We start from the raw sequence: 72,089 nt of genomic DNA on the forward strand, positions 1-72,089 counted from the left end.
CCGGGAAACCTATTCATTTCTATGTTGATTCCCGATTGTGTCCCCTTTATTTGTCTTTGTGTGTGATCAATGATGAGTCTTTCATTTGCTGCCATTTAATATCAATTACGATGCTTCTTCGGCACTAAGTGTTTGTTTCTTGGATTTGTGATTGTGATTCTTTGGGACATTTTGAGATCCTTTTGTGTATATGTCCACAACATTTGACTTAATGAAATTGCCATGTTTGGTACCTAAAAAATTTATGTTTGTTTGATATTACTACCTTTATTGGTTTTATGTGTGATCTATGATGAGACTTCTTTTGCTAAGGCTGAAACCCTGTTATTTTTCAATAATACTCGTGCACCATTAGCATCAATGATGCTTTTTAGGAGCTAAGTATTATGGGAAAGGGGTTCGGTCAATGATGCTTGGGGACAATCTGAGATCTTATGTTGTTTGATCTATGATGATTCTTTCATTTGTTATCATTCATGTCTTCTGGTTGATCTGTGAATGTGCATGTTAATGTGTTTTTTAATGCAATGATATTACTTGAACCAAACGAATTTAGCAAACTATTCATTCATTTCATTTCAAAAGGTTACGTTGCTTACAAAATGTTTTGCATACATGTATTCCTTACATTCAAGCTTCCAAAAATGACTACTTGTCCCCCAAAAATACATGTTCCCAAAACACAAAAGTGTTGTATCCTTTGATCAACCCATGATCCTTAGTCCCCTTGATTCTCTGTTTGTTTCTGGCATGTCTTCCCAAACTCCCCATTCTTGACTTGATCTGTTTGCTTGTGCATTTGAGCTCTCTGGAATGTCTTCCCATGCTTGATTGCCTCTTCCTTGTTGTGCATTTGAGCTATCTGGAATGTCTGTCATTGCTGCCTCACTTGTAATTCTTTGTGCATTGTTGTCCTCTTGCATATCTTGTTCATTTTCAGGTTGCCCATTTTGTGTTCCATGCAAGAAATCCCACCCATCATGTACTGTCCACATTGGTGCAATTACTTGAATGGGTAACCTTCCTTGAGCAAAAAGTCTTGCCTTGTTCACATGTGGTAGATCATAATCATTTGAACCCTTGGCTTTTAGTATTTCATTCATCACATATTGGTATGATAACCAAACATTTCCAAGTGTTCTTGCCTCTAACTCATAATAAGCTTGGTTAACTGCATCCATCATGTCATCAACATCCTTTGGCATTTTCTTATGCATTAAACTTTGGATACTTCTGAAAAAAACCAAGTCTAATATGTTCAAGTCCGGACTGCTTGGTGGTTGTTGAACTAGAATGAAAGTGAAGTCACCTTGTTGATGTGCTTGTTGCCATATTGCATCAGATTGAGTGATGTGTGTTCTTGCGTTGTCTTGTTGTATGAATATTGTTTTTGGCCCTTCACTTGGAGGCCATTTTTGCATGATTGCTGGAACGATTTGATTGATGAGCATGTCCCTTGTCTCTTCTTTTCTGACTGATTCAACTACTTTAGTCACCATTGTCCCCTTCTCTCTGTTTTTTGAATTCCTCTTTGCTGCTTCTTGATATGTGAATGGAAAGATCCCCAACTTGCCATCAAATATACATTCATTTTGAGCATTAAATCTAGGCCTTGCAACTGCTGCTGTGAACATTACCTTTGGTATGAATTTTCTTGACTTTCCCGATCTGTACTTTCCCCTTTCATGCTTCCCCAAATACACCATTTGTGTTTTTTTGCTCAAGTAGAACCACTTTTCATCAATATGCACGAAATCAAACATTGGTTGGTATTGCCTCTTTGTTTGTGGACTGTCCCTTTCTAGTAAATCTAGGACCCACTTGACCCTTTGTAGCATGTTGGGGTCTTGCAAACCCGGATGTAGTGGATTTGTGTGTGCCCTAACATCACCCCTTTTTATCATTCTCCAAAGTGTTGTTGGTCCAATTCCTAGCATCATTGCCAAGTCCCTAATGCATGTTCTGTCCCCCATGGTTAGACTTGTGATTGTGTCTTGTTCAACTAGAATGCGTTTTCTGCCAGCATTTTTTGCATTTGTTGACACGTTGTATCTCTGGAATGCCTCTTTTTGTGCCCTTGCTTGCTTCCAAATTCTTCTGACTGTTCTTGGATGCACATTGTACATTTGAGCAATATGTTTATATGCTCCATAATATGGTTTGTTTTTGTCCCTTTTGCGATGGTTGTTCAACAACCACATCAGAATTTGCACACTTGTGTCACAGCTGAGCCTTGGCTTCTTCTTGCGTTGATGACCTCGTGTTCCTACATGTTGTTGCTGAAAATTTTGTTGATGCTGCTCTGGTGTCTCATTTAGATCAAATGGAAACACTATGTGTTCCATGTCCCCTGTTTCTTCTGCTGCTTCATTCAAGTCGAAAAAAGTCCCCTCCTCATCAATGTGGTCACCATCATCATCTGATTCTGGTATCCACGCATCATTAATGTTCCATTCAGCATCTTCCTCCATTTTGTCTGAGCAGAAGAAGCCAAGTGCAATGAAGCTACCAGCCCCTGTTTTGAAGAAATGCTCTGTGTTTTTGTATTTTTTGGTGTCTTTTTGGACAAAAAGTTCTCTCTCCTGATGTATATAAAATTTTTGGAGGGAAAAGTCCCTTTTCTGCCAAAAATTTCCCCCCAAAAGTGAGAAGTCCCCACTTTTGTTGGCTGATCCATGTAATCTTATTGCTGTTTTCCTATTGGCTGTTGGATTTTTGGAATCAGAATTCTATTGGTTGGTTTTTGAGTTAGTGGATTGCTAACTTGGCACCTTTTTACTTTTCTGATTTTCTCTCCTCTTTTTTATGATTCCTTTTTGTACTTTATACAATAAACAATTATCTACTTTTTCCTTTCCCCAAAAAAAACATTCCCAATCATTACCTCTTACACACCATTCAATTTTATTAATTACCGTGTAAATGTCCAAAGTGGACACGTATTTAGGAACGGAGGGAGTACTTGTTTCTTAAAGAAATGGTACATTAAAAATAAAAATGGTACTGATTGAGTGGTTTCTAAGAAAATGAATGACACTTTAAAAAAAAATATGGTACCTTATGTCACTTTCTCTCTCCTCTTTTCTGACATTTTTGTCTCTTTCATTTATTATTTTTCTCTTTTTCCGTTTGTCCTACTTTATTTGTCTTATTCTTAGTTTGTTTGTTTGTTTGTTATTGCGAATTTACTAAAATGACTTCGTGTGAGCAAACACCTTACAACATAATGCCTCTATGCGCTCCTTTGACTAATCGTTTTGAAACTTCTTCTCGACTGGTCAAAGATTGTGATTTTTAACCAATACTAGTGGCTGGCCGCACTCAACGCGTGCGTTGTGGCTAGGAATTTTAAGCTTGGCACGAATGATATTCTAATGATTCTAGGTACTTTGGGATAACAGATTAATAGTATAAAAGCAAATTAATGTATTAGCTATGGAGTACAATATATAGTGTACTATTTAGAGTTGTGTTTTGGAAAAACATATTTATTACTATACGTCCAAAAGACGGGCAACAACTAATCAATACCTAGTATTTAAAAAAGAAAACCAACTCCAATTTAAGGACACGTAAGCAACGTTATTTTTAAGACACATGGCGGACACATAATCATCATGCATTTTACTTTGTCATGTGTCATTACCTTATTCCAATCATTTTTACTAAGCCACGTGCATGTACAATCACCACATTGTTCAATGCTTCCACCTTTTCATCTTCCTTCAATATTGAATGCATAACTTCAATGTTACAGAAATATGAAAAGAAAAAAACTTCAATGTTACAACTTTAATGATTCCACTTTTCATCTTTCTTCAATATGAATTGAAACGGCAACATATTTTAAAAAACAACCAATGAGCCATTTAATACATAATTGAAACGACGCCACGTTTTAATGGATTTTGCAGTTAAGTGCTCGGTATTTATCAGACCAAATCCAATCTTTCATTTTCTTTTCAATTATGTTCTCTATTCTATGATTCATTTTGGTTTGCTTATAATTATCCCATCTACATCACATGTAAGCATAACTTCGATCTCTAAATTTTTGGTTGTTTTGGCCTCAGGTATCATCCAATAATTCGTGTATACTCAAGATGGTTAAGAATTACTCTGTAATTTTTTCGGTTCTTGAACTCATTATAACCAAGGTATTTCCATAATTGTTCACTGTAACTTTTTTTCATTTGGTCATTTAAATGGTTCGATCTTCAATCATTTGATTACTGCATCCATTTTGCTAAAAATCGGGTAAAATTTCCAAACATTCTTCAAAAAATTTCTTCTTACTGCGTTACATCCTTTAAATTTTGGTAATTTGTGTTCTATTTGTTGTGTAATTTTTACAGGGTAATAAGTTCAGCTTTAACAGAGTAATCATTTTTTTCCCATTCAAGGATGGTATATATTTTTACTATTTTCCCTGATTATGTTATACTTTGTATTGTTTTATGTTTTTACCAAGTTAGAAATTTCTTATGAGCACATTTTTGTGTAAATTTATGGGAATTAATAATAAATTTCAATATTGTGGAAATTATATATGTAGTACGACTTATTTAAAAAGTTTTACTTTTCTTATGAGAATTTAGGTTCACGGTAATTTAGCTTGCTGAAAATATTATACAGTATTCGCTCTTTAAAGTTTCTTGTGATAAAAACAAGTCTGTGGCATACATTGAATTCAAAGACCATAATTTAATAGTTAGAATAAATATATCTTTTTACTAAAGTTCTAAACATCTTTCATAATTCAGTCTATATTCGGAATGACACCTTTTTCAAAAAAAAATTAACTACAACAGGGGAAAGGAAGTATTTACAAAAGGAAAAATAATCAACAAAGAAAAATACAATTTTAAGCAAAAATTCCTATGGCATTACCTTTTACCAGGTTAAAAATCAATTGCCCTTACAAGTATCTCCGACCTCATCTTACAAGTATCTCCGACCTCACCTTCATCTAGGCATGAGTACTCATACAAAGAACAAAGGTAATAATTCTGTAGTCTGCAAGATTATATGGCTATATGCAATATGATCAAAAGCTCAAATCCCGTAACCAAATGTACCAAAAGCAGCAAGGACTATGAGATCGAATGAGTTTTTGATTACTGAGTCTAAAAAATATTGTTATGGAATGACACACACTATTAATACCTACTTCTATAGATCTATTGAATAAACAATACAAGTTGGTGGATAACTCACCTTGTGACTTGAAGGTCACAGGACCCTTAATTTTTTTTGAGGGAACTTTTGTTATACTTCATCCACAGGATTTGCCTATTATTAGACGTTTGTTCGACGGATTTAGTGGGTAGCTAATAAAAAAACTATGTTTTTTTTTAACATTCTTGCACAAAGTATTGTCTAATAAAATTACATCCATTTTTTTTTTGGAAAATTACATCCACTCATACAAAAGAAAATTTATAAAAATAATAGTTATGTTTATGTTGTAAACTGCTTACCCCAAGTGAAGCTTGTGCTTTGCACGGGCCAAAAGACTAGTTTAATATAGCAAAACGTGTCTTAGAGGAATATATAACTTGTTTTCCTATATAACTTTAAGAGATCATATGTTCATATAAGAAGCTCAAGCGAGTTCCAAAAAAAGCCATCAAGAAAAGAGGTTCTACTCAAAATAAATGGATTTAATCATCCATCTCAAAATCTTGTCCTTGATAATGTTGTTGTTGAGCCTATATAGATGAATGTGGTTTTTTCATTTTCAACTCCTTTGTTACTTCTGCAATATTTTCTCATTCATCCTAGAGTTGAAATTGTGGTATCCTTAAGGTATTTAAAATATACATACAGGGACGTGAGAAGGTCCATCGACAAGTGTCATAATAAATTTTACATATTTTCTATCTCACAAGAACAACATGGTCTTGAAATTAATGACTCAATAAAGATGTTGCTATTTTTCTTTGGGGATTAATAGCCAATTCAATATAAAGAATTCAGTTCATATTATCTGGTAACACAAACTCAGATAAAATTGACTTCAAAATTCTAAGCATGCGTAGGAAAATGGTATCTAGAAATTTTGTTCTCGACGCAAAGAGGGTTTGTAATACAGTTTAGTCAGTTTTCATGTTGTAAATAGTGAACATTGAAACTTAGTAAGTTATTCATATTATACATATCATAATACATAATACAGAAAGTAAGTGCCATGAAAGTATTTGCTTGCTTTTCGAAATCTTTTTGACCAATAAGAGATACTTACTATCAAATATAAAATATAACCATTGAGGTATTTAGATCTACTAATTTTCAACTCTCGTGCTTTGTTTTGAATTAATATTTGGATCATGTTAAATTCTATCAGAAAAATTTAATAATGAGACATCACCACAATTTCAAGTTCTCTTACCTCTAGTAAACATGGAAAGAGGTCTTACATTGATCTTCTTTTCAAGAATTTTTGTTCTTGAAAGCTTGAGAAGCTTCTCACGGCTTTCAATAAAGGCGGTCAATTGTAGTGTTCCAGTTTCGTCAGTTGCGTCGAATGTAAAGTTGACCCTAGAGGCGGACGAATATTAGATAGAGGGAGTTGAGTATGCAGTCACTAAGTTGTAAGATTAGATATATGGCATTCTGAAGGAAATATGCCCTTGGTCCAAGTTTGCATTTAATGTAAAATATAATAAATGCGGTTCAGTATTAATTAAGCAAGTTATTATTCAGTAACATCAAGTGATCTAAATGCCTAGTAGACGCCGCTTAAGTTCAAGTGAGTTAATATTATTAATGCCACAACTTGCTCTTGACTGAACCCGTAGGGTCACACAAATAATACGTGAACGGATCAAGTACTTAGCTGAATATTATATTCAGTAAATACTCTAATAATGGATATTCGGAAATGATGGATGTTGGTTTCAGTGGGAGCTACAAAAATCATCAAAAGGCAAAACGATAATATTTGTCCGAAAGGAAGATATTACCGGAAACGGAAAAATGGTGCGTATCGGAAATACTATCGGAAATATAAATATTACCGGAATCGAAGCTATTGCCGGAAACACAAATATGGTTCGTATCGGATAATATTATTGGAAATAGAAATATTGACGGAGACAGAAATATTGTCGGAAACGGAAATATTGCCGGATCAAAAATATTGTGCAAATCGGAAATATTATCGGAAACAGAAATATCGTTCGAATCTGAAATGTTACCGGAATCGGAAAACGAATCGAAAACGCGAAGCTCGATCCATGAGCCGGAAGCACGGGCTAATAGCCGTGTGCATCGCAGCCTATGGACGGCGCAATCCCACGAGCTCGACGCAAGTCAAGCCCATGGACGTGCCAATGTATCGAGCGGTATGGGCCAGCAGCGTCGCCAGCCCAGCGCCAGCACAAGGCCAGCGTGCATGGGCCAGTGAGCGCGCCAACCTAGAGCCAACGATGGGCAACGAAGCAACGAACGACACAACGCCAGCCCGCGCAACGCCATCCCACGCTAAGCAGCAGCAACAACTTGGGCCACAAGCAAACATACTGGCCGACCGGTTTCATCAGGTTTTTGGGAGTTTTCCCAAAAACTTCCTAATCCTAACTAGGGTTTTGGCATGCTAGGATTTTCCTATTTCCTATATATACACGTTCTAGAATTGATGATAAGCTGAAGCTATGCATAGCTTAGTTGGGTTTGTTGCTCCTTAGTGTTAGAGGCTAGTTTGCAAACTTAGGAGAGTTTGGTGTTTGGTTGTACCTTTATACTTCGTGAATAATAACAACTTTTATTTGCTAAAAAAATTAAAATTAAAAAAAAGAAGAGTTTTTTCTATATCGGAAATCAAATGGATTGTTAAATTCCTGTTTTTATTTTCTTGCAAGGATTCGGGAGAAGAATATACTTACGTGTATCGACGACTTCAAGAAGAACAATAATGGAGTTTTTGGAACAAACTCGTGTAGACTGGATTTTTTTTCTTAGAATGGTTTAGACTTATTTTTTATGTTAATTTGGAAATTGTAATAATTTGTATTGTAATATTATTCGAGGTATTTTTTTTTTGACTTTTATTGACTGACTTATTTGTGATTTCTGGAGAAAATGAGAGATTTCTGAGCTTATTTCCTTAAAATTTGAATTATTTCCTTGTTTTTGTTTTTGTTGGAGATTATTTTGTGCGTGATATATGTGGGTTTATAAATTTGAGAGATTTTGTTGGACTTTTACAGAATATTTATCTGTGATATTACGAGATTTCCTAATTTTTTTTATAAACTGTGACTTCCTTCTTTGCTTGGAAACGCGGGAGTAATTAGTCTTTTCTTAATTTTTTTAATTACCAAGGGTATAATGGACTATTCCATAGTGGGGACATCGTGCAATTACTAAGTTGACCTCAGGTGTTCCCTTATAGAATAAAGATTAAAATAGAGACCATTAACGTTTGCTACTTATATTTCTTGAAAGAAGAACATGAAGGGCTAAGAAATTGAAACAGAAGAGGAGAGAGAAAAATATATTTTTCTAGGATGTTGCCAATTTGTATTTTGAATATTTGTAACTTATTATTCCGTATCAAATTCCACATTCAAGAGAAGAAATTTGTAGGGTTTCGTTAATTAGAGGAGAGAGAAAACTTCAATGAAAAGAAAGGTGGGAGAAGGATAAAGAAGGAGAAGCACGTGTATACTTGAATAAAAAAATAATAAAAATTTGTGAAATTTTTATGTGGACGTTACTGTTCATAAGCTACAGTAAATTTTCCTTCCCCTTTTTAAAGGCTAGAGATGACAGGCAGATAGGTTACAGGCATAAACCCCTTCGTATTTATAAGAGGACGTAGGAGTGGGGGTAATCGTAATAGAAAAAACTCTCTATTATATGTGATGGTTCCCTTAGCGGAGAAGAAAGTGGAAGAAATATGGACAAAAAAATATCGTTAAAGATAAAATGATATTATTGCTTCATTTTTTGATAGAATTGCCTTTTCTTGGTATCATTTTTTCATTCTTAATACCATTTAAAATAGTGTATCATTATTCGACGCTCGCGTACACTAAAATTGCCCGTGTTTTAAACATGAAAGGACACATTTACCCTTATAAAAACGTTAGCCCTCCCTTGAAATTTTTTCACCCATCTCTCACCCCTCCCCTTCCCCTCCCCCTCCGGCAGGGTGATCCATCTTTCCGCCGGCAGTCAAAATTTCCGGCGAACATTTTTATTTACAATTTCGTTGGCAAATCCTTTCACTCCTTTGGCAACTACCACTTTTCGCAGGAAAACGTAAGTAAAGAGAGACGGAGGTGGAGCCACCACCTCTCTCGTCGCATGAATTTCCGTCGATGGTAAAAAAATGAATTTTTATTTTTTATTTTTTTTACTACCCGACTGCACATGAAAATAGTATGGAAGCCATGGCAACCAAGCACGGATTTTACATGAAAGCCATGGCAACCAAGCACGGATTTTGCAGGGAAAGCATTGCTATCGCGCAGATCTAGTGCTTGGAAGCGATGGCGACAAAGCATGGCTTTTGCATGGAAGCCATGGCTACCGCACAAAACTAGTGCTCGGAAGCCATGGCAACAAGCACGGATTTTGCATGGAAACCATGGCTTTCATGTACAGATATTGCGCAGAAAACCATGGCTTCCACGCACAAATATTGCTTAGATTCCATGGCTTCCAAGCAATATTCGTGCTTGGTTGCCATGGTTTCCATGCAAAATCCGTGAGCGGGAAAGCATGTCATATTTTGAATTTTTTATAATTATTTGGGCATATTATTGTTTAAAATTGGCGTTAATTAAGAATTAATGTTTAAAATTATCGTTAATTAAGAATATATGTGTTAAATTATTTCAAAAATGAATGTTGGGAATTTTAGAAATTATTTTAGATATAATTTGTTCATTTAATTTCCGACGGAGGTAAAAACAAAAATTTTATTATTTATTTATTTGACTACACGGCCGCGCACAAAAGTTGCTTGGAAGTCATATCTACTGCGCGGATCTAGTGCTTGGAAGCCATGACAACCAAACACGGATTTTGCATGAAACCATGGCTTCCACGCTCAGATATTGCGCGGATTTCATGGCTTCCAAGCAATATCTATGCTTGGTTGCCATGGTTTCCGTGCAAAATCCGTGCGCGGGAAAGCATGTCATATTTTTGATTTATTTTCTTCAGAATTAATGTTTAAAGATTGGGGCATATTATTGTTTAAAATTGGCGCTAGTTAAGAGTTAATGTTTAAAGTTATCGTTAATTAAGAATGTAAGTTTAAATTATTTCCTAAATGAATGTTGGGAATATGTAGAAATTATTTTTAAAATTATTTTAGATATAATTTTTTATTAATTTTTTTATTAAGTAATTATTAATTATAATTCCGGAGATTTTTTGGGTGGCCAGAGTTCTTGGGATCTTTTACCAAACTGACTACTTCTACAATTTTATTTACCAAAATGACTATATTTTAATTCTATTTCCCAAACTAGCTACTATTTTGACTTTGAAGTAAAAACCAATGAACCAATTTGAGTTTTTTTTTTTTTAGTGAACCGGTTTGAGTTTTTTAATAGTCATCCGGTTTGGTTTGAATTATTTTTTTTAAAATAGTGAACCGATGTGGTTTATTTAGGGACTCCGGCCAGATTTTATATATAAATTTTGGGTTCTTTTTATCTTTCTAATATTTAAGTTGACGTCACTTGAGCCTGGCGTTTTCCAATTTCCCCAACTGACTTATTTTTCATGCATATTTGAGACTCAATTATATTTCATTATATTCAATGTTTTGTAATTTTGGTTTCAATCTAATAAAAAATCGAAACTCTAAGTACTCCGTACAATATAAGGAACTTTTGATTGAACGTATTTTGTTTCAGATGTTATATTCTACTTCAAGTGCATGTTAATTTTGTTTCCTTATGTTTGTACTATAGTTTTTTCTAATGTATAATATGGAGTATAAGTTATTATTTCTTTAAAGATAAAGCGGAGTAATTGTTCTTTGGTTTGTGATTTATGTTTTGGATTGATTATATTTGAGTATACTTTGCGGCTATTAGCAAAGCAAATGTTCATTTTTGTTTTTTGCTTTTTTTGGTAAAAAGGGGAAGGGTTCATCTAAAAAGTAAACTCAAGAAAATACTAATTACTTACACTTTAGTAAAAAAAAAAAAAATACAAAAAAAAAAAAAAATAACCCAAAAAAATTGGTTCACTATATATAAAAAAAAACCAAACCAAACTAGTTTAATGATTTTTTTACTCAAAGTCAAATAGACATTTTGGTAAATAAATAGTAGCTAGTTTAGGAAATAGAATTCAAAAGTAGTCATTTTAGTAAATAAAATTGTAAAAGTAGCGTTTGGTAAAAGGTTCGAGTTCTTGTGGGTGGCAGAAGTTCTTGTGGATGGTTTAGGGAGGGGTGAGCAAAGGTGAAGAAGGGTGAAGAAGGGTGAAGATGGAAGGGGGTATATTTGCTTATAAAGGGTATATTTGCTTATAAGGGTATATTCGTACTTTAACGTACTAAATGAAAGCGTTTTCAGCTAATGAGGGTGTTTTTAGCTAATGAGAGCGTCGTTTAAAAAACCCCCTTTAAATATCAAGCTAGTTTGGTAAATTAACTTTCCATTGGAATGAAAACTAGCTAAAAAGTTAATACCTTAAAATCTTAGGTTGCATGACAAACTAATTTGACAAGTAACTTGTCATTGAAGTTGCACTAATAATTCAATGCTGAATTTGGTGCCATTTTATGCCAAAATGACGTTTCGTGTATACGTTTACATCAAAATAAGAATTTCCAACCACCAAAATATTATAATCCATTGATTAATGGATGACAAAAAGTATATTACATGTACAAGATTGTGGTATTGAGGAATCCACTTTAAGAATGAATTAGCATCCCCGACACACACACCTAAACAAACTCCATTAATCAACCAGAATCACAAACAGTTGAAACAACTCTGAGAAGTCTACATTTAAGGAGCGGTTTTCAGGAATCACACCCTAGCCATTAATCGATAAGAATTCCAGAATTACTGACTGGTAATCTCTCCCAAAGAATTTATGGGAAGCTGCAGCGTATAGTACATCGATTTTTTCTGCTAGGCAATCAACATCATTGTGCCTCAAACCAGCTGGAATATAATCTTATTGCAGACTGCCCTATGAAGAAAAGAGATTTCCATGACAAGAAAGGACTGAAGGGCTGCAAATGGCCAACACATGTGTCCAGTTGAATGCAGAGTTGAGCTGCTTTGAGCTTGACGTAGTCTGAGGTATCACTACCCTGCAGTGTACCTATCGTGAATGAAGTGGTCGGTGTTAAAATGTATTCTATGTAACACAAACATATTATAATCCAACTCGCTATTTACTTTAACAAACCCGATAGACCGCTTACCTTAATGTCACGACTGTAGATGATAATCAAGAGTGGAGGCATGTATATCAGAAGGGCTAGTTCCAGGTCTGCCAACATAGTGAAAGAAGATTTCATATAAAACACAATTTTAAAGGCTATAAACATAGAAACTGTAACACAAATGTGAACTACTTTTTAATCTAATAAAGTTGCAGATAATAATAGCTAGGTAATGGAATGAGATCAGCAATGTGGTTCACCACTAAGACTAAAATCTGATGCGGAAAAAACATGATGCAAACATTGGGAACCCTAGAATAAAATCTGGGCCTGCAATTTTAGTTTCACATAGAAAATGGACTAGGAACACTTCCTGGGATATTTTTGATCTTCAGAAAGTTCAGAACATAGCCAAAAAATCTAAAGAGAGATTCGAAAAGCAAAGGACATCACACCTTAATTACTGCAAAATACGACCACGGAGGGATCTGGTTTCGCGTTTCAACACACCCAACCCCAAAAAACACCACACTTAAGTAATACGGGGGCAGTGGAGGTAATGGAAAAAAGGGAAACACAATACAAATATACAATAACAATATTTTTTAACCCCTAGGGAGTTGCTATAGACCACTCCCTACTCTACAAAGTCTTTCACTTTTACTCCACAACATTCATAAGAACAAAAAATGACCCTTTACTTGTTGCTGAATGCAGACAAGTGAGAACTTAACCAAGAAAAGTACAGCAAACTTGAACTCATCCCGTAAATAAACAGGACAAGCCCTAAAGCTGTCATCATTAGTGGATTTGCAGTTGGATATGCATGAACTTGGCTTGATATGCATGAACCATAGTTTTCTAGATAAATCATTTGATATAACAAAACAGGGGACACGTATTTATGAAATTACCTTTTACTGATGGTACCATAATGGAACTTGGGTTTGCCAGCTCTCATATCTTCTATGTACTGAAACCAGAGGAATACGTCAAAATATATACTCCCTACGTTCCTGAATACTTGCAACTGTTTGACCGGCACACTTGCCAAGACACTAGTTTGACCGTAATTATATGCAAATACATATTAGTAAAAACTTTTAAAAAGTGATATTTGAAAAATGTACATTAAGACTAATCCAACAACATATTACACAATAACATTTGATTTTTACATAGGAATTTTTCAAACTTACCACCTTATAAAGTCCACTTTTTCAAACTTACCACCTTGTGAAATTTTGTTTAAAGATTATCAACTCATAAAATCACAAACGTTCAAAGTACCACCACTTAACGGAAACTGTTAAGTTTTCCGCTTGTGGGGACCACTTCTTCATTTTCTTTCGTTTTTCCCTCCTTTTTTTCCACGATTTTCCTTTTTCCTCTTCCTTCCTTTATGACATTACCACCACATTCTTCATTATTGATATTCCTCCTCCCTCTCTCACAATTGTACTTTTCAATTTCATCATTCACTCTTCACCACACACTCACTCACTCACTCACTCACTCTCTCTCACAATTGTACTTTTCAATTTTATCATTCACTCATCACCACCCACACACTCACTTACTCACTCACTTTCTCTCTCACAACTGTACTTTTCAATTTTATCATTCACTCATCACCACACACTCACTCCCTCTCTCTCACAACTGCACTTTAAAGTACAGGGATCAAATTATGCAAATTAATCAAAAACGCATGTCACTAATCGAAATCAAACTAGCAAGCATAGAAAACAAATTCCATAAATGTAACACAAAATGACCCAATTCAATCATCAATTTAACAAAACCCAAAAGCAGGGGATGAAATTAAACAACCAATTTAATCCAAACTCACCTGGAAAATTAATCAAAATCCCATGACACTATGACACATATCAAATTAAAACCAGCAAAACCCCCAAAATCTGAAAGCAAAATCCGTAATTCAAACAAAATATCACCCAATTCAATCAACAGTTCAACAAACCCAGAAAAAACACCAATGCAACTAATCAAAAAAACCAATGAACCCACAAAATAAATAACTAAAAAAAATTAAAATTACTGAATAAAAAAGGATTAAGAACATAAATAGAGTTGTGTAGTATAGTGGTGTCTAACAGAATCACTCACATCCACAAGCTTATCAAAGAAGAAGAACCTCTTCAGACCATACTTCCTCACAAACTTAGACAAACATAAAAACGACAGAGAGTTGTGCGACCGTATAGTAAGGGTGGTCTTGCGTGGCGTCGCAAGAATGGCAAGCTAGGTAAAAATGGGAGAATGCAGGGATTGCAATTGCAAAGATTAGAAACACAGACCATGATAGAAAATCTGTGTAGATGTTTGATTGATTGACGCAAATCCATCGAAGGTAAGACTGGAAGCCGTGCAATTCATCATGGGCGTGCGAGAGTAATCGATTGAATGATCTTTTTGGGTTTTGAGTGTTGGGTAATAAGCTATCTCTTGGTGTTGCATCATCCCCCATTGCTTGTTGATTTTGAAATCTGCAGCTCTTTTTTTACTGTGTAGTTCAATGATGGTGATGATGGAGAAGAGGGAGAGAGATATGTGGTGGATGTTTGAGAAAAGATTGATATGTTTGGGAGCTTATGAAAATTGTGGAAAAAAGGAGGGAAAACGAAAGAAAATGAAGAAGTGGGCCCACAAACGAAAACTTAACAGTTTCCGTTAAGTGGTTGTAATTTTAAAAGTTTGTGATTTTACAAGGTGGTAATTTATAAATAAAATTTTATAAGGTTTGAAAATGTGGACTTTACAAGGTGGCGAGTTTGAAAAATTCCTTCTATATATTTGTACAAAAATTTGGTCAAAATTAATGTATGAATAGTGCAAAAGTCAAATTGTTGCACGTATTCAGGAACGGAGGGAGTATATCTTAATCACTGAAGAATAATTGGAAAAACCATCCACTTGCTTACCAGTTTCAAAGTAACAAGCATTGATGAAAATGCCAGAGAATCAAAAGGTATTTCATCAAGTGCAAAAAGTCGGCACTCAATAGATTCAGGACCAGGTGAGAAATGTGGTTTCTTCAGCTTGGCCAGAAATATCATGTATGTCTGTTACAGGACAAGTTGTTACAAGAATAGGACAATCAATAACAGTGATATACTCAGGGAAGATCAATGTTTCTTCCTTACTTGACCAATAAGTGGAATGTCTAATTGAGCAAATGGTGACAAAACCTCAACGTCAGCACCCGCTTCTTCTTGGGTCTCCCTTATAGCACCTTCTGCAGCAGATTCACCCATTTCCATGAAACCAGCAGGAAGAGTCCTATGTAGATAATACCCAATGGACTAAAAAAGTGATAAACGATGTGGAAAGCAAGCATTACAGAAATAAGAATGAGATTCGTTTGTCCTTCTCAAATCCGCAACAAAAATTCCCTCCAAAAACACTTACCACAGACCATAAGAAGGTTGAATGTTTCGCTTGCAAAGTAGGATCTTTTCCTCATGCTCGATGAGGCACCCGACAACCTGTAACAAGTTGATAACTGGTATTAGGCATATGATAACACATAATATGAATGGAGCACAAATATTTTTCGATGATAAGATTCCAGATGAGAAAACAACACCAGATTTTAAACTTCAGCTAATTTATACACCGCGACATAACCTCCAGTCCCCTACCAGCCTCAGCCTTACATGCACTACAGGCATCACCAGTATCTAACCGTTTGAGGGTTTGGCATCTTTCACCAACAATTTTAACAGGAACGAATCTCCAAAACGCAAGGTAATATTAGAGAAATCAAGAATAATGGGCCATAAACAATTCACGTACTTTGAAACTTCATAGACCAAGGTATTGACAAACATCACTTTCAAACATAATTTGTACTGTATTAAATATTTAAAACAGATAATCCTAAATTTGATTGGTCTCCTCTGAATAATCTCAAGTTCAATTATTCTAGCATAATCCAAAGTTAGGAGATAATTTGACGGATTTGTTAATTTTTCTGTTTGCCGGACCTATATTACCTTGATCATAAAAGAGCATTACATACTCACATATCCACCAAAATGGGATAGCATGTAGGCATGTAGCCAATGATACTGATACAGGCCGATAAAAGGTCAATACAGTCAATTCGGCCTATATAGAAATCAACCCATATCAACTTAGAACATATGATAAAGTCAGCTTCTGCAACAAGTGATAACTGATAAGTACATAATTCAAACTCCGGAATCTTCCAAAAGTAACTGAGTAAGTGGTATTAAGTTTTCCAATAGATGATTAGGCCTATTTCATTTATAAATGTTAACTTCAAAAGAACAAATTATGGAAAAGCCACGCCTTCAGCTTTTGTCTATCTTCCCCCCACCTCTCCCCGGTAAAACCTTACCCTTCTTTCTCAGCAGCCAGCACTCCTTAGTTTCTCTTCCTTAACACACCATTACCTATGGATTCCACTTCCTCTTTTCTCATCTGTCTCTTTGAACTCCTCTTGAACAACTATATTAAGTAAAATTCTTCTTCTTAATCCTTATAGATCATAAGTTGATATCTATTGACTAAGCTAGAGGCAGGTGAATTAAGGAATTTACATTCCTGTTAAGATTTTACACAAGGCCCAAATACTCAGAAATTAATGATTTTGATTTCCCCCGTTAATTATACTATAGAGTTTATAAGAATTGTTTTATTAATCGACTTACCAAGAGTACCAACTTGATCATATCTATAGCAACAAATGTAAAACTTGTGAATTGGCAGAAACGCAACTCTGAAGAACTGAAAACTATATGCTCCCTCCGTCCCTAAATAATCGTAAAACTTGCCTCTTTCTGCTGTTTATGAATAACTACAACTCTTCCTAATTAGGCATGGCACCGCTTCTCCCTCCCACTAACCCCACTTGCAGTAATTTTTTTATTGTTACTCTCCCACCCAAAAAAAAAAAAAACCAATTAACCCCACAAGCACAATAAAACATTACTTTCCATGAACTACCTACTTGTTCTCCTAGAACTACGGGCTAACACAAGTGCTGCAATTGTTAAGAAAGGAAGGAGTAGTTTTTGATCCATAAATTGATAGTCATCTCAATATGTTTATCTTATGTTGTCTATGGATTCAGTGGCATTTAATTTCATTTTACGGAAGTATTGTCGTACTTTTCTTCCTTTTTTTCTTTTAGCTTTTCCGTGTCTCTGGATCTAAGTTCACCAGTATGCAATCTGTTTCGGCAGGCTAAATATGATTTCTTAAAGTTGCACTTCTGCCGGCCTTTATTAATCCAGGAGGTTTATATGAAGAAAGTTTGGTTCCATTTCGGATATTTTGGAATATGAATAAATCTGTAGAATTGCATATATTATTATTACCTACTGAATAGGGAGGTGAAGATAGCGAGAAGAGGGAATAATATGTGCCTGCTACTTTTATGGGAAGGGAAGAGAGAGAAGGGAAGTGGGTACGTCGATTTATAAAATTATCCAAGTTCATTCTGGAACAAACAAAAAAATGGAAAAGTTTACATAAAGCCAGCCACATTGTGAATTGAATATATAAAAATTTACAACAAATTAAACTATATATCCCTTCATAGATTTTACGATCATATGTAGTTCTCTTGTTACATTGATATAAAACTATGAATATTACCATTTTAGGATTCTGATAGGCAACTTTTCCACATTGGGTGCAGATTGCTCTCATCTTCTCATCGCCATCAGGTATTTCATGCTTTGTTGGGCCTCCACACCACTGACAAAAATTGACTTTACGAAAATTTCCCTGCATAACAAACATGAACAAGAACTTGGTAAGGGTACATTAATATATACGAAATACACTAAATGACTTCATTTCTGCTATACATGGATCCCACAAGATTCCGGTAACAGAAGCAGAGACTCAAGAAAATTGAAGAAAAAGAAGTCGCAAAAAATTTAGCATAAGAATGCATGAGATCCTTGCTATGAGATGTCAAAGTACATTAATCAACATACATCTTTAAACACTTTAGCCATCAAAACTACTTCTGCGTAAAATTACTTGGAGATCTTACCACACAAATAAGAAGATTTTAATTACAGACGTCACAGGAAAAATGAAAATAAAATACAAAATCAAAATGCAGTGATCTGGGTCTAACATACAACCCAGCTATAAGAAATTGACAGCTTGGTTATTCAAACAAAATTCATCAAGGACATTTTTAACCAGTAGAAAACAAGTTAACCTGTCAATACGACAAAATTGTTTCTAACTAAAGCTAACAATATTTCTCTAAAAATATTTATCAACCTAAGGCATCATATTTTATTTTTACACACCCCTCCATCCCTTTCTTTTCTAAATACTTGGGTTTGGCATGGAGGTTAGAAGTAGTAATAGAAGATGATTGAAAAGAAACTGGAAATGGATAGAGAGAAAGATAAGTAAGAGAAACTGGGTAAGTGTTTTAATGGGGAGAGAAAAAGGTTTATGAGACCAGTTTGGAGAGAGACGCATAAAAATTCTTATTCAAATTGTTGTCTTCAACTCTAATAGAAATGAGATGAAAAGTTTGAGACAGAAGTAATAAGAAATCAAAAGAGTTAATGAGACTCTACTCTCTAGTTGAGAGAATAATCCTTTCTATAAATTTTTGTACTATGTTATGAATTAACATAACTGGACAACAGAAATTAAGGAAAAAGAAGAATATTTTGATTAATAAACTGGGATTACAGAAACGTAATGGATATTAAAGCTTTTGGGAGGCTTGATTCTCTTCCAATGAACACTCTAAGCTAAACCAAATCACGCATCAATATTCAACATGATATTCTCTCTAAAATGTGCTCTATTAAAGACAAACTCCCTAGCTTATTCCCCAAGCTACCCATAACTAAGATACTACCTAGAGTGCCCCTCCCTTTACATCAGTTCATTGAATACTACCCGAGTAAGACCCTAACACTATGTTTGGATAGGAAGATTTGGAGGGGAAGGGAGGAAGGGATACATTACCTTATTTGGATAAGACATAGAGGAAAGGGAAGGGAATTGGAGGAATCCATTTTACTCCCTTCTAATAAATCAAATTCCTTCATTGTTTGAAAGATTTGGAAGGAAAATGGATATTAACTCTTTTCCTCCCCTCACCTCCCTTTCCTTCTCTTTTTACCTCACCGCCTTTTCCCTTCACAATGCTAACCAAACAAAGTGTAATCTAGGGAAGATTACTCCAAGATGTTAAAAAAACTATATAAACAAGCCTACATATCAATTAAGCTATGCTGCATTCTTTGGTGAACTGTTAATATCAGAGGCAGAGACTGTAAATACTAGTGAAAAGAGAGTGTTTCTGTCTCCTGGCTGGGATGAGACACGTCATCTTACGCCACAAAAATGACTTTATAGTTTATATTGATATCTCAGATTACAGTAATGTCAGGCAGTTATTTTGGCAGGGGAAAAGAACACTATGAGAATAAGAGAAAGAGAGTAGAACCAGTTGTGCTCAATTAATTATAATCTGCACCAGAACAGGAAAACCCCAACCCACCCCTTCCAGCGCCCTGCTACTGAAAACAAAGAATCTTCTACGCATGAGAGAGTATATCTCAGAGTCAGAGGTGTAAATGCATCAGTATGTTCTTGGGCATACTCTCCTTCAAGTCTCATTAGGTTTCTGTGGGATAAGCATTTATTGGATGCCTTATCTTGGTCCCCTAACTAACCTTTTATAGTATGTCCCTCATTCAAACTTGACAGAAAGAAAATAATAAAAAGAATGCTTGCTAGATATATCGCAATACAAATGAATTTTCAAATCATTCAAGCAGAATGGCTTCATCATGAAGGCCCGTCATAAAGCTGTTGTAGTTGAACACACACTAAAAGCAGGTACAAATATTAATGTCTTGTTTTTCGCCTATTATCTAGAGTTTCTACTGAATGAACCTCGGATTCCTAATAAAGTTAAAATCAGCATACAGCAGGAGACTAAGGCATACATAGCACCAAATAATAGGTACAATAAGTTATGGCTTAAAACTTATAAGTATTACATGGGACACACTTGGAGCCTCCTAACCTGCCACAAATTCAATTTCTGGATTCTCATCCAATAGGAAGCCAAGCTTCACAGGAGGAAGAAATGAATATGTGGAAAACATCCTTAAATATGCAATTGCTTAAGAATTTCTGAATTCAAGGCCAAAGGTAGTCCTCAGTCTGAACGAGAAGGATCGACATTCGCAGAAAGAGATACTACCACATGTCCCATAAAACCTTTCTGAAGGAAGAGATTATTCCAAGATTGTTGTGACCTCCTCCAACATCCAAGATACACAAAGCATAAACATTAGAGTGCTTAAAGGTTATGCATCATAAAATCTCAATTTATTGCAGAGAACAGGAGAAATATGAAAGCTATAAAAGATAGAAGGAACTAAAGGGTCAGCTATGTTAAAATTTGTTCACTAGCAATAGAGCCCCATAGCAATGGAGAATCTTATTGGGATTCTGGTACAGGAAAATAAGATAGAGTTACTAGGTTTCAACACTTCAACCTTCAGATGTAAAATTTTATACTTACTCGTGCTCTTATCAACTAATGTGACATAATGTCATCATGGGTTCAGCTGTGAAAGTTCTCCCTTTTTATGCTCTATCACGAACGAGTTTCTTGTCCATTATTTGTTTTGTAGTGATGCAAACCAGTTGAATCGATGGATAATTGGGTATAATTGGTGCTTAGCATTAATACAATTCAATTCCCATGTTGGACCTTCATATAGTTCAAGTCCTACTTCCTCCCCCTTTCCTAGTGCAGCTTGCTCATACTGCAGTCTGCAGTCTTCATACCGATAACACTGCTGATCCTAATTTCCTCATTCCTTGCAAAAATAACCTGCCTTCTTTAGGCTAGGCTTGTCTGCATCCCTGGAGCTTCCTTATATTGATGTCTAGAGGTTCAGTAAGTGCTTCCTTGAATACTAAACTGAACACACGAACTAAAAAATAATATTAAGATGAGACCAATGTGGTTTCCTTACCCCAGGCTAACCCACAAACAACTATTCATCTTTTTCAACACCAAAAACCTTTGTCTGCAAGCCTGCAAACCAAATAGTTTGCAGATATCAAAATTCCCCAAGGTGCTCCCACATCTCAAACATTTAGTCCAATCACCAAAAGTGTCAGACACACCACCCCAACAGCGATCATCACGGTCAAAGTTACAACCTGATTTCCCAACTTGACACGCTGAATTAACATACACTTGAAGCTGCTACAACTAGTAATGGATTCAAACACTTTGAATCTTCCTTTGCAGGGGTAGGGTAACTATATAGTATATTTGTATTGAAATCCCAAGAACAAAATGAGGTTTGGTTGCACTATAATGTCTCGGCAGGAGGCCTTTCTCAAGCAGCAATATTACTCAGTTTGATTATGTAGTACGGAGCATTACATTATACTAATAATCAAGCCCGATAATAGATTATAGTAGATTTCTAATAATCTAGCAAAATTCAAACAAATCGAATAACTACACAAACCCAATTCCCATTTTTGAACTCACACTACATTAATTTACAAGAATAGATCAAAACAAAATCAAAATATTCAGAATAATTCAAAAAAAAATGTAATCCAGTATTTGACATCTACCAAGCAATAATCAGTTTATCCGCATTTATAGTCCAAAAGAACTCAACCAAGTTCCCTAAACAATCCAAATCGCAAAAAAATTATTAAAAATTCAAAACAAAAGTTCAAAAATTTGAGATTATACCGAAGAAGTAGAGGGGGCAATTGAATTAGAGTCGCTCCGAGTTGAGGACATCCGGAACGATTTGACAGAGTGAGTTTTGGAAGTTGATAAAATGGATGGAGTATTTCGGAAGGTTGTTGAAGATGATAACGAGATGATGGAAAATCCGCGACGCTGGAGATTGAGACGATTTGCGAAGGAGAGAGAAGATGATGAAGTTGAAGCTATCATCATCTGCAGAATTTTTAACATTTCTGTATTTTTCTGGGTTTATATTCACATTTTTTTCCGGTATTATAGACAGATATATGACTAAATGATGAATGTTGTTAATGCTGAAACAGATTTTTACTTTTTTATTTTTATTATATACTACGAGGTGTTCCCACAGCTTTATGCAAGAGTACTGATCTCTCGTGGGAGTTTGTATGGGTACCTTAATGGATAGCAGTAAATTACTGCACATCAAACCCATTTTAATCAAGTCCATTGGACTCACACGTGTGAGTCCGTTTGGATTTTTATTTTTTTTCGAATTTTTCATGAAACATCCCCGAGTTTTAGCATAATTCACCAAACGTCCATCAAGTTTCAAAAATACATAAAATACCCGAAATATCCCTAATGACGTCATCATCTTCATAATAAACAATTACTATCTAATTATCCATCTAATCCCTAATTAACCCTCCTAATCAACAACCCATTAATCCACCCCATTAACCCACCCATTTCTTTTTCTTTTTTTTCTCCCCTTCCTTCTTCCATTAACCCACCACCCACCTCAAGTATCATGGCAACCATCTTCACCTCCAACTCCAACTCCACCCTTGTTGACGCCCACCAAAGCAACACACCTCCACCCTTGTCGACGCCCACCAACGCCTCCCCTCCCTATGCTTCATTCCACTTCTTCACTCTCTCTCCACCACCACCACTGTAATCCCCCGTAAATTTATAAATTTTATTAATATATTTTAACGTATATTATTTATATTTAATTAGAATTTAGGAATTTTGAGTAATAAATATATAATTCACGTATACTTATTTATTACATTTTAATATTTTCAACGATTTACGAAATTGAAAATGATTTTAGAATTTTAAGTTAAAACGAATTCGAATTACGAAAACACGATCGATTGAATTTAGAAAACAATCCTAATCATTTTGGATTCAAACAACCTTAATCCTAAGCCAAGCCCAAATTGATAAAGCCCAAAATAAGTAAGCCCATAATTCCCTACCCTTGCTTCAACTTCACGTGAAACCCATCTCAACCCTCTACTCCACTTCACGTAAAACAGCTTCAAACACCTCCTTCTTCTTGCTTCAACATCCACGGCGCACAACCCTGCCCTCTCTTGTCTCAGCCGCCGCCGTCGATCAACCGCCACCCGACCACCGTCGTTCCTCCTCCTCCTGTGCACGGTAATTCCTTCCTCCTTCCTCTTCTCTTTCGTTTCTCTTTCTTTCGTTTTTATTCCCCCTTAATCGCGGGTTCTGTTTCGCACAGCCACCACAACCGTCGTCACCACCTAATCACTGGTGCTGCGCCGCCCTTGCCGCGCCACCTTGCTGCACCTCCCGTCGACCGTCGCGTCGCTGCAGTCAAGCCGCGCTTGCTTCTCCTCCTCCTTGTTTACTCCTTGCGCAAGCCAGTCCCAACCACCTGCAATTACCCGCGACCACCAACACCAGTCGCGCCGCCCAGTCACGTCGCCACCAGCCGCGCCTCCCTCGTCGCCGTGCCTGCACCAGCCGCCGGCAGTCCCTCTCCTCCTCCTCCTCTCCTTTTGGTTATTTCTTAAACCCTAAGTTATTTAAATATTTTAATTAAGTTTATTAATTTGAATTTATGCTCTTGAATTTAAATTATGTTCTTGAATCTAAATTATATATTTTTATGATTTAACTAGAATTTTCAGATTTACATATTATGTTTAAATAATGAATTTAATAACGTTTTAATAATTTAAATTGCGTTTCTTGAATTTAAATTATAAGCTTTATGATTTAATTGTGGATTTCAGAATTTTAGGTTTGCATAATTAAATTATTAATTTTCAGATTAGGTAATTGAAATGAAATAATGATTTTAATTATTAAAGTGTGAATTTTTAAGGTTTTTAATGATTTAAATCATAATAGAATGGTTATATATTATTAAAGCTATTATTTTTATGATTTTAAGAACATTGATTATGTTTTAGAGTAGTTTGAAATTAGTTTATATTGCTGGAAATTAAAGTATGATGTTTGTAAAGAGTTTTCAACGAATTTCAATCACTAATTCAATAATTATGATGCTAGGAAATCAGATGTTCAAGTTTAACGTTAGGGAAGCTTCTGAATATGTTTAGGATGTATTTAGAATGCTTTATTACGGTTGCGAAAATTGATTGGGAATATTTGTTGGTTGTGTTAGGCGAAGAATTCTCTTTAGGCGACTTTTGAAAGTGTTAAAGTGGTCTATCAGTTTGTTTACACAAGGTACGTACATACCTGTGTGCTTGGAATGTGTGCTAATTGTTGAAACCATGTTGAATTGTTGATGAACTTGATTATGTTAATGTTGTTGATGAACTTAGTCAGGTTGAAATTGCATGTTTGATACTGTGGGATGAACATATTAAACTTATATTGCATTATGAGAATTGTAACATGTTAGTATGGATGATTGATACAAACATGTTGGTTGGGAACACTAGATTATTCTATATGTTGGTTTGGATCGATTGATTATTGTTCCCTTCTTAGCTTTTCACTACTTTATGAGGGCGGTGGACCTTGTTTAGTAAGTTGAAACTTTATACCCATATACAGGGTTGATCATGGTTAAAGGAAAGGTTGGGTAAATTGGAATGAGTCTTGATTGATGCCTTTATGATCACTTACTTAATTTCAAGATAAAAACAGTTGTGAACGAATGTGGATTGTATGCCTTATGTGGTTGTTGAGTCATAACAGAGTCTCAATTTGTAAATCATGTAAAGTGAAACTGAGTAGCAATAGCTTTAGACTGTGCACGTCTAAAGTGACGGACAAACAGGAGTTGGGGTTCATGGTGGTAGCCCATGGCCTTTTCTGGGACCGGATTGATCACCGTGTTCTATTTTTATTAAAACGTTCCTCGATATCGCAGGTCACTGAGGTTACGGAGTCGCGCCCGTACCTCGTCTTCCTTAGTGAAGACTTCTGGACGGTCAACTCGGTCCATTGTCTATTTCAACTAAAATAATATTATTGCTAAAAGTCTAGCCTAGTCTAGTCTGGTCAAGTATGGTCGTCAAACTATCATGTTTTGTCTGCCCTTGTTTGTGTTCATTAGTATCATGTTAGGGTTGTTCGTTTAATAGAATCATGTTAGGATTATTATTGATTTAGTATGTAGTACTCAGCTTTGCTGATTACGTGCTTTTGCTTGTGCATGTTGATCATGGCTATGCCTTATTGATCCTGTGATGACCCAATCTTTGGTGAGCAGTCTCTAAGGATCAATAAGCATTGTCCATCTGCAGGTTTGAAGATGTTGCATCATTGGGATCGGGAATAGAGAGCTTGTATTTAGTTTTGATTTGCTAAGTTGACTTGGGTTTGTTTAAATGGACTTTAAACTTGTCATACTATTTATATTTCCTTATTTTCGTTGGTTGATTTTTGGGACTAAACCTGTAATCGATTATTTATAAACCTAAAGTTAGTTTTATGTTTTCCGCTGCAAAATTCTGAATAAGCCGTTACGTTTTCACACGGGCGATAATGCCTTGATAATTCTCTATGTTTTATATTAAAAGGTTATTTTAGAAAAGAGAGAATTGTCGGGGTGTTACAAAGTGGTATCTAGAAGCTAAGGTTTTACTTTAATAAATTTTTAGGCGCCTAACTATCTAGTTATTTAAAATAAAATTCTTAAAACTCGAGCTTCTACGTATTATAGTGTTCAAAAATTGGTACTTTTTTTTGGGGGGCCGATTTCCTTTTATCTTGTTTGAAAGAACATAATATTTTTATATTTATTCGCTACGCATTTCCTTAATTTATTTCACTTTATTTATTTTATATTTTTATTTATGTTATTATTCTATGTTATAATTTTCTCATATTATCGTCATTTTACTTTGTTAATTAAATTATTTCAATGCTTTAGTTTATGAGAGATGGGTAGTATAAGAAGGGCATATAAGATAGAATTATATGTGCATTAGTAGCTAGTCAATGATAAGAAGTTGATTGTTATGAACGTGCGTGTACTAAATGTTTAAGTGTTGCATTTAAATCTGCATTAGAGAGATTGTTTGATTCCATCGAACTTATTGCTTTATTGAACTTTGATTATGGTTTGGTTGGGAAATCGTTAGTGAGGCCTTAAGTTGTTTCTTTAAGGAATAAAATATCCCTTTATGAAGAAAGTCGTGATTGGATATGAGTATTTTGCTAGATACAAGACCAACCCATCTTAATAAGAGAGACCATCATAGCATCCACTATTGTTCATTGCTTACCTAACCAAAATGCCATACCTAGAACTCAAATATAGGTTTAAAGACATGCATTCTGATGATGGAACACCAAAGTTGATTAAGTATGGGACTAGGGATGGTAGGTAGAGATATGACTTAGAGATCCTGACCACCATTATTGAGGTCGTAGAAAATGGGTTCAAGGAGGGTAGAAACTCATGGAGTCATGCTTGGGATGCAGTTATAGATGAACCTATTAGAGTTGTAAATATCTAGAGGGAAATGATGTAACCGTGGAGAATGAGAATGTAGTGGTTGAGGCAAATAACCCTAACCCAGTGGCCCATGAGCCTACCATTGAGATTCCTAGTGAGTCGGATGTGGAACCTAAAGGTGATGGTGAGGTGGCAAGTGAGTCTCATCAAGATAAAGACATGAAAGAAGACTCATACTCGGAAGAAGAATTCGACGAATATTGAAGATCTAGATCTTACTCCACAAGTTTCCAAGGAAAGAATAGGTAGGCAAGATGCCTTAAACATTTGAAGTTGTAATAGTTAGTTAGTTCTTTTATGTTTTAAAGAATAAGTGGCATATCAGCAACGGTTTAAAGTTAAAGCAATAAGAGTTTGGGTTATTCTTTATTCTCTTCAAGGATATAATAAGCCTTTATAGAGTTAGCAATAGAAGTTAAAGTATTCATTTCCAGTTTGAGAGTTTCGTTATTCGCCAACAATAGTTTATGTTGTGTCGTAGAACCTTTATGTTAATTTGAGGACAAGTGCGTTATTATGGTTTAGAAATTGTTATTAACATTCTTTTGAGGAATAGAGTTAGATTATTGATAATCCAAATGATCAAAAGTTTATTTTGGGCACGCGAATGGGAATATTATTACTTATTTGTTGTGATTGAACTTCCATTCATTGGTTTTCAAATTGTATGTCCTTGATAGGGATATTTTCTTGAATGAGTGACGATGATTGCTTTATTATTGGTGTACATTCTTGAATAAGTGTTTGTTGATGCGATCTCTATGATCAAATCTAAATTTCTTTCGTAGAGGGGACATATGAATTATGTATCGTAGAGTGATTAATTTTAGGCCGCACACTAGAATGTCAAGCAATAATGAGTTAGTTGCTGCTATTCGCCTTTTGGCGGGAAGACTGGCTGAAGAGAGAACTGAGCGTCCTGATTCTACTGGGGACATGTTTGAGAGACTAACCAAAGTTAAGCCACCATACTTTAAGAAGCAAGCTGATCCTACCTTTCTAGAGAACTGGGTTAGAGAGTTTGAGAAATCGTTTGGGGTTGTGAACTGTCCTTAGAATATGAGAGTGGGTCAAGTTGTCATGTATTTGAAAGATGAAGCTAATTTATGGTGGAGAGAGAATAGAGTTAGGTTTAGCACTGCTGAGAGATTCAATTAGGATTCAATTGTTACTGCCTTAAGGGAAAGTTTTACCCTACCTTTTATGAGAAAGCAAAAGGCACAAGAATTCATAAACCTTAGGATGGAATTGACTAAGTTTGTACAAGGCTAAGATAGACGTACTGTGAAATTCTGAAAGTAAATGTAAGGAACCATATTGGAAGATTGACCTCGTATAGATGTTTTGGGTAGTCCAAGAACCTTTGGTTATTTCTGTAATGCGAGTGAGGAAATTGATGAATAGGGAGCGTGAACTATTTTTCTGTAGTGTGTTAAAGGTGAATAAAGAACTTGGAGTCAAAATCGAAGATGTTGCCATTGTGAGTGGATTCATTGATGTGTTTCCGAGTGAAATTGCAAGTATGTTACCTGTTGGAGCCTTTGAGTCCACTATAAACTTAGTTCCTGGAACGACACCTATAACTAAAGCACCATATAGAATGACACCTCTCGAAATGAGCAAATTAAGACACAATTGCAAGAGTTGTTTCGTTAAGGGGTATATTAGGCCTAGTGCATCACCGTGGGGAGCTCCTGTGTGTTTGTTAAGGAAAAGATAAGAGTATGGAATTATGCATCGATTTTAGGGAGCTAAACACCATCAAGAACAAGTATCCTTTGCCTAGGATAGATGACATATTGGGTCAATCGAATTGGGCGAGTGTGTTCTTGAAGATTGATTATGTTTGAAGTATCACCAATTGAGGATAGCTGATAAGGGCCTATAAGACCTCATTAGGACTCGTTATTGTCATTATGGGTTTAGAGTAATGTCTTTTGGGTTAACCAATGCACCTTCCATAATTATGGATTTGATGGATAAGATTTTCCACGAATTTCGAATTAAGTTCGTTATTATGTTATTGATGATATCCCGATTTGTTCAAGGAATGAAAAAGAGCATGACAAACACTTGAGAATATATTGGAGACGCTTAGAAAGAATTTATTTTATATGAATTAAGTATACGGATCTTGAAGTCATGTGTGTATAAGTAACATCGACGGAAAAGTGACGACTAAATTGATTGAAAACTACGTTACTTAAGGGAATAAAATTAAGAGAAGATTCGAGTGGTCCAGGATCGTTAGAAATCATTTGTTGTCTTGAAAAGATGGGAATGTATGAATTGGTGGAAGTGCTAAGAGTTAAGACCAAGAGTTATGACATAAGGAGGTTTGGTAAAAAGGAAAAGTTGACCAGAAAGAGTCTCTGTAGATCCTGCTAAGATTCAAGATGTGAGTGAGTGACCTACTCCAAAGAACGTGCCCGATATTTGAAGTTCTCTAAGCCTAGACGACTATTATAGGAAGTTGTGAAAGACTTTTCGAAGTAAGCAAAACCAATGACCAACTTGATGAAAAAGGAATCGAATTTCAAGTGAAGTGAGAAATGTGAGGAAGCTTTCTAGATTTAGCTGTTGTCGCGTCAATTGAAACCTTATAAGGCTAATTACCAAACCCATGACTTAGAGATAACTGTTATGGTGTTATCTACGAATATTTGGAGACATTACCTTTATAGGGCAACTTGTAAGATCCTTACCGAGAACAAAAGTCCGAAATTTTGGCAATAAGGTCCAGTTGAATCTTGGGGACAACATTGAAAAGGAGTATTTCTTTCCACCCTGCAAACGATAGACAGACTAAGATTACTAACGGAATATATGTTGAGAACGTGTGTTATGGATTTTAAGGGTAATTGGGAAGGCCACCTAGGTTCGATTGAATTTTCGTGCATCAATAGTCACCATGCAAGCATTACGATGACACATGTTGAGGCATTGTATGGAAAGAATTGTAGAAGTCTTACTTGTTGGAATGAGTTTAGTGAGAATATTGTATCGAGGACATAATTCGTTGAGGAGAAATATCCAAAGTTATTCCCTGAGATGAGTTACGAGGGCGTAACTCGTTTTCTTTAAGAGGGGTAGAATGCGATATAAATTCGCGCTTTTTACCTATTTTTATGGTGTTTTTATGCATTTTTATGCTTATTTTAGCAAATTATACATGTTGATGCAAGTAAATAGATTCTCCGCATAAGAAAAATGTGTTCATGAGTAACACAAGCAGCTTTGAGTTGGCAAAAGAGTGCACATAGGTGGCACAAGTACTTCTTTAGTAAGAATAAGTTAAAAGCTTTTGGGGAAAATGTGGTAAATTTCGTGTCAAGTTTCGGGACGAAACTTCTTTTAAGAGGGGTAGATTGTAATCCCCCGTAAATTTATAAATTTTATTAATATATTTTAACGTATATTATTTATATTTAATTAGAATTTAGGAATTTTGAGTAATAAATATATAATTCACGTATACTTATTTATTACATTTTAATATTTTCAACGATTTACGAAATTGAAAATGATTTTAGAATTTTAAGTTAAAACGAATTCGAATTACGAAAACACGATCGATTGAATTTAGAAAACAATCCTAATCATTTTGGATTCAAACAACCTTAATCCTAAGCCAAGCCCAAATTGATAAAGCCCAAAATAAGTAAGCCCATAATTCCCTACCCTTGCTTCAACTTCACGTGAAACCCATCTCAACCCTCTACTCCACTTCACGTAAAACAGCTTCAAACACCTCCTTCTTCTTGCTTCAACATCCACGGCGCACAACCCTGCCCTCTCTTGTCTCAGCCGCCGCCGTCGATCAACCGCCACCCGACCACCGTTGTTCCTCCTCCTCCTGTGCACGGTAATTCCTTCCTCCTTCCTCTTCTCTTTCGTTTCTCTTTCTTTCGTTTTTATTCCCCCTTAATCGCGGGTTCTGTTTCGCACAGCCACCACAACCGTCGTCACCACCTAATCACTGGTGCTGCGCCGCCCTTGCCGCGCCACCTTGCTGCACCTCCCGTCGACCGTCGCGTCGCTGCAGTCAAGCCGCGCTTGCTTCTCCTCCTCCTTGTTTACTCCTTGCGCAAGCCAGTCCCAACCACCTGCAATTACCCGCGACCACCAACACCAGTCGCGCCGCCCAGTCACGTCGCCACCAGCCGCGCCTCCCTCGTCGCCGTGCCTGCACCAGCCGCCGACAGTCCCTCTCCTCCTCCTCCTCTCCTTTTGGTTATTTCTTAAACCCTAAGTTATTTAAATATTTTAATTAAGTTTATTAATTTGAATTTATGCTCTTGAATTTAAATTATGTTCTTGAATCTAAATTATATGTTTTTATGATTTAACTAGAATTTTCAGATTTACATATTATGTTTAAATAATGAATTTAATAACGTTTTAATAATTTAAATTGCGTTTCTTGAATTTAAATTATAAGCTTTATGATTTAATTGTGGATTTCAGAATTTTAGGTTTGCATAATTAAATTATTAATTTTCAGATTAGGTAATTGAAATGAAATAATGATTTTAATTATTAAAGTGTGAATTTTTAAGGTTTTTAATGATTTAAATCATAATAGAATGGTTATATATTATTAAAGCTATTATTTTTATGATTTTAAGAACATTGATTATGTTTTAGAGTAGTTTGAAATTAGTTTATATTGCTGGAAATTAAAGTATGATGTTTGTAAAGAGTTTTCAACGAATTTCAATCACTAATTCAATAATTATGATGCTAGGAAATCAGATGTTCAAGTTTAACGTTAGGGAAGCTTCTGAATATGTTTAGGACGTATTTAGAATGCTTTATTATGGTTGCGAAAATTGATTGGGAATATTTGTTGGTTGTGTTAGGCGAAGAATTCTCTTTAGGCGACTTTTGAAAGTGTTAAAGTGGTCTATCAGTTTGTTTACACAAGGTACGTACATACCTGTGTGCTTGGAATGTGTGCTAATTGTTGAAACCATGTTGAATTGTTGATGAACTTGATTATGTTAATGTTGTTGATGAACTTAGTCAGGTTGAAATTGCATGTTTGATACTGTGGGATGAACATATTAAACTTATATTGCATTATGAGAATTGTAACATGTTAGTATGGATGATTGATACAAACATGTTGGTTGGGAACACTAGATTATTCTATATGTTGGTTTGGATCGATTGATTATTGTTCCCTTCTTAGCTTTTCACTACTTTATGAGGGCGGTGGACCTTGTTTAGTAAGTTGAAACTTTATACCCATATACAGGGTTGATCATGGTTAAAGGAAAGGTTGGGTAAATTGGAATGAGTCTTGATTGATGCCTTTATGATCACTTACTTAATTTCAAGATAAAAACAGGTGTGAACGAATGTGGATTGTATGCCTTATGTGGTTGTTGAGTCATAACAGAGTCTCAATTTGTAAATCATGTAAAGTGAAACTGAGTAGCAATAGCTTTAGACTGTGCACGTCTAAAGTGACGGACAAACAGGAGTTGGGGTTCATGGTGGTAGCCCATGGCCTTTTCTGGGACCGGATTGATCACCGTGTTCTATTTTTATTAAAACGTTCCTCGATATCGCAGGTCACTGAGGTTACGGAGTCGCGCCCGTACCTCGTCTTCCTTAGTGAAGACTTCTGGACGGTCAACTCGGTCCATTGTCTATTTCAACTAAAATAATATTATTGCTAAAAGTCTAGCCTAGTCTAGTCTGGTCAAGTATGGTCGTCAAACTATCATGTTTTGTCTGCCCTTGTTTGTGTTCATTAGTATCATGTTAGGGTTGTTCGTTTAATAGAATCATGTTAGGATTATTATTGATTTAGTATGTAGTACTCAGCTTTGCTGATTACGTGCTTTTGCTTGTGCATGTTGATCATGGCTATGCCTTATTGATCCTGTGATGACCCAATCTTTGGTGAGCAGTCTCTAAGGATCAATAAGCATTGTCCATCTGCAGGTTTGAAGATGTTGCATCATTGGGATCGGGAATAGAGAGCTTGTATTTAGTTTTGATTTGCTAAGTTGACTTGGGTTTGTTTAAATGGACTTTAAACTTGTCATACTATTTATATTTCCTTATTTTCGTTGGTTGATTTTTGGGACTAAACCTGTAATCGATTATTTATAAACCTAAAGTTAGTTTTATGTTTTCCGCTGCAAAATTCTGAATAAGCCGTTACGTTTTCACACGGGCGATAATGCCTTGATAATTCTCTATGTTTTATATTAAAAGGTTATTTTAGAAAAGAGAGAATTGTCGGGGTGTTACAACCACACACTGCCGCCACACACCGAGGAAGAAAGGAAACACCAATTTTCTTCAACAACCAGCGCAACGTACATCCAGCGCAATAGAGATTGAGAGTGTAATATCCCAAAATTTTATGATTTGATAAAATAAAATTTATAGCAAAATAAAGTTATACTTATTATTTAATAATTTTCCCTTTTTAATTAGTCCCTTTTTATTATTTTTGAAAAGTTTAGAACTCTATTTTACTTTATTAGGAATCTTATTTTTAGAGCCTATAAATAACCCTTTTACCCTAATCAACTCTCTAAGCAGTCCAATATTGATTCGGCCGTATGAATGGTTAGTGCGTGAGTTCAATAAATCACATCAAACTCAAGATTCCATTTACAAGTGTTCGTGTGCACATATTTATCACTTGAAATCAATTTTGATATTTAGTTCCAATTCCTGCAAACTCATGATCAGACCTCACATTAACCCACATCATGATCTTTATCAACGAAAGACGTGCAATAGCTGCAATCAGCCTTTTACTTTGTTCTTTGATCTGTTCCGATATTTTGAGTATAAATCATTATCTGAAGGTAATCACGCACACCCAGTCTTTTCGAGTCATTTGTATAGTGTGAATTATTATTACTATGTGTAATTACGCCTAGTCCCTTCTAATTGTTCGTGTATATTATTAGTTGTAATCCCGCACATGACTCGGTCTATTCATGTCATTCGTATATTTATAATTTCTTAATAGCAATCATACCGGCCTATTCTTCGAAGTTGTATGTTTTATACATTATCGTGCGCATAGTATTTGACATAGAGACTACAATGTTTTGAATTGAATGATACTGTACTTTTCGAAACATGATTAATGGTTTGATAATTGTTATTTACGTGTAGTAAGACTGTAAGAGTGTAGTTGGTTCCAATTTGCTATCTTGCATTATTGTTTATAATTCTTTGATTATTCTTAATATGTTGTGAATAAACAGGAGAGAATAAGAGAGAGAATAGGGTTGTCCGTTATTCCATATAGTACCGGGTATATATAGGATACAATAGTTATGGTTTTACTGAACCCTAGAATATTCCAGAAATATGGACCGGGGTATAATGGGCATCCATTATTATATTTCATAACACTCCCCCTTGGATGTCCATTATACAAAAATAAAATTTCTCTCTTAAAACAAAATATTTCCTAATGTGCGAACTATGCTGCCTCATTAAAAACCTTACCAGGAAAACCCAGTGGGAAAAACCATGGTTAAGGGAAAAAGAGTGCAGCGCGCATCTATTCCCCCTCATGATTACATAACTTGAGATCTTTGAGACGACGCAATCCAATCTGGTAAACTAATTTCTTGAAAGTAGCAGTTGGAAGCGCCTTGGTAAATAGGTCTGCCAAATTTTCACTTGAACGAATCTGCAGAACCTGTACATCACCATTCTTCTGCAGGTCATGGGTGAAGAAGAATTTTGGTAAAATGTGCTTTGTTCTATCACCTTTGATGTATCCATCCTTGAGCTGTGCAATGCATGCTGCATTATCTTCATACATAACTGTTGGAGTTTCTTTCCCTGTGGATATGCCACAATCTTCTCGTATTTGTTGAATTACAGACCTTAACCATACACATTCACGACTAGCTTCGTGGATAGCTAAAATTTCTGCATGGTTAGAAGAAGTAGCTACAATAGTTTGCTTCATGGAACTCCAAGAAATGGCAGTACCACCACATGTAAAGACATATCCTGTTTGTGATCGAGCATTATGGGGATCAGACAAATAACCTGCATCTGCATAGCCAATTAAGTCTTCTTTGGACTGGTTAGAAAAGAATAATCCCATATCTTTCGTTCCTTGGAGGTAACGAAGTACATGTTTTATCCCATTCGAATGCCTTCGAGTTGGACATGAGCTAAACCTTGCTAACAAATTTACTGTAAATAATATGTCAGGTCTCGTATGACTAGCAAGGTACATCAATGCCCCTATTGTACTTAAGTATGGTACTTAGGACCAAGGATTTCTTCATTGTTTTCACGAGGGCGAAATGGGTCTTTATCCACATCTAGTGATCTTACAACCATTGGACTACTCAACGAATGTGCTTGATCCAAAGAGAACCTTTTTAGTACCTTTTCTGTGTATGTTGTTTGATGCACAAGGATTCCATTCTTTAGGTGCTCAATTTGTAGCCCTAAGCAAAATTTCGTCTTTCCAAGATCTTTCATCTCAAATTCTTTCTTCAAATATTCTACTGTATGTGAAATCTCTTCAGGTGTCCCAACAATGTTTAAATCATCAACGTACACTGCGATTATTACAAATCCTGTCCCAAATCTCTTTATAAAAATGCATGGACTGATGGGGTCATTCTTATAGCCTTCTTTTAGCAAGTACTCACTTAGGCGATTATACCACATACGCCCTGATTGTTTCAACCCATAAAGAGATCTATTTAATTTAATGCAGTAATGTTCTCGAGAACTAGAATTAGCTGCTTCTGGCAGTTTAAATCCTTCAGGGACTTTCATATAAATGTCATTGTCCAGTGGCCCATACAAGTAGGCTGTGACTACATCCATTAAACGTAAATCAAGTCCTTCTCTTATTGCCAGACTAATAAGGAATCTAAAAGTAGTTGCGTCCACCACAGGAGAGTATGTTTCTTCATAATCGATTCCAGGTCTTTGTGAGAATCCTTGTGCAACTAAACGTGCCTTGTATCGCACAATTTCTCCATCTTCATTCTTCCTTCGTAAAAAGACCCATTTATGTCCCACTGGTTTTACACCTTTAGGTGTACGGACTACTGGTCCAAATACTTCTCTCTTTGCAAGAGATTTTAATTCTGCCTCAATTGCTTCCTTCCATTTTGGCCAATTATCACTTTGTGTACACTCTTCAATGGACTTTGGTTCCTGATCCTCATTTTCATCCATAACATCAACTGCTACATTGCATGCAAAAATTTCATCGACGTCGATTTTATTTCGGTTACATTTTATTCCAGACATGACATAATTAGTTGAGATCTCTTCATTATCAGGTACCTGAATTTCTTCATTCGTCATGTCTAAAGTCTCTTCTGGAGATTCTTCAAAATTCTTTGTTTCCTCGTTCTGGCCATTATCAATCGCCGCTCCTTTTCTTTTACGAGGATTCTTATCTTTGGAACCAATAGGTCTACCACGCTTCAGTCATGCTGTAGACTCACTAGCAGTTTGATATTGTCCTGCTGGGACATCAATTTTAATTGGAGCATTTACAACTGGTATATGTGACTTGGTCACTCTATTTGGGTCAGTAAATGCGTCTGGCAATTGATTCGCTAAGCTTTGTAAATGAATTATCTTTTGTACTTCTAATTCACATTGTTTAGTACAAGGATCAAGATAAGATAATGATAATTCATTCCAACTGATTTCCTTCTCCAGCTGTGTATTTTCTCCCCCTAATGTTGGGAAGACTGACTCATTAAAGTGACAGTCTGCGAATCGAGCCTTAAATAGATCCCCTGTAGATGGCTCTAGATATTTAATTATTGATGGGGATTCAAATCCAACATATACTCCTAACCTCCTTTGAGGGCCCATATTAGAACGTTGTGGTGGAGCAATTGGAACATATACAGCACATCCAAAGATTTTCAGATGGGAAATATTTGGTTCCTGACCAAAAACCAATTGTGATGGGGAGAAATTTTGATTACTCGTTGGCCTGATGCGAATTAATGCTGCTGCATGTAATATAGCATGTCCCCAAGCAGAGATTGGGAGTTTGGACTTCATAAGTAATGGTCTAGCAATCAACTGGAGACGCTTGATTAATGATTCAGCCAAACCATTTTGTGTACGGGATGTTCAACACTTAGCCCAATGGACATGAAATAATCATCAAAGGCTTGAGAAGTGAATTCACCAGCATTATCAAGACGAATTGCCTTCATAGGGAAATCTGGAAAATGTGCTCGTAGTCTAATCAATTGAGCAAGTAGTCTCGCAAACGCCAGGTTGCGAGTTGATAACAAGGATACATGTGACCATCTACTAGATGCGTCAATTAAAACCATAAAATATCTAAATGTTCCACACGGTGGGTGAATTGGCCCACAAATATCTCCTTGTATACGTTCCAGAAAATTGATAGATTCAAAATTTATTTTGGCTGGTGAAGGTCGTATTATCAACTTACCTTGTGAGCAAGCAGCACATGAGAAATCATTAGGAAGAATCTTCTGGTTCTTCAATGAATGTCCACATGAATTTTCAATTATTTTTCGCATCATTATTGAACCGGGGTGGCCCAACCGGTCATGCCAAGCAGTGAAATTATCAGTAAACTTCTGGTTTACTGTAGCATATGTTTCAATTGTATTGATTTTAGTGTAGTACAAACCAGTGGAGAATGCAGGTAATTTCTCCAAAATATGCTTAGTGCCTTGGGTAATACTCGTGATGTGAAGGTATTCAACATTTCCTTCACTTACTGTCTCAACGTGATATCCATTATGTCGAATATCTTTAAAACTCAATAAATTTCTTTGAGACTTGGGAGAATATAATGCATCGATGATTTCAAATTTCGTTCCCATGGGCAATATATTTGCTCTTCCGGAGCCTTCAATTATCTTTGTACTACCTGATATAGTACTCACACTAGTTTCTTTCATTGTCAAATGAGAGAAATATCTCTTGCTTTTCAGTATGGTATGAGTAGTTGCACTGTCTGCTAAGCATAAATCTTCACCATTCATTCCTAACTGAACTTGAGGGGTATTCATGTTCTTCAAATAAATGAAATATCAATAAGAATAACTTAAAACCCGAAATTTAACAATGTCATATAAAACCATAGTTCAAACAAATAAAATCCAAAATAAATTAACATGAATCCAAGAAAACAAAGTTTTATTCTTTAAATGACCATAAACGACTCTAAGGATTAATTATTCCCTTCAGGGGTGGTGAGGAAATCAACAACTTCCAGGTGAGTTGTATTTCCACAATCAAAGTCACCTTTGCCATCTTCGTACACAAGGTTTGTTTCTACTTTCTTTCCCTTTTGCTTTAATGATTGTTGATAAAGCTCAACCAGGTGTTTTGGTGTACGACATGTACGAGACCAATGACCTTTTCCTCCACATCGATAACATACATTGGTCACATTCTCGCTTTTATCTTTCTCTTGTTTGTTACCATCTTTATTGTCCCACTTCTTGTGGGGGTACAAGTTTTGAAAGAACCACCTCGGCCTCGGCCTCGACCATATCCATATCCATGTCCACGTCCTTGATCACGTCCTCGACCACTATTGTTGGCATGATGTTTTTCTTTCCCATTATGAGATGTCACATTCGCTTCAGGGAATGGAGTAGAACCAATTGGACGTGATTCATGATTTTTCATTAATAGCTCATTATTTTGCTCAGCCACAAGGAGGCAAGATATAAGTTCAGAATATTTCTTAAATCCCTTTTCACGGTATTGTGTCTGCAGGACAATGTTATTTGCGTGGAAGGTAGAATATGTTTTCTCTAACAATTCTGCATCAGTAATTTTCTCTCCACATAACTTTAATTGTGAAGTAATTCTGAACATGGCTGAGTTATATTCACTTACAGACTTAAAGTCTTGTAGTCTTAAATGTAACCAATCATAACGAGCTTTAGGCAATATCACAGTTTTCTGGTGGTCATACCTCTCCTTTAGATTACTCCAAAGGATTTGTGGATCTTTTACAGTCAAGTACTCAATCTTAAGACCCTCATGGAGGTGATGGCGAAGAAATATCATAGCTTTAGCTTTGTTTTGACTTGTTTCTTTATTTCCTTCTTTGATTGTATCACCAAGATCCTTTGCATCTAGGTGAATTTCGGCATCTAATACCCAAGACAAATAATTCTTTCCAGTAATATCAAGGGCCGCAAATTCGAGTTTTGTAAGATTCGACATAGTTCACACTACAATTAAATATTGTAAATTAGGAATCACCTCCCACAATAAATTAATTAAAGAAAAATTGTGTTTAACCAACAAAGAACTACACGGTACAATACTTGTACCAGTTAAACAAGCGGATAAAACACAATTGTGTTTCCATTAAATATGAAAATTTGTGTTTAACCAAAAAGGAAATACACGGTACAACACTGATGGTTCGAGAAAAACAAAAATTAATGGAACCGAATCAAGGTTGTTATCAAATAAAACACAAAGTTTTCATATACTAAGCACTGACGCAAGAAACATATAATCACAAACATCATTTAATAACTTATCTTCGGGAATTCCTTGCAGCAGCATTTAATCGTATACGGCAAAAATCAAAAATTTCTTCTAAATAGTGCTTAAAGGCCCAGGTTTGTTTGATTTTTACAAGTGTCTACAAGTATACCCACAAAAAGTAATAGCCATGATTGTAGTCTCACAAAAAGTAATAGACATAAAACCAGAGTGAATAGAAAACTAATCACTTTACTGCAAATTCCTAAGTATTACTCATCAAGTAAATCAGCAAGTACGCACATCACGAATATTACTCATCACGCAAATCAACGAATCATGAATAATTGAATATCAGTACTTGCGGCGCATGGATTAATTCAAACACTAAATATTACTCATCCAGCAAATTAAAAAAAATCATGAATCGATAAATATTGATACTTGTGGAGATCAATAATACGTAACATATTAATTAATTTATGTATAATGTTTTGGAACAAACATTGGAACAAAGGCAAACAAGGTGGCGTACATAATCTTTAAACTTTGGAACACAGACAAACAATGTGATATAATCAAACAAAGAGACATAATTGATAAGATTTTCCATGAGATAAACGATAACATGCGGCAAATTGATTACACGTTAATTTGATTATATTAAAAGTTTGTTCCTTTATGTACAATTAATTAAATCCATCAAAAACAACACTCGTCAATTTGATAAGAAGAATATTGATGCTTACCTCAACGATAGATGTTTGATTTTCTTGGTTTCTCGTTTTGCTCAGTCGGCTAGGGTTTGGTGCTGATAACGTGTTGTGAATAAACAGGAGAGAATAAGAGAGAGAATATGGTTGTCCGTTATTCCATATAGTACCGGGTATATATAGGATACAATAGTTATGGTTTTACTGAACCCTAGAATATTCCAGAAATATGGACCGGGGTATAATGGTGTGAGGGGGTCGAAAAAGCACGAGGCTAATGCGTGACCTCGTCCCTCGTGGGTGTGACGATTCTTTTATTCAATCAAGTGTAATTGGATTTCCTGTGAGTTAACACCCAATTGACTAGTAATATAGGAGTCGCCATTCAGTTTTTAACAACAATGAGAAAAACTGACAAAACCCGGTTATCGTGACATAAAGGGAGTGCAATTATGTTTGACCACGACGGCCGTAGGTTCCCTTGTGATCCCTGGTGTGGGGATCTCTCAACATACACCCGCAAGGTAGAGATTGAGGGTTCGGGGGACTGTAACTACCGAGAGGAGTACTTCGCTCGTCGATAACTCCAGAGGCAGGATATCCTTACTAGCTCAGCATAAATAATTGAAGGGACATGCATTAACTATTAAACTAATCTGAGTTGATTTTAGCCATATGCAACATATAATACTAGATCGATCGTGATTATCTGATTTAAATAGTATTAAGGGACCTAGCATGATAATCCAATTTCCCAAAAATATTATATTTGTTAGGCGTGGTAGAACAATCAGATTTAGTTAGTTTAACAGTTCATAAAAAGGGTGAGGAAAGCAATTAAATCATCGAGAAGGGGCACATTACGACGCACCCTTGAGAGGTGCGTCACGATTCTCAGAAAACTAACCACTTTGACTTTGCTATTTCTCCTTTTTATTTAACGAATCTCAATTATGGGACAGGATACGTTCTGTTCGATTTATGGATCGATTGCGACAGAACGCGTGAACAGTTTCGCAGCGTGAGGCTTAGGCTAAGGGTTGGAGTCAATACTCAGAATGTAATTGTGTGTTGTGTTCCTTTCACGTCGAAGTTGGGCTGTATTTATAGGGAAGAGTTCGTGGAAAGATAGAATTGCAGAGTTCTAATCCACAAAGAATTAGGAAAAAAACACGTACCCAGGTATTTTCAGCGCCCAGGCCTGGGCGCCAAAGATTTCGGCGCCCAGAGCCAGGCGTTGAAAATAGGGTCTGGGCTGTTTTCTTAGTCAGATTCGGATTTCTGAAATCCGTAGTGTTTGAGACTTAATCGAGTCTTTTAGTGCGTATTAATCTTGCGACGGGATGCGTCTGGGCCCGTTACGAACTCTAGGCTCGTTAGGATTTTAATTAATACGTAACTCTTATTTCCGAATCATATTAGGAATAGGATTCTCGCAGTTTTCTATCTCATTTAGGATTTATGTTGGAATGCAACACCTAATTCTGACAGGTTTCTATCCTTTATGATTTGCCACTTTTAGAAGCTACCTTTTACGACAGTTACTATTTTTAGCAGGTTTCCATAAATAGCAGGTTTCGGGTGAAATGAGAAAGGTGATTGAGATTCGTTATTTTATAGGAGATGCGTTGTCAAGTGGAGATTTATGTTTTCATCATCGAACCTTTCCCTTTCGGGAATGGGGACAAAAGTAGGTGTCTGCAGTTAGCCCCCACTTTGACTGAGTCTTGGAGTAAGACGATGGTCAAAGTATTAGACGGAGTGCGTCACACAAGCCATGGTGTATGTGACCTGTTTTGCGAGGGTCTCACGAGCCCCCGAGTGATAACATTTGACTTAAGGGTCATCACTTTGAAGTGTCGACATATCCCTCACGTGTCATTGGGATTTGTCAACGGATAGTATAGAATACTCCCTCACTTTGTCATTGGAAGTATCTAAAGAGGCGTAGGAACTCCCTCACTTTGTCATTGGGAGTAGCTACAGATGTTTTCGAAATCAAAGCTATAAAGTGTAATTGGGCCTGGCCAAGCCCAATCATGAGGTAAAAATGTTTTTAAAGATTCTCATTTTCAGGGCTAGCTAAACGAGAAAACCCCCTTGTTTTTATGGGACGTAAAACGAAGGAAAATCCAGCACATCGCTCTTTTTTGGAAAAAACGGAAAACCAATCCTTTTAATTTTTGGAAAAGGGAAAACCAGAAAAAGTTATCGCTGCAGCGACTAAGGACCTGCGCGGTTAGTGGCGCAGACCCCGCCGGCTAAAGATGGCGAGCCTGTCCGCTAAGGGTGGACACCCCGTCCGATAGAAGTGGACGAATCTGTTTTTGAAATTTGAAAATATGGACCTACGCGGTTTGTGATGTAGACCCCGCCAGCTAAAGATGGCGAACCTGTCCGCTAAGGGTGGACACCCCGTCCGATAGAAGTGGACGAGTCTGTTTTGAAGTTCGTTTGTTTTTTTTGAAAATAAGGACCTACGCGGTTTGTGACGTAGACCCCGCCGACTGAAGATGGCGAGCCTATTTGGAATTTGAAGACTTTATTTTTCGAAAACTGAGGACCTGTGCGGCTAGTGACGCAGACCCCGCCCACTGAAGGTGGGCGAGCCCTGTCCGCTAAGGGTGGACGCCCCGCTCGCTGGAGGTGAGGGAACCTGAATTCGTCTTTTCGATTTGGGATTTGCGTGTCGCGATCTTTCCCGATTGAGGTGGGCAAGTCCCTATTTCATTTTTTTCTTGTGATTTCTTTTGAGAATTTCTTTTTATTCATTCTTATAGGAGCGAATTCTTCCGAGGGATGCTCGGATTTAGTTGCAACCTGAATGTGGGTTGACAATGTGTTTAGACGGACCATTGTCTTGTGGTCATCATCTTTCATGGTTTTGAGCTACTCTTTATGGCTCAATCTTGCCACTAACTGGGTCCTTGTTTAGGGGACTATGTATAAGTGTCAATGGCGACCTTTATCTTAAGGTCGTAAACCGGTTTTATTTTTTGAGACATCCAAACACGGGACTTCGTACAGCGTAGTCTGGGAATATTGTTTTTACTTTTCATAATATATATTTTCCTTCGAGCCCCCAAGCATTCGTGCTTGAAAGTCATTTCTTGTCAAAGAGGTTCCTTGGTGTGAGGGGGTCGAAAAAGCGCGAGGCTAATGCATGACCTCGTCCCTCGTGGGTGTGACGATTCTTTTTATTCAATCAAGTGTAATTGGATTTCCTGTGAGTATACACCCAATTGACTAGTAATATAGGAGTCCCATTCAGTTTTTAACGACAATGAGAAAAACTGACAAAACCCGGTTATCGTGACATAAAGGGAGTGCAATTATGTTTGACCACGACGGCCGTAGGTTCCCTTGTGATCCCTGGTGTGGGGATCTCTCAATATACACCCGCAAGGTAGAGATTGAGGGTTCGGGGGACTGTAACTACCGAGAGGAGTACTTCGCTCGTCGATAACTCCAGAGGCAGGATATCCTTACTAGCTCAGCATAAATAATTGAAGGGACATGCGTTAACTATTAAACTAATCTGAGTTGATTTTAGCGATATGCAACATATAATACTAATTCGATCGTGATTATCTGATTTAAATAGCATTAAGGGACCTAGCATGATAATCCGATTTCCCAAAAATATTATATTTGTTAGGCGTGATAGAACAATCAGGTTAGGTTATTTTAACAGTTCATAAAAAGGGCGAGGAAAGCAGTTAAATCATCGAAAAGGGACACATTACGACGCACCCTTGAGAGGTGCGTCACGGTTCTCAGAAAACTAACCACTTTGACTTTGCTATTTCTCCTTTTTATTTAACGAATCTCAATTATGGGACATGATACGTTCTGTTCGATTTATGGATCGATTGCGACAGAACGCGTGAACAGTTTCGCAGCGAGAGGCTTAGGCTAAGGGTTGGAGTCAATACTCAGAATATAATTGTGTGTTGTTGTGTCCTTTCACGTCGAATTTAGGGGCCTATTTATAGGGAAGAGTTCGTGGAAAGATAGAATTGCAGAGTTCTAATCCACAAAGAATTAGGAAAAAACACGTACCCAGGTATTTTCAGCGCCCAGGCCTGGGCGCCGAAGATTTCGGAGCCCAGAGCCAGGCGTTGAAAATAGGGTCTGGGCTGTTTTCTTTAGTCAGATTCGGATTCCTGAAATCCGTAGAGTTTGAGATTAATTCGAGTCTTTTAGCGCGTATCAATTTTGTGACGGAATGCGTCTGGGCCCGTTACGAATTCTAGGCTCGTTAGGATTTTAATTAATACGTAACTCTTATTTCTGAATCATATTAGGAATAGGATTCTCGCAGTTTTCTATCTCATTTAGGATTTATGTTGGAATGCAACACCTAATTCTGACAGGTTTCTATCTTTTATGATTTGCCACTTTTAGAAGCTACCTTTTACGGCAGTTACTATTTTTAGCAAGTTTCCATAAATAGCAGGTTTCGAGTGAAATGAAATGGGGAATCGAGATTCGTTTATTTCATAGGAGATGCGTTGTCAAGTGGATATTTACGTTTTCATCATCGAACCTTTCCCTTGCGGGAACGGGGACAAAAGTAGGTGTCTACAGTTAGCCCCCACTTTGACTGAGTCTTGGAGTAAGACGATGGTCAAAATATTAGACGGAGTGCGTCACACAAGCCATGGTGTATGTGACCTGTTTTGCGAAGGTCTCACGAGCCCCCGAGTGATAACATTTGACTTAAGGGTCATCACTTGAAGTGTCGACATATCCCTCACGTGTCATTGGGATTTGTCAACTGATAGTATGGAAACTTCCTCACTTTGTCATTGGAAGAATCTAAAGGTGCGCAGAAACTCCCTCACTTTGTCATTGGGAGTAGCTACAGATGTTTTCGAAATCAAAGCTGTAAAGTGTAATTGGGCCTGGCCAAGCCCAATCACGAGGTAAAACTTTTTTTTAAAGATTCTCATTTTCAGGGCTAGCTAAACGAGAAAACCCCCTTGTTTTTATAGGACGTAAAACGAAGGAAAATCCAGCACATCGTTCTTTTTTGGAAAAACGGAAAACCAATCCTTTAATTTTTGGAAAAAGGGAAAACCGAAAAAAGTTATTGCTGCAGCGACTAAGGACCTGCGCGGTTAGTGACGCAGACCCCGCCCGCTGAAGGTGGGCGAGCCTGTCCGCTGAGGGTGGACGCCCCGTCCGATAGAAGTGGACGAATCTGTTTTGATGTTTTGAAAATAAGGACCTACGCGGTTTGTGACGTAGACCCCGCCGGCTGAAGATGGCGAACCTGTCCGCTGAGGGTGGACGCCTCGTCCGATAGAAGTGGACGAATCTATTTTTTAAATATATTTTGCTTTTTTTGAAAATAAGGACCTACGTGGTTTGCGCCGTAGACCCCGCCGGCTGAAGATGACGAGCCTATTTTAAATTTGAAGACTTTATTTTTGTCGAAAACTGAGGACCTGCGCGGCTAGTGACGCAGACCCCGCCCGCCGAGGGTGGGCGAGCCCATTTTGAATTTCTTATTTTGCCTATGTAGAAGGGCTTTTGTGATTACAACCTGTTGGTGGGTCGTAATATTTCCTGATTAGATGTGTCCTATAAGTGGGTCCTCACTGTGTATATTTTTGTTTAACAATATATTTTTTTTGAGATATCCAAACATGATATGGTGTATGGCGCAGTCTGGGAATGTGATTTTGATCGCGAGCTCCTCGTTGGAGTCTATTTTTTCGCGAGCCCTAAAGCACTGGGGCTCGTCGGTTGTTTTTCGCATCTTGTAATCATGTTTGGGGTCATGCTCGTATGTGCGAGCGACCTTCTATAGTAGTGTGCTGCTTTAGCGAAGCCGTGGAGTGCGACTTTAGTTTTCAGGTGACATCCGGTTTTAACTTGGCCCGGATTAACCCTTTGACAGACAAACATTTTTTATTTGGAAAACCAATGACTTGACGACACATATTTTTTGTGTTTCGAAGAATGACCATGATTTTTAACTTGCTTTTTTTTTGAAAGTGTACATAAGCATTTTCTGAGACGAGTCTAAGTTTCGACCAAATGTTATTTTTTTCTTGCTTATTTGGGAGCTAAAGGTCCTTTGGGCTTGATTCTACTTGCAATAGGGCCTCGTGTTTTAGCAACACGGTCTTAAGCCCTTTCCTGTTCCGTGTTTTGTGAAACCTGGGCCTTGGGCTGCATTTTCAGCGCCCAAGTTCAGGCGTTAAACATTTCGGCGCCCAGGCTTGGGCGCTGAAAGTCCTTTCCTGGTAATATTTGATTTTCGGATTTCCTAACACGTTTCCGAATGGAAACAGGATGTCATTGGGTGCGTTCAGCTATATATAGGGGCTAGATACGTCCTTATTTTCCACCACTCTCAAATTCTTTCTCTCTTCTTGCTGTGCTCAAATTATTTACTGCTTTTGCCATGTCGATCCCTACTTTCTCACTCTAACGGACTGTTAGGCGTTGGCTACGGGCCCTTACTCCCACAGAAAAAGCTTTGTTAAAAGAATACCACTTAGAGGCACTTTTAGGCTTACAACAAATTAATATTGATTATAATTTCTGCATGCTGCCCTAAACTTTTGGGACTCCGATCATCATGTTTTTTCCTTTCGGGGCAATGAAATATGTCCTTTGCCCGATGAATTTGCTGCGATCCTTGGTTATCCTACTAATGCTACTCCTGTTACCCCTGGCACTATTAAAGAGGGTAAAACAACCATAAGGGCTTTCCTAGGGCTAGATGATAACATGTTTGCTGAAATTGTTGTAGATGATAAGGTTAGCTTGGCAAAACTTGTAAAACATCACTTTAGGCCTAGTAAAAATATGACCGAACAGAAATTGAATATTCGAGCCCTTGTATTTTGCTTGTTGAATCATTATTTGTTGTCGAATAACAATGGTGAGTTCGGTGACATAAGGTTGATTCCTTTGATTAGCCAGATGGAAAGTTGCTATTCTATTATGCCGTTGGTTGTTGCCGAGAATTTGCTGAGTGCGGATGAGCTGAAGAAGGATGCCAAATCTGAACATTTTAAGGGAAGCCCCCTATTACTGCAGGTAATCGATTTTTTTTTCTTGCGCACATGTATGTTTTTTTTTGCATATATTTCTTTTTGCCTGGGGCGTTTCAGCGCCCAGGGCTGGGCGCTGGAATTTTCGGCGCCTGGTCCTGGGCGTTGAAACTGCGCCCCAGGAACCGTTTTTTCTTTCTTTTCATTCTTTTAATTCGATCGTACCTGTTTTGGCAGATTTGGCTTGCGGAACGGCTTAGACTTTTGGAAGCTCCTGCCGATCCTAAACATTATCGCCCTATAGCTTTGGGTAACCGAAAATACTTGCACCAAGGCCAGGACGAGGCCGAATGGACCTCCTTTTTTACTTATGGCATTTGTTCTATTAAGTGGGTGGTGCCATGGTGGGGTTTGACTACTATGACAGGGGGTTCTGATGTATCGGTTTATATTTCTTTGTTGGGGCTATCTCGTCCCATTTATATTTTCCCTTACCGAGTCATGCGTCAATATGGTTTAAGGCAGACTATCCATTTTTCTGATACGGTACCACCTAAGGTAGCGGCCTTTTCACAAACACGGGTCTTAGCGTGGGCTAAGTATTATGATGGTCTCCCGCGTTGGGCCGTAGCTACAAATGGCTTTGTGGGTCTTTCTGAAAATTACAAGTTGTGGATGAGCTCCGATGACAAAGATGTGAGGACCGAGGCTCGCAATGGGGAGCCGGATGAGCTTTTGATACCTCGTATTCGTGTTAAGTATGAGGGTCCTGATTCTGCCAGACCTCGTACCTATAGTTTTAAGACTGTGAAAGCTCGTCCTGATCGAAAGCGAAAGGAAGTTCCTCCCCGTTCCAGTTTCAGGCCTAAAAAGATGCCTAACATGAAGGGGCCTGCTGTTGTTAAAAGAAATGCAAGCTCTCGCGGAGATCGTCGCCGGAACAATGTATGGGTTAGGAAGGCTCAGCCGCCTGTAAAAACAGTGGCTAGTCTAGTTGATGATAATAATCCTTCTCCCACCATTGTTTGTGCCCTTGAGGCTGAGCGGGCTATAACTGAGAATGTTTCTGAAGCCTTGGCATCTTTGGAAGTTAGTGTCCAGGAGCCGGTTCTTATGGAGATTGACATTGGGGCAGCGCAGAGGACAGTGGGGGTGGATCCTGCGAACATTGCTCTCTACAAGACTTTATTTGATGATCCGGAAGAACTAGAGTAGTGTAGTTCTTGCTAGGGTGTAGGTGCCCTTTATTTATTTCAGTTGTGTTTTTTTTTTATATTTCTAGCACTTTGTTTTCTTTCTTATTATATTTTAATAAAGGCGTATTTTTAGTTTTCATTTATTTTTGTTTCTCCTCTTTTTTTTTTTATGTATTTTATATGTCTAACACTTTTTTTTGCAAAGAATATATTTTTTTTTTTATTTGGACCGAATCCTTGGTAAGGATTGCCTACGTATCTTGTCAGAATCAGGTCGCGCGTAGTTCTAGATTTAGAATAAGTTCTAGTATGCCGGATTTCGGTAGATATGTCCTGAAGTGGAAACATATTGAAGGAAATAATGCCCTTGGTCCAAGTATGCATTCTATGTTAAGTCTAATAAATGCGGTTCAGTATTAATTGACAAGTTAATAATTCAGTGAGATCAAGTGAGCTGAATGCCTAGCTAGAGGCCGCTTCAGTTCAAGTGGAATTAATGATATTAATCCACAGCTTACTCTTGACTGAACCCGTAGGGTCACACAAATAGTACGTAAACGGATCAAGTATCTAATGGAATTAGATACTCTATCTATGAATATTCGGAACCGACGGATCTTGGTTTCAGTGGGAGCTAAGATCGTCACAGGCAAGAAATGAATACTCCGGAAACGATGATATTGCCGGAAACGGAAATATGGATCGTATCGGAAATATAAATATTATCCAAGTCGTAGATGTTGCCGGAAACGGAAACATGGTACGTATCGGAAAATATTATCGGAAATGGAAATATTGCCAGAATCGGAAATATTGCCGGAAACGGAAATATTGTCAGAATCGGAAATATTACCGGAATCGGAAAATAATTCCGGAAACGGAAATATTAAATATTTGTTCGAAACGGAAATTAATTCCGGAATCGGAAATATTAAATATTGTTCGTATCGGAAATGAATTCCGGAATCGGAAAATTTAATCGGAAGCGCATCGTACGAATAAGCATCGGACGAGGCCTGCCGGACGAGGCCCAGCACGAAGCCAGGCCATCGCCCAGCAAGCCAAGCGCGCCGCACAAACAGCAAGGCCAGGCCCAGCAGGCTGCGCGCAGCGCGCAGCGCGCACAGCGCGCACAGCACGCGCAGCGCACAGCGCGCACAGCGCGCGCAGCGCGCAGCGCGCGCGGGCGCTGAGTGGGCTGCTGCTTGCGCGCACGCATGAGGCCCATCGTGGCTGTCGTGCGTGTGTGTGCAAGTGTTTGTGTTCGTGCACGTTTCCTAAAACATGCAGAGTTCGGTTAATGATTAAATTCCTAATTCTATTTGATAAATTAATTAAATTAGAGTTCTTGTAGGATTCTAGGTTTGATGAATTTGTATCTGAATAGGATTTCGATTCCCTTTCCATACCGCTATAAATATGAGGCTAGGGCTCACAATTTATAACACAAGTTTCAAAGTATTCAAAGTGAGTTTTTGAGAGAAAATTCAAACACACATCTTGCTCAAATTGCCGAAATTTTATAGTACCTTAAGGGCGATTCTAGTTGGTCAATCTTAAGGCGGATCCGGACGTGCTGTGGACTATCTACGGAGGGACGACACTTGGAGTCCTAAAGACTTGTTCTTGTTCGGTTCGGGCGCAGCTAGGGAAGGCACGCAACAAAGAGTATGCATCTATTCTATGCTAAATGATTATGTGTAAATAATATGTATTCCTGGGTTTATGGTTTTTCCGCATGATTTATGAATTGTCATATGTATCATAACCACACAGTGGTATCACGAGCCCCTTATTATTTTCATAATCTAAATTGCATGAACATGGTTAAATATTACAAATTTGCAAGAATTAAAAGGGGTGATTAATTTTCGTAATTGTTAATTAATTGCAAATTGCGTTTATTTAATTATACGTACGCAGTTTTTCGGCAGTTTCTTCGTTACTCATCCGAATTGAGTGATTTTTGTGTCAATTCCGCATGTAAAAGGCATTCTAAAAATTTTGACAAAAATAGTATTTTTCTGCCGAACCCAGAATTCTCAAATTCGAAGCCTAACTATGACTTTTCGAAGGTTTTAGTTTTTCGAATGCAAAATTTCGTAAATTTAAGATGTTAAATTAAATATTTGCGATTCTTGTTGATAAATCTTGAATTTTTGATTGACCTACTGCATATGTTTAACAAGTTTGAATGGCTAGTCTTGTTAATTATGCAATCTAATTATTAATTATGATTAATTTGTTGAAAATTAGAATAATTTAGAATTAATTTGATTTTCATAATTAATTGTAATTTAATTAGAAACCTATGATTAAAAACCACCATAAAAATTGTAAATTTACGATAAATTTTAAATTTTTATGACCTAGACTTGAATCCATATCAATCGGAAATCAATTGGATAATAAATTTTCGATTTTTTCGCCCTAAAATTATGAAATTAATATTATTTATTAATTTGTCATTAATTTTAAATATAAATTTTAAATTTTATGCGATTCGTTCATAAAACTTGCACGCACGAAGCAATGGACGCTTCGTGTTACCCTTAAGGGGTGTTGTATAATGCGGGCATGCGACGACGAGCAAGGGAGCTCGTCGCCCGTGCGGCACGAATGCAATGAGCAAGGGCGTAGTGCACGAGCACAAGGCAGCAGCCCTGCCTTGTGTCGTGTGCCACGAGCAATGAACGAATGGGCATGGGCGAAGAGCGAGCCAAGGCAGTCGCGTGTGGGCAGCAAGCGAGCTGCGCCACAACGCGCGCTGCCTCGCACAAGAGCGCGCAGCCTCGCGCGCAGCGAGCGCAAGCTCGCGTGCCACGAGCGCTGCGCCCAGCATTACTCGCGCGCACAGCGAGCGATGTCGCCCGCCCAGCGAGCGATGTCGCGCCCCAGCGAGCGATGGCTCGCGCGCACAGCGAGCGATGTCGCGCGCCCAGCGAGCGATGTCGCGCGCCCAGCGAGCGATGGCTCGCGCGCCCAGCGAGCGATGTCGCGCGCCCAGCGAGCGATGTCGCGCGCGCGCAGCGAGCACCAATGCGTGCGGAGGCTTGCGATAGGGAAGCAGCAGCTATGCGACGAGCGCATGGGCTGCGCGCACATGGCCAGCAATGGCTGTGTGCGTACGGCCCATGGGCGTGCAACGCGTAGGGTGTTTGCGTTACGATTAGATCGTTTTGAATGTTTAATTTGAAAATTTCAGTTCACGTAATTTTAATTAATTTTAAAATTAATAATTTGAATTATTTTCTTGGATTTTAATTTTGAATATTATAATTATAATAAATGTTATTTATTCTAATTATTTTACTAAAATTAAAATCATGAATTAATTTAAATACGACTGAAATTAAATTAAATTTTTGGATTCAATTATAAATTGATATGAGCTTTAAATTTTAATTAAATTTGTATGTTTCCGGTTGGACTAGAAATACATTTTTATGTTTAAAATTGGTAAAGCATATGAATTTATTGGTTTAAGTGGGAGCGCTTTTTAGTCATAAACTCTTGATTAGGTCTACAAATCCTTAAGGTTAAAACAACTTGATTAGAATTAATAAGGACTGAATAATTGGTAGATTATTGGTGCCCTTGATTAATTGCTGCAAATGTTTACGTGATGCATAATGTGTTTTACTAACCAGCTATGTGGGCCATTCATGATAATGAATGGGTGAATGGTATATATTGTATATGTACTCTTTTGCAGGTTATGAAGTGACTAGTATGGCCCAAATAGGATAGAAAATATGGTCTGCGTACCATTAATTTGAATGTAATTGGTCTAAAGTACCAAAGTTATTTTTCAATTCAAATATGGTCTGCGAACCATCAAATAGTTGTAATTAGTTATAGCTTATCCTATTTGAAGAAAATGGTGCCTCCCACGGAGATTTTCAAGACGGACTTTGAAGTCAAAGCTTCAAGATGAAGTCGGGCCATACTAGATCACAAATATCTTATGCATGTTTTAAGTTATTTATTGTTTTAAATATGTCTTAAAATGCATGAGATCAAAAGCTTGATTATGTTGCATGATTAAGGATTTTAGTTCACTTAAAATCTAACCAACATAGTAAGAGCCTTAAGTTCCAAACTTAAAAATTGAGTTAAAAGGTGCCATGCCAAAATATACACTTGCTTGGATATCCTTTACATCAATCTAGTAATAGTTTTCGCTCAGCGAGGTGTTACTTATTGGTCCTAAAGGGGCAAGGTACACAAATAATTGTGAGTACATGTTAGTTTTGGTGAAACTCAACGATATAAGTAAGGAGTCCTTTTATGTCGTGGCAAATTCGATAGGTTTACCTAATAAGTTCTTAGACGTACCTATCAACCAAGAATAGTTTCTAGACTATTAGCAAAAGGCTTTTGCTTACCTAAGATGTTCTAGGATTAAGTCGACAAACTGTGCTTAGTTCTTCAATGATTTTAGGATCTTGGAATCATTTTATTCACACCTGCCGGAACACATAACTTGAATAAAATGCTTAATAAACATTGAATTATGCATGTATGCTAGAATTTAAGTTTATTAAGAGAAACTGTGAATGGTTATTTATTTGTTTATTCTTTTCAATTGTAGTTTTTAATATGGCAAACAACAATTCATTCAACATTCGATCAATTCTCGAAAAGGAGAAGTTGAACGGGAAAAACTTCCTTGACTGGCAAAGGAACTTGCAAATAGTTCTTATGCAGGAAGAAAAGGAGTATGTCCTAGATGAGGCGATGCCCGAAGCTGCAGGCGACGGGGTCACTCAGGCAGCCCTCAATCGTTGGATTGATGCCAACAAGGATGTGAAATGTCTAATGCTCGCCACCATGAGTGCGGATCTGCAGAAAACGTTCATCAACTCAGATGCTTTCACAATCATCAGTGAGTTGAAGAACATGTTCCAAGATCTGGCTCGAGTCGAAAGATTCGAGACTCATAGGCAAATTCTTGAGACCAAGCTTAAGAAAGGCGAGCCCGTAAGTCCACATGTTCTCAAAATGATTGGACTCATTGAGAATATGAGTCGGCTGGATCAGCAATTTTCTCAGGAAATGGCTATAGACACCATCCTCCATTCTCTTCATAGCGGGTATGATCAGTTCAAACTGAACTACAGTATGAATAGTCTGGACAAAACGCTCACTGAGCTTCACGGTATGCTGAAGACCGCTGAAAAGACGCTCAAAAGTGATAAGCAGGATGTGCTTATGGTGCGTGGGGGCAAGTTCAAGAAATCTGGAAAGAAGAGGAATGCTAAGAAAGGTGGCAACAAGGCCAGCCCAACTAAGCAAACTGGCGCCAAATCTGCAAAGAGGAAGGTCAGTCAACCCACTTCTGAATCCGAATGCTTCTACTGCAAGAAGAAGGGGCATTGGAAGAGAGATTGCTTGAAGCTAAAGGAAGATCAGAAGAACGGAACAGTCGTTCCATCTTCAGGTATTTTCGTTATAGACTGTATACTTGCTAATTCAACTTCTTGGGTATTAGATACAGGTTGTGGCTCACACTTATGTTCCAATCCACAGGGACTAAGAAGAAGTAGAAAGTTAAGCAAGGGTGAAGTCGACCTACGAGTGGGAAATGGAGCACGGATTGCTGCATTAGCTGTAGGAACATACTATTTGTCGTTGCCCTCCGGGCTAGTTTTGGAACTGGAAGAATGTTTCCATGTTCCAAGTCTTACTAAAAACATCATTTCAGTTTCTTGCTTAGATGCTAAGGGATTTTCCTTTTTAATAAAAGACAATAGTTGTTCGTTTTATTTTAAAGAGATGTTTTATGGATCTGCTAGATTAGTCAATGGACTTTATTTATTAGATCACGACAAACAAGTATATAACATAAATACCAAAAAGGCCAAAAAGGATGATTCAGATCTCACCTATCTGTGGCATTGTCGATTAGGCCATATAAACTTGAAACGCTTAGAAAGACTTCAAAGGGAAGGAATTCTAGAACCATTTAACTTAGAGGATTATGGTAAATGCGAATCATGTTTACTTGGCAAAATGACAAAGCAACCTTTCTCTAAAGTTGGAGAAAGAGCAAATGAACTATTGGGTTTAATCCATACAGATGTATGTGGACCAATGAGTACAAATGCTAGAGGTGGTTTCAGCTACTTTATCACTTTCACTGATGACTTCAGTAGGTATGGTTATGTCTACCTAATGAAGCATAAGTCTGAATCCTTTGACAAATTCAAGGAATTTCAGAGTGAAGTAGAGAATCAATTAGGCAAGAAGATCAAGGCACTGCGGTCTGATAGAGGCGGTGAATATCTGAGCTATGAATTTGATGACCATCTGAAAGAATGTGGAATTCTATCATAATTGACTCCTCCTGGAACACCACAATGGAACGGTGTGTCAGAACGGAGGAACAGAACCTTGCTAGACATGGTCAGGTCAATGATGGGTCAGGCCGAACTTCCATTAGAATTTTGGGGACATGCACTAAATACAGCTGCACTCACTATAAATAGAGCGCCGTCTAAAGCTGTCGAAAAGACTCCATACGAATTATGGTTTGGAAAGCCTCCAAATGTGTCTTTTCTTAAGATTTGGGGATGTGAAGTATACGTCAAACGATTAATTTCAGACAAACTTCATCCAAAATCTGACAAATGTATCCTTGTGGGCTATCCAAAGGAAACAAAGGGGTATTACTTCTATAATACATCTGAGAACAAAGTGTTTGTTGCTCGAGATGGTGTCTTTTTGGAGAAGGATCACATTTCCAAAATGACAAGTGGGAGAAAAGTAGACCTCGAAGAAATTCGAGTCGAACAACAAACTCTAGAGAATGCTCAAGATGACATTCAAGATGAAACTCAGAGATCTTTAGAAGAATCTGGTGAGAATCATGGTCAATCTAGAAATGTTACCCCGCGTAGATCGCAAAGATATAGATCTCAACCGGAAAGGTACTTGGGTATTTTGACGAACGAGAGCTATGACGTTCTATTACTTGAAAGTGATGAACCTGCGACTTACAAGCAAGCTATGACGAGCCCTAGCTCCAAGCAATGGCAAGAAGCCATGCAATCTGAATTAGACTCCATGTCTGAAAACCAAGTATGGGATTTGGTCGATTTGCCAGATGGCTACCAAGCCATTGGAAGCAAATGGGTTTTCAAACTGAAAAAGGACAAGGATGGGAAACTTGAAGTTTTCAAAGCTAGATTGGTTGCAAAAGGTTACAGGCAAGTCCACGGTGTGGATTACGATGAAACCTTTTCACCAGTTGCAATGCTAAAGTCTATTCGAATAATGTTAGCAATCGCTGCATATTACGATTACGAAATATGGCAGATGGATGTCAAAACTGCTTTCTTAAACGGCGTTTTAACAGAAACTGTGTTTATGACACAGCCTGAAGGTTTTGAGGATCCAAAGAATGCTAAAAAGGTATGCAAGCTAAAGAAATCAATCTACGGATTGAAGCAGGCATCCAGGAGCTGGAATATACGTTTTGATGAAGCAGTCAGTGACTTTGGTTTCATCAAGAACGCGGACGAATCTTGTGTATACAAGAAGGTCAGTGGGAGCAAAATTGCTTTCCTAGTATTATATGTCGACGACATATTGCTTATCGGAAATGACATTCCTATGTTGAACTCTGTCAAGATTTGGCTTGGGAAATGTTTTTCGATGAAGGATCTAGGAGAAGCACAGTACATATTGGGCATCAAGATTTACAGAGATAGATCTAAAAAGATGATTGGACTTAGTCAAAGCACTTATATCAATAAGGTGCTTGATAGGTTCAAGATGGCGGACTCCAAGCGAGGCTACCTACCCATGTCTCATGGAATGACTCTAAGCAAGACTCAGTGCCCAAAAACACTTGATGAGCGCAGACGAATGAATGGGATTCCATATGCATCATTGATTGGTTCAATAATGTATGCTATGATATGTACACGCCCGGATGTTGCGTACGCACTCAGTGCTACGAGCAGATACCAGTCAGACCCAGGAGAGGCGCATTGGACTGCTGCCAAGAACATTCTGAAGTACCTGAAAAGGCACAAAGATGACTTCCTGGTCTATGGTGGAGATGATGAATTAATTGTTAAAGGCTATACGGACGCAAGTTTCCAAACCGACAAAGATGATTTCAGATCACAGTCTGGGTTTGTCTTCTGCCTCAACGGAGGAGCAGTAAGCTGGAAAAGTGCTAAGCAAAGCACCATTGCGGATTCTACAACTGAAGCGGAGTACATTGCTGCACATGAAGCAGCAAAGGAAGCTATATGGCTAAGGAAGTTCATAGGAGAACTTGGTGTAGTCCCCTCCATTAAAGGACCAATAGCCCTGTATTGTGATAATAACGGAGCTATTGCACAGGCAAAAGAGCCTAGACACCACCAGAGAGTCAAGCATGTACTTCGTAGATTTCACCTTCTACGAGAGTTCGTTGAAAGAAAAGAAGTCGAGATAAGCAAAATTGGAACTGATGACAACATATCAGATCCATTAACTAAACCTCTGCCGCAAGCGAAGCACAACTCGCACACTGCAGCTATGGGAATCAAGCATATTGGAGAATGGCTTTGATGTCTCTGTTTAATGTTTTAAAGTTTTAGAGTTTAAATCTTTGTAAAACATTATTGGTTAATCATTCACAATAAATGAAAGGAATTCATTTTTCCATTTAATTTGTGGTTTATTAAATGATGAGTCCCTTCAACTTGACGATATATTCAAGATAGACTGTCAGGACCAGTCCTGTGACTAAGAAATGTCTATCAAGTGAACTTGAATGTCAAAGGTTGAAAATGGTCCCTAATCGGAGTTTTCTATAAAATTGGACGCATAGAAAACGTTAGACGATTAGAATGCAAGATGACTAGTAGTTCTGTTTCTTGAACTATGTGGACATGGCAATGTCATAATCATTTGCATAGATACTTACTTTGGGAAGACTAGTATCGGACAAGACCTATGAAACTTTACTGTAAGAGATGAAAGTCTGTCATAAGTAAATTTCATTAAATTATTAGACACTAAATCCTCAATACCTGAGTGATTTGAGATTACTTGTTTGAGAACTGGTTGCTTTGACGTTGACCAACCGTCGCACCGTAAAAGGAGGCTATAAAGGCAACGCTCAGGTAATCACCTATCAAACGAAGTCTAATCTCAAGATCGCAAGATTGGGATTGTCCTCCCATAAATCGGGATGAGATGCTTAAAAGTTGTACAAGGCCACTCGGAGAGCTAGAAACTGTGAAATGCATGGCCGTGCTCGGATGAATCATAGGCTATGATTATCTGTTTATTTGATCAGTTGAACTCTGAAACCGAGGAACACCTCTGGACATAATAAGGATGACAACTCTTACCTTATGTTCAAGAGCAAGCATCGAGCGACAAAGGAATTAGGAAATGCACACTTGTCCCTAAGGACAAGTGGGAGACTGAAGGAAATAATGCCCTTGGTCCAAGTATGCATTCTATGTTAAGTCTAATAAATGCGGTTCAGTATTAATTGACAAGTTAATAATTCAGTGAGATCAAGTGAGCTGAATGCCTAGCTAGAGGCCGCTTCAGTTCAAGTGGAATTAATGATATTAATCCACAGCTTACTCTTGACTGAACCCGTAGGGTCACACAAATAGTACGTAAACGGATCAAGTATCTAATGGCATTAGATACTCTATCTATGAATATTCGGAACCGACGGATCTTGGTTTCAGTGGGAGCTAAGATCGTCACAGGCAAGAAATGAATACTCCGGAAACGATGATATTGCCGGAAACGGAAATATGGATCGTATCGGAAATATAAATATTATCCAAGTCGTAGATGTTGCCGGAAACGGAAACATGGTACGTATCGGAAAATATTATCGGAAATGGAAATATTGCCAGAATCGGAAATATTGCCGGAAACGGAAATATTGTCAGAATCGGAAATATTACCGGAATCGGAAAATAATTCCGGAAACGGAAATATTAAATATTTGTTCGAAACGGAAATTAATTCCGGAATCGGAAATATTAAATATTGTTCGTATCGGAAATGAATTCCGGAATCGGAAAATTTAATCGGAAGCGCATCGTACGAATAAGCATCGGACGAGGCCTGCCGGACGAGGCCCAGCACGAAGCCAGGCCATCGCCCAGCAAGCCAAGCGCGCCGCACAAACAGCAAGGCCAGGCCCAGCAGGCTGCGCGCAGCGCGCAGCGCGCACAGCGCGCACAGCACGCGCAGCGCACAGCGCGCACAGCGCGCGCAGCGCGCAGCGCGCGCGGGCGCTGAGTGGGCTGCTGCTTGCGCGCACGCATGAGGCCCATCGTGGCTGTCGTGCGTGTGTGTGCAAGTGTTTGTGTTCGTGCACGTTTCCTAAAACATGCAGAGTTCGGTTAATGATTAAATTCCTAATTCTATTTGATAAATTAATTAAATTAGAGTTCTTGTAGGATTCTAGGTTTGATGAATTTGTATCTGAATAGGATTTCGATTCCCTTTCCATACCGCTATAAATATGAGGCTAGGGCTCACAATTTATAACACAAGTTTCAAAGTATTCAAAGTGAGTTTTTGAGAGAAAATTCAAACACACATCTTGCTCAAATTGCCGAAATTTTATAGTACCTTAAGGGCGATTCTAGTTGGTCAATCTTAAGGCGGATCCGGACGTGCTGTGGACTATCTACGGAGGGACGACACTTGGAGTCCTAAAGACTTGTTCTTGTTCGGTTCGGGCGCAGCTAGGGAAGGCACGTAACAAAGAGTATGCATCTATTCTATGCTAAATGATTATGTGTAAATAATATGTATTCCTGGGTTTATGGTTTTTCCGCATGATTTATGAATTGTCATATGTATCATAACCTCACACATATTACTTAATTGGTCAAATGAGTGAAGTATTTATCATTATTTTCATCTGCCGTTTTTTTTTGCCATAGGTTGCGTAAAATTTGTATAGCTATATTCTTGGTAAACCTATTTGGATACGTACTGTACCCCCCAAGTGTTCGTTATTTTTCCGTCGTGTGCGGATAAAATGACGAGCACTTTCGAAAAAGAAAACTTTTGGCAGGCAGAGAGTTTCAACGCCCAGGCTGGGGCGTCAGAATTTTCGGCGCCCAGCCCTGGGCGCTGAAAATGACTTGGGCGGTCAATTTTTGACGCTTTGCTTCACATGTTCTTGCGTTTATTTCTATTTCTTTTTTTTGTGCCTTGATATTTTGCTTCGTATTTAAAGTTAATTTTGAGGCTATTTTGGAGGCTTTTTTTGACTGTTAGCGTGAAATGCACTTTTGTCTGGATTAATTTTTTCTATTGGTGTCTTGAAACAGTTTTGAAAATGGAGTTAGGGTGCGGAAGTTATGAAGATCTTTGTGTAGGCTTTGGAGGTGGGTTGTTAGTGAAGGGTATGATGGAATCTATGTTTTATGAATGTGTTTTTTTTTTGGTAACATTTGCATTGTTTTAAATTTTTGATTTCTTTTGATTTTGGGTTGCACGGATTGGCTCTTTATGATGACACTGGTTGGCTTTTTAGGTTTTGGGGATATGAATGGGATAGTGTGGTTTATTTTGTGGGTTTCGGGAATTGGTTCCCATGGCACTATTTCAAAACCGAGTGGGCTTTGTTTGTTGGGCCTAGAGTGGGCCGCTTCTTTATTTTTGTATTTTGCAAGTACATTTGGTGTTTATTTAGTGTTAGAATAAAATTTTCAGGAGAAATATTACGCCTTTATTGATTCGGAAAGTAAGGAAAACACACTGAAATAAACTGACCCATATTCTAAGGGGCCTTAGGACCATCTAAAGTCTCTATTATTTTTTCTATCAATCTAAAGAACTACTAGGCGCTTTTTACTAATGGTGCTCTATGTGGCTCAAGCCTGGGGTTTAGTCTTATAAAACTTCAGTCCTTCACCAGTACTCATCTTGAATTCTATTCCTTTTGCGTTGACCCACTGATATGTCTTCACCCATCCGTTCTCGACCTCTTCTAGTGTTGATGCAGGAGAGATTAACCGGGTTGGATCGAAACCTTCATCTTGTAAAGCTAGGGTAGTCATCACAGTCTCGTTCTCCATAGGCCTCGATTCGTTAAACAACGTCCATAGAGCCTGATTGTCCAATATTTCAGCTGTTTTAGTCTTGGCGAGGTGGGGTGCCTCATCCAAGGTGTGGCAGTCATGGAAAATTTCAAACCCGGGTTTTAGCAAGCCATCCTGAACGAAGGGTTCAGGGAAATCACAGCATGGGTGTTCTTCTCCTTCCCGAATGAACATCCCGTTAAGGGTCCTTTGATATGGGGGAAGGAGGGTGGTTTGTTTGGTTTTGTTAAGGCGTAGCCTGGATAGGCGGTCAGCAATATCTTCCTCCGTTGGTTCATAACCTAAGCCAAAGGGAGTAGATTTGTTGGGAAAAGGATGGAATGTGCATTCCTTCTTCCTTATGCCCAATGGGGTTCCTGGAAAATAGCCTTGAGCTAACAGCATTCTAGGGATGACTCGGGATGCATGCGGGTCTAGGAATGCTGGATCATAATCTTCGATGAACTGGATTGTTTCTTCCATTTGAAACCCATAAAGGTCATCTGCAGCTTCAGCCGTTCCAACCATAGTACAACTGACGTCGAGATGAGGGGTGCGGATTTCTAGTATTACCCCGTTATGGTTAAGTTTAACCATTTGGTGCAAGGTAGAAGCCACACCTCCTAAGTCATGGAGCCAAGGTCGCCCCAAGAGGAGGTTGAAAGTGGGCTTGATGTCGATTATTTGAAACTCCGTGGTGCGTGCCACAGGCCCGGTTTGTATGGTAAGGTTGACTTTTCCCAATACAGGCCTTCGGGAGTTATCATAAGCTCGTACCCCTTGCGTGGAGGTTTGGAAGTCATCGTTTCCTAGCCCCAAGCAATGGGCGGTTCGCAATGGGCAGACGTTTACCGCCGAACCATTATCTACGAGCGCTAGGGGGATGTTTTGTCCTTTGCATCCAACCACTAGGTAAAGGGCTTTATTGTGAGCACCCCCCTCTTTGGGTAAGTCTTCCCTTTTCCCCGGCATCTCTCGTGACATGGCTAACCAATGAGTCAGGTGTGATATCTGTAGGTACTGAGATGAGATCAAGTGAGCGAATAAGCTTTTCGCGATGTTCCTTTGAAGTACACATAAGATCCCAGATGGTAATCTCAGCCTTGGTTCTTTTTAGTTGTTTCAGGAGAGGATTTTCAATGACTTCCGCGACGGTGGCGTGCCGTCCATTCTCAGGAGTTTGCCTAACCGGGATGTCGTCCATAGGAGGGGGGTGAATATCCGGTTGGTATATCCTTCCGGATCGGGTGAGGTTGTCGACCTCGGGCTCCTGAGGGGTGGTGTCAATGAAAGCATACCCGGGCCAAGTTTCAGTGAAGAAGTCCTGGCCCGAGACTTGAGATAGGTAAATATCTTCAGCATCATCGTTCCACACACCGCACACTTCCCTCTCGATTCGATCCATAGGGACCACAGCGAGTGGTGCACCTTGAGGTGTAATATACACCGTGGGGTCGAAATTCTCTGGTTGGTCGAGAGAGATATGACAAGAGCCGAGTGGGCTCTTGTTGTTGTTGGGTTTGCCAACGTTAGGGAGAGGTATCACTTCATCCTCTATCATGTCCTAGATCGTATGTTTTAGACTCCAGCAGTTTTCAGTGTCATGCCCATTTCCTTGATGGAATTTGCAGTAAGTACCTTCGACCCAATATTTGTTTTTGACAGGAGGGTTACGGGTGGGGCCTATAGGTCTCAATTTTTCTTGATTGGTTAGTCTTTCAAAGTCTTGTACCAAAGTTGACCCGAGTGGGGCAAACTTTCGGTCTCGGACCCATCTTACAGGGTTTCTTCGGGCGGGAGCCTCTTCTACAGCATGGACTTATTGGGCTTGGGATGTGTTACCCCGATTATAAGTGTTGGTCTTATATGTGGGTTTGCTCTGTATGGTTTTGGCGAGGTCGTCCTCGATCTTTATTCCCACATCATAAACTCTTTTGAAAGTGTCGAGTCCCAGTTACCTAAGGTGTTGTCTGTAAGCCGGGTCCAGGTTGTCAATGAATTTTTGGACCAATTCTGTTTCGGGAGGCCTATTGATTAGCTGGGCCGCCTGGTCCCTCCATCTAGCAAAGTAGGTTGTGAAACCCTCATTTTTCTTTTGGAAGAGAACTTCCAGCTCGCGCATGGTGACTTGGAAATCCATGTTCGACGAGTATTGCTTGATGAAGACATTGACAAAGTCTTCCCAAGTGGGGAAGAGCTTAGGGTCCTGGTGATAGTACCATTTGAGCGGCACAAGTTCCAAGGACAAAGGAAAGGCAGGTAAGTACATGAACTTGTCCACGCCTTTCAAGTTCATGGTATTCCCAAAGCTCAGTAGATGATCACGGGGGTTGTCCGTGGCCTTGAACTTTGGTAAGTCAGATGAACTGAACTTTTCTGGTAATTTGCCAGGAAAAGGTTCAGGATCGAGGGAGAAGTATTTGCTCCCCATGGTTTGCTGTAGGACCATTTTTTCAATCCTCTTCTCGTTTTCGAGGTCATTTTTGGCTTGCGCAGCCGCTAAAGCTTCATTTTCCATTTTCAGTTGGCCCATAAGTTGGGTCATTTGGACCATCTGGTCTCGCAAATCTTCGATGGACATGTTTGAAGGTGCGAATCGAGGTTGGGGAAGCGGAGATCCTTGAAATGAGGGACGACGGACGGAGCTTGGAGTTACTAAACCTGGTGTTGGCGATGTATCTTCGAGACGCACTAACCGTTGATTCCCTGATCGGCACCAAGTGGCAGGACCAGCCCTAGGCATAAGATAAGCTAAAGTTTAGGTTCCCAAAGTTTCAAGCATTACTTAGTCTAAACTTCGACTCTCTAAATTGGTTTTTCGCTCTTTCTTCTGTCGGTACACTTTTTGGTTTTTTTTTTATTTTGGTCATTCTTTGGATTTTCGAAACACTTGCCCGTGTGACATTCATAGTTGTTAGCATGTTCGATTTTGGTGCCGAGCATTGCCGTCGTAGGAGGCCCAACAACGACACAAAGAGTTATTAATTTTTCCACGAGTCGCTTTTTGAAATCGAGTGCTTTTCTTACGCCCTCGTAGCAATTCTTTTGATGAACATGTTTTTTTGCGCTACGTATTTTCCTTTCGCTCGGGCACCGAGGCTGCTGCGCCTGACCAGAAGGCCAAGCAGCAACTTCAGCGCCCAGCTAGGGGCGTGAGAAATTCTGGCGCCCAGCCAGGGGCGTTGAAAATGCGTCCCTGGCTGGTTCTCATTTTTTGTCTTCTGTTTATGCGACTTCGACTTGCGTGCTTGCCTAATAACGTCCTTTACGCGTAACAGCGTTTGTGGGATTCGTTACAGGCCGTCCCGAGCGTCGCTTATTTTGTGGCGATCATTCGGGTTTGCGGAACACGTATTTTGGTATAACTCTTTGGAAAATTAGTCTATGAATGTTTGGGCAATTTTTAAGGTCGTTGGTTTTCTAGGATAGTTTGTCACACACAATCACGTATTTCGCTACACATAACTACATTACAAACATGGATTTGAAAATTAAATATGCCACGTAGTTTATGATAGGCTTTTATGGGTAGTTTATTTGCGCCTGGCTTGGTACCGCTTCTACCGTAGATCCAACACATGCCCCGGTCGAGGTAGTGTCTTCAACAGATGAATTTCGCTCAAGAGGCCAACCCGCAAGTGCAAGCCAAGGGGGCATGCAGGCGAGAGGGACCTAATGAGCGAGTGATTGGGTTCGGGATTGGTGTACTACCTGCACAAGTACCGAGTGGGAAACATGCGCGGCGTATGAACCCCCCTATTGGCGAAAAAGGGTATCCTTAGTCCCAACTCCCGAGGGAGCCGAGATTCGTTATGATGTTCTGCCCGTTCACATTAATATGCTGATTTTCAGGTCGTCCCAACTTGATGGGGAAATAAACGCGGGGTAGGATCGTTTCACCCTTCGGCTAGTTTGATTACCTACAAGCACGAGTATTTCCTTCACTATCCCCAGTGGAGTCGCCACTGTGAGGGGGTCGAAAAAGCGCGAGGCTAATGCATGACCTCGTCCCTCGTGGGTGTGACGATTCTTTTTATTCAATCAAGTGTAATTGGATTTCCTGTGAGTATACACCCAATTGACTAGTAATATAGGAGTCCCATTCAGTTTTTAACGACAATGAGAAAAACTGACAAAACCCGGTTATCGTGACATAAAGGGAGTGCAATTATGTTTGACCACGACGGCCGTAGGTTCCCTTGTGATCCCTGGTGTGGGGATCTCTCAATATACACCCGCAAGGTAGAGATTGAGGGTTCGGGGGACTGTAACTACCGAGAGGAGTACTTCGCTCGTCGATAACTCCAGAGGCAGGATATCCTTACTAGCTCAGCATAAATAATTGAAGGGACATGCGTTAACTATTAAACTAATCTGAGTTGATTTTAGCGATATGCAACATATAATACTAATTCGATCGTGATTATCTGATTTAAATAGCATTAAGGGACCTAGCATGATAATCCGATTTCCCAAAAATATTATATTTGTTAGGCGTGATAGAACAATCAGGTTAGGTTATTTTAACAGTTCATAAAAAGGGCGAGGAAAGCAGTTAAATCATCGAAAAGGGACACATTACGACGCACCCTTGAGAGGTGCGTCACGATTCTCAGAAAACTAACCACTTTGACTTTGCTATTTCTCCTTTTTATTTAACGAATCTCAATTATGGGACATGATACGTTCTGTTCGATTTATGGATCGATTGCGACAGAACGCGTGAATAGTTTCGCAGCGTGAGGCTTAGGCTAAGGGTTGGAGTCAATACTCAGAATGTAATTGTGTGTTGTGTTCCTTTCACGTCGAATTTAGGGGCCTATTTATAGGGAAGAGTTCGTGGAAAGATAGAATTGCAGAGTTCTAATCCACAAAGAATTAGGAAAAAACACGTACCCAGGTATTTTCAGCGCCCAGGCCTGGGCGCCGAAGATTTCGGCGCCCAGAGCCAGGCGTTGAAAATAGGGTCTGGGCTGTTTTCTTTAGTCAGATTCGGATTCCTGAAATCCGTAGAGTTTGAGATTAATTCGAGTCTTTTAGCGCGTATCAATTTTATGACGGAATGCGTCTGGGCCCGTTACGAACTCTAGGCTCGTTAGGATTTTAATTAATACGTAACTCTTATTTCTGAATCATATTAGGAATAGGATTCTCGCAGTTTTCTATCTCATTTAGGATTTATGTTGGAATGCAACACCTAATTCTGACAGGTTTCTATCTTTTATGATTTGCCACTTTTAGAAGCTACCTTTTACGGCAGTTACTATTTTTAGCAAGTTTCCATAAATAGCAGGTTTCGGGTGAAATGAAATGGGGAATCGAGATTCGTTTATTTCATAGGAGATGCGTTGTCAAGTGGAGATTTACGTTTTCATCATCGAACCTTTCCCTTGCGGGAATGGGGACAAAAGTAGGTGTCTACACTTGGGGATACGCATTCTGTAATGTCCTTGGTCGTGTTTGGGATTGTGCTCGTAAGTGCGAGCGATCTTTGTAGTGGTGTGCTACTCTTAACAAAGCTGTGAGGTGCGACTTTCAGTAAAGAAATCGGCAACTTTCAAGTCAAATGAATATGGCAGGACCCTATAGAAGTCAGAGAGGGTCTGGGATCATTTTCGGCGCCCAAGCCTGGGCGTTAAAGATTTCGGCGCCCAGCGCTGGGCGCTGAAAATAATTCCTGGCGAGCTTTCTTGATGACACAGCTGGCCTCTTGGAAGTTCTATGTATTCTCTTCTCTTTTGTTTTTTTCTTAATTTTTAGAACGTGATGATTTTCTTGAGAAGCCGTAGCCGATTGGTGGACTACGGTGCTTGTTGCTTTGGGGCGGTTATTTTAAGGAATTGTTGCTCTTTAAGGCGTACAGTTATTGCGATAGTTGGGCGAGTCTATATGGCCCGAGGAACATACCTTGAGGCGTAAGACTTTGACCGCTCTTGTTGTTGTATATTTTCCCTTTTGAACGCGTTCGTGAATGTTCGATACTTAGAATGATGATATGTATGTGCGAACGAGCGTTCATAGAATGGCCGTCGTGTGCGGTCCATTAATCAGTTTGCTTGAATCATTTTTTTTTGAGCAATGAATGATTTTGAATAGTTTGCTTAGAAGCTTGATAGGGTTCAGGCCCATTCATGAAGTGGGCTCAAACATCGTGCCCTTTCGTTTGTTCAAACATTTGCTTCGAGATTTTTTATTTTGCTATGGTTGTTTCGTAGCTTGGAGCCCCGAAGTATGCATGTTGGGATGCTTCCTTTTGGCGTACGATTTTTGTAGGTTCTTTCGAAAAAGATGCCTTGGGGTTCCGCTCGTGTAGGTGCGAGCTATCCCTTTCGTGGTAGGTAATATTTTGCTACCTTTAATCCTTAATGTAGAAGTCGTGTGGCTTGCATTTTGAATTTGGGTGATAAGTAGTCTTTGCCTCTTTTACACATGCCCTTTGGTCGTGCCCGCATTAGTGCAATATGCCTTACTCTCTCTTTTTAGACTTGTACCGTGGGATGGTTGAACTTATGGTTTGTGTGGCCTAACGGCGTGTCTTAGAACATTCCTCCAGGTGTTGGGATATCATTATTATTTTTTGCATCACGCCTCGTTCAGGTCCTTGAACAAGTGTAGCACCTTCTGCGTGGGTTTTCACGGCTTATTACTTCGTTCGATGCGAGGATTCATAGGTGTTTCTTTCTTATTTTTATATCTGGGCAAAACTTGGCTAGCAGAAAGAATCAGCGCCCAGGCTGGGGCGTTTAAAGATATCGGCGCCCAGCTCTGGGCGTTGAAAATAATTTCTGGGTATATTTTGACAGTTCTTATCCTTGATTTTTCTTTCGCTTTTGCTTTGGAACGAGGTAGACTGTGTAACGGGCGCTTGTAGGGCGAACGTTATGTGCAGTAGTTTGGTCGGAGTTTTGGTGACTCGCGATTTATAGTTACCCTTGATAGTGGGGTGACTTCATATATTCTAAGTAATGCTTTAGAATTTGGGAGGGGTTGTAGCCATTCTAAGGTTTGTTTTTCACAATTAATGCTTAGGATCGTGCCCCTATGACATATGTATAGCATTAGCGTCGAGAATTCGCGATGAAATCGTCATTTCGAGCATTTTTAGAGTGTTTTTCTCAAGCCTCCAACTGTAGCTACGGGATTGGCTTGGTGCTATAATGCCTTGCATACGTTTTTGTGCATTCATGGTGACATAAATCATGAATAGTTTGAACCAGACTCGTTTAGTGCGAGGTACGTTCGAGTAGTGATCTGCTACTTCTCTTGTAAATGTCGTATTGTGCGACATTGCCGTGGTCAAGGTAATCACATGTTGAAGTGTGCCTTGACCAAAAGCTAGGTGCCTTTCTCTACCCATAATCATATTTAGAAATATCTTTGACTCACTTGCAAAACGCATACTTAGATTAAACCAATGACACTTTATTATGTTCGAAGAAGTCTTTGAAAATTATTTGAAATCCGAGTCCTACTGTGTACAACCCGAGGTGTCCTAGGTAAGTTGACTTATAGAAAGGTTCGTACAGGATTACATGAGTGAATCAAAATATTGTTACGATTTTTGGAATGCTGTCTAAGGATTTGCTGGAAGCCAAGGTGCAGGCGTCAAGGTATTACTTGTGCCCGTTTTAGGCTTTTAGGGCCATCTTTTCCAGAATTGCGGGAATATAAACCGTTTTCAAGTTGACTTAGATTTACTTGGTGCATGTCTGTACAAAAGGCCAAGGTATACTTAGTTCTTTCCCTAGCTCTTTCATTTCAATTTTTAGCCCCCAATTGCTATTATATCTTCCCATTAATGACGCTTTTAAATTTCGATTTTAGATGCCCGTGTCATATGTCTGAGTAGGGTGAGCCTTGGTTAAGTGCCAAGTCCTATTGACAATGTCTGATCTTTTTTTTTCAAAGGAGATTCGCAAGCATTTGAATTACCACGAACGGATACCCTGAGTTCAAAGGAACGATGGGGCGATGCCGTAGAACAATCCTCTTTATTGCAAGCTTACTGCCTTTACTATTTGTTGGCGATTATGACTGTGTCTAGTGGTGAAAGAAGGTCTTTAAGCGAACGACTATGTCTAGTGGTGAAAGAAAGTCTTCAAGTGAGTTAGTTCGCTTTAGGGAGGGTCAAGTCGAGTACTTTAGAGGTCATGGACGCTTGCGCTAGCCCCCATTCAATTGAGGCAAAGTGATCTTTTGAGTCTTGGCTAAATGCCTAGGAGTGTGAGTGCTCCTTCTGGCAAGGGTACGTGCCCTTATTATTTTTTGATGTGTGCTCATTAATTTTGGCATCTTGATGACTTGGATTCTTCTTCGTGCTTTCAATTTTTCTTTCGACTTGGATTGCAAGCAATTAAATTTCAATAAGGGACTTCTATTCTTTATTCTTGTTATTCTATAGGCTTTAATATTTTTGCAAATTGGTTGGACCGAATCATGGATTGCCTACGTATCCGCCTTAAATAGATTTAATTTGGAATCAGGTCTTGCGTAGTTCTTAGCCTAGAAAATGGTTTTTTAGAATGCCGATTTTAAACAAGTACGTTCGAGTGGAATCGTAATGTTTGAAATAGGGTGAAATAAGTGAAGTTTATTATTATTTTAATCTGTCGCTTTGCCGTAAGTCAAAAATTTGTTTTATATTTTTTTTGAGTACATGTATTTTTTTGGTGGTACGTATATCTGAATACGTGTTGTACCCCCCCAAGTGTTCGTTATTGTTCCGTGTATGTGCGGATAAAATGACGAGCACTTCTGGACAAATTTTAGCAAGCAGAGAGATTCGGCGCCCAGGCAGGGGCGCTAAAGATTTCGGCGCCCAGCTATGGGCGCTGAAAATGACTTCTGGGCGGATCTTTTTTGGTGCGCTAAATGTTTCTTTTTTCTTTTTAGACTAACTTTTAAAGGCGCTTTGCAAAGTTTTCTTTTTTACATTTTTTTCTTTTTTTCATTTTTACGTTGAGCGTAGAATGTACTTTTCATTTGTCTCTTTTTATTTGTGACTCAAGACGGCTTGAAAGATGGGTTGAATGAGATAGGGTAATTTGTATAGGTATTTAGTCAAGCATGAGGATTACATCTGCTAGGATTCACATTTTACGACCTCAGGCTAGTGTCACGAGTTTACATCAATCAAGGCCAATGAGTAGTATGGGGACGGCTCAAGGGTATATCAACAGGATGTATCCACACAAGTTATATGGTTATTATGCTAATGGTGGTGTAAGAACAGGTTTTGGGCTTTGGAAATAATGGGTATGATGCACGTGTCAATGGCCGTGCGTGGTTTGTGGTTGACAACAAGTTCAAGAACAAGAGTCGAGGTAATGGTTTCTTGGGTTATGGCAATGAGAACATGGATGGGTTAGATGAGCTGAACAGGGACCCCAGAGCGAAGGCGTCTAAGAGCATAAGGATTGGAAAGGGTAGATATCGTAGAATTTTATGATTTGGATTGGTTGACTCAATTCTTTTCCTTCGTTTACCTGGGTAGGTTTCGCACTTTGGGAGGTACGGGCTAAGTATTTCATGGCTCTTTTTTGCTCTCCCTTTTCTCTTTCTCTTTAAGTATTTCATGGCTCTTTTCGCTCTCCCTTTTCTCTTTCTATTTTTTCCTTTTTGCTTGGGATTTCTCCCCAACATAAATCCTTCAATTTTTTTTATTTGGGCTAAGAGGTAGATGGTTGTGGTCTTTGAGTAATGAGGCGAGACTGAGTGAGCCTCGTTTGGTAGGCCTATAGTGGACCTTTTAACTTTAGTAGGCCTAGGGTCGACCTTTAAATTATCTTACTTTGCAAGCGTATTTAGTCGTTTCTTAAAATGTGCAAATAGCGTAGATTCAAAATGTTATTTTTACCTTATTGAAATTTAACGAAAGAATTACATCGAAAATGATTTTTTGTTTCTTTTCAGACTCCAGTTTCTGGGACTTAATTGGAAGTTGTGATTTAGACTTGAACTTTCATTAATTTTTCTGATTATAACCCGTGTAGGAATATAAGGAGGTGGCCTAGTCTCAAAATAATGACGTGGCGTAAGCCTATAATACTTGACCAAGCGACTCTCAGACTTAGGCTAATTGGACCATAACTTTCGTTGGTTGACACTTTAGATTTTAACCCTTGGGTGTCCATTTGTCATGTGCCATTTTGCTTAATGTTGGCAAGGTAGTTAATTGGGGAGATCGAATTTTTATTTTTGCAAGACTAGAATCATTAGTGCGGCTTCTCTCTTAGTGTGTATTGCTTTACCCCAATGGTAGCCTTATGGTATGCCGATTGGGGTATTTTCATGAATGGTCATGTTGCAATTATGGAAAATCTTTTAGTCCGTACTTAGTAGTATTTCAAGGAGCGAGTGACTCGAGAGGACTATGATAGTCGTGACCCAATGTGATTATAAGCCTTGAGGCCATTAATTTTGTGCTAATGGTATTGACACCTTAGGTTCACTTTGGGGGTTGTGCGACTATGGGGGAATGATTTTCAGAATGTGACTGTTTCCATTTTGCAAATACTATAATATATTCTTTTTATTGGTGAGAGAGAGTATTGAGGCCGTGGAGTTTTAGCAAGGGATGACAATTACATATGGGTGCTCATTGATTTAAATGTTAGGAAGGGAGACTCAATATGGTTTAACCTTTTTACTTGCAGAACGACACCAAGCATTAGGACCGATTCTATGGATAAGACAACTAAGACTTAGGATCTAGATTGTACTTCGGCATAGCCTAGTCTAGACTCGGATTTATTTTTTATTTGAACATTATTTTTCCTTGAAGACTTTATTCGAACATTATTTTTTTTGAATACTTTGCCCATGTGACATTCAAGGTCGTTTAATTAGCGTGCTCGGTTTCGGAGCCGAACATTGTCGTCATAGGAGGCCTAACAACGACACAAAGAGTTATTTTATTTTTCTACAAGTCGCTTTTAGAATCGAGTTCCTTTAAATACGCCCTCGCAGCTTTTTTTTTTTCGAGAAGTTTTTTTTTTTGCTACGTATATTTTTTCATGCGAGGGCACCGAGGCTGCTGTGCCTGACCAAAAGGCCAGGCAGCAACTTCAGCGCCCAGCAGTGGGCATGAGAAATTTTGGCGCCCAGCCAGGGGCGTTGAAAATGCGTCCTTGGCTGGTTCTCGTTTTCTGTTTGCGTATATTTTTGTTTTTGCGACTTTAATTTTGCGTGCTTGCCTTATAACGTCCTTTACGCGTTGTGCAGCGTTTGTGGGATTCGTTACAGGCCATCCCGAGCGTCGCTTATTTTTGTGGCGATCGTTCGGGCTTGCGGAACACGTATTTTGGTATAACTCTTTGGCCAATTGGTTAATGAATGTTTGGGTGATTTTTAAGGTCGTTGGTTTTCTAGCATTATTTGTCTAGCATTATTCGTACGCACAATCATAACATAGTCACACAGTTCGCTACACATAACTACATTACAAACATGGATATGAAAATTAAATATGTCACGTAGTTTATGATAGGCTTCTATGGGTAGTATTTGCGCCTGGCTTGGTACCGCTTCTATCGTAGATCCAACACATGCCCCGGTCGAGGTAGTGTCTTCAACAGACGAATTTCGCTCAAGAGGCCAACCCGCAAGTGCAAGCCAAGGGGGCATGCAGGCGAGAGGGACCTAATGAGCGAGCGATTGGGTTCGGGATAGGTGTACTACCTGCACAAGTACCGAGTGGGTGACATGTGCGGCGTATGAACCCCCCTATTGGCGAAAAAA

At 38.4% G+C, this 72,089-nt stretch overlaps 1 protein-coding gene across 2 annotated transcripts; it reads right to left on the minus strand.

The window, feature by feature from the left end:
- Positions 1 to 11,705: 11,705 nt before the first annotated feature.
- On the minus strand, positions 11,706 to 22,457 carry LOC110806030 (nudix hydrolase 23, chloroplastic). 2 transcript variants are annotated; one of them, XM_022011667.2, is made up of 8 exons: positions 22,152 to 22,457; positions 18,023 to 18,154; positions 15,806 to 15,882; positions 15,586 to 15,676; positions 15,319 to 15,459; positions 13,288 to 13,346; positions 12,413 to 12,480; positions 11,706 to 12,309 (listed from the first exon to the last, which is right to left on the minus strand). In XM_022011667.2, the coding sequence occupies exons 1-7, from the start codon at positions 22,380 to 22,382 to the stop codon at positions 12,420 to 12,422; spliced, it is 792 nt and encodes a 263-aa protein (XP_021867359.1). In that variant the 5' UTR covers positions 22,383 to 22,457; the 3' UTR covers positions 11,706 to 12,309; positions 12,413 to 12,419. The 2 variants fall into 2 exon arrangements, with proteins under 2 accessions (XP_021867359.1, XP_021867358.1); XM_022011666.2 differs by having other exon boundaries at positions 15,541 to 15,676; positions 22,152 to 22,454.
- Positions 22,458 to 72,089: the final 49,632 nt, after the last annotated feature.

The sequence above is a fragment of the Spinacia oleracea genome, chromosome 3, assembly GCF_020520425.1.
Source record: "Spinacia oleracea cultivar Varoflay chromosome 3, BTI_SOV_V1, whole genome shotgun sequence".
Taxonomy (NCBI): Eukaryota; Viridiplantae; Streptophyta; class Magnoliopsida; order Caryophyllales; family Amaranthaceae; genus Spinacia; species Spinacia oleracea.

What these genes read in the sequence shown, in the direction of transcription:
- LOC110806030 (XM_022011666.2), bottom strand. Translation starts at nt 22,382, where the DNA reads ATGTTAAAAATTCTGCAGATGATGATAGCTTCAACTTCATCATCTTCT. An exon ending in ACATTCCACTTATTGGTCAA is followed by an intron (nt 15,460 to 15,540) that starts GTAAGGAAGAAA and finishes GTCCTGTAACAG; the next exon opens with ACATACATGATATTTCTGGC. An exon ending in TGCTTGTTACTTTGAAACTG is followed by an intron (nt 13,347 to 15,318) that starts GTAAGCAAGTGG and finishes CTCTGGTTTCAG; the next exon opens with TACATAGAAGATATGAGAGC.